This window comes from Elephantulus edwardii, unplaced genomic scaffold (assembly GCF_000299155.1).
Source record: "Elephantulus edwardii isolate Elephantulus edwardi_28Jun2011 unplaced genomic scaffold, EleEdw1.0 scaffold00032, whole genome shotgun sequence".
NCBI classification, from domain to species: domain Eukaryota; kingdom Metazoa; phylum Chordata; class Mammalia; order Macroscelidea; family Macroscelididae; genus Elephantulus; species Elephantulus edwardii.
In genome coordinates this window covers 22,431,247-22,489,798 of record NW_006399782.1, presented here as the reverse complement: position 1 = coordinate 22,489,798, position 58,552 = coordinate 22,431,247, and the positions used below count along the sequence as shown (strand labels likewise).

Here is a 58,552-nt window from a genome sequence, read left to right as displayed (position 1 = left end):
TAGTGGCAAGAAGCTGCACTGCAATCCTAAAGGCACACAATTCAAGGCCACCAGCTGCTCCATGGGATAAGGATGGCAATCTCCTCCCTCTCGGGTGACTAACTGCCTCTGACAGTCCATCAGGGGTAAGCCTGGGTCATTTCCCACTCTACAGTATGCAGCATCAACAACTGCACAGTTGGATCAATCAAATTGCTGCTCCCCTAGGGGTCCAGCCATCAAAGCAAAACTAAAAGCGAAACAAAGCAAAAACTAGTGAAGCAACTTTTGAAACTTCAGTCAAATATTTGGATTTTAACTGTATATCCTAAAATGAAGCCTTCAGTTAAAATATCATGTCCATATAATCTAACTAACTACTTAAGGGTAAGCCTATTTTAAAAAGAAATCTACTTTTCTCTGCTATGGAAGAAAAACCGTAAGTTAGCTATGGTAATATTCAACTTAGTAATTTATTTGTAAATGGGAATAAAATATAAATGAACACCAGGTATCTGAGGTAAACTAGAATCATGAAAGAGAAAAGTCACAATAACAAACAGAACACTAGACCATAAGTAAAAATAAAATCAGAGAGATAATATAAGAAAACTGAATAATATTCTAGGTGGTATCCTCTGAGAGATTTTGAAAGATAATGCATTCACAACTAGATAAATGTTACAACATGAAAAAAGAACATTATGACAAGAAAGGGCTCTTGTCTGCAAAATGAAAATAGGATTGGAAAAAAGAAATCTAAAAGGCTTCCATGAATATAAACTGGAAGAAATCTTCCAGCAAAATCCAGGGAAGACGCTATAGAGCCAAATGCATGAGCAAACAGGAAAGAACATCTATGTCCAGTTCCCCAAACCGAACAAGTGCCCATCAACAAAGGAATGGATAGAGAAGCTGTGGTATATTCACACAATGGAATATGATGAAGGACTGAAAAAAAAAGAACTCATGAATTCTTATAAAAAATGGGAGATCCTGAAGGTTATTTTGTTGAGTGAGATATCTCAGTCATGAAAAGACAAATACTGCATAATACCACTATTATAAAATAGGACTGACAGGGGAGTTGGGGGAATCCAAGAAAAGAGGGAATAAATTATGTGTACTACATTGAAACAGATGAGAAATAGAACTGATTGAAAGGAATATATGATTAAGTATTCTTTGCATGACAACTGTTGAGAATAACAGCTGCACAGTAAAGTGGACTGGGGATGGGAGGAGTGGGGGGAGTTGTACAACAATGAAAGAATTTCTTTCAAAGAGAAAAGTGAACTCGGGTGGGGAACAGGGAGAAAAATGTGCAATAATGAATTAATGGAAACTCAAGTTCTGTATAAAATTGCATTAAATTCTCAAAACCAAAGACAAACAACAACAAAAAATTGTGAGTTTCAATGACAACAAAAGTTATTTTCTGCTCCTCCATGTAAAAGTCTAGCAGCCCCTGGTGGCAAAGTACATGGCAAAGTACATAACATGCTAGGATGCTAACCAAAACCACTTCTCTGAGAGAAATACGAGCAGTCTGTTCCTTGAAAGATTTACACACTTGGAAACCTGACAGAAGATCAGTATGAGTCAGAACCATGCAAGAACAGAAGACGGATTTTTTAAAAAATATGAAAGTATCCAAAATATTTCTAAAACTGAAAATTCAGGCAAAATAAAGCTGAATAATATTTTTCTAAAAATTTTAGAGTAAAGAAATATAGTGGTTCTTAATTTTTTTAAATTAAAGAACTCATTTTAAAATCAAATGAATAGTCTAGCTCCAGGTTCAGTACATGGAGGGGAAAAATTTTTCTCCAATCAGTGAAACAGTCCTTGGATTTTTTTAAAACTTTATTCAAAGACTAACCATAAATTTTAATATTTTATTCAAAAAAATATTTTATTCAAAGCTCTACATTGTGCAGCAAAAGTTATCCTAAAGCTATTTTTAATTGTCCATTGATTTTCATTATAAAAATCCCTCAACTGACTGACTAGAAAAACTGGATGAGAAAGAGGCTCATATGAACAGGCCTGACATAAAATTCTTAAGACCTCAGTTCTTATCTTTTCTTAACAGAACTTTCATTACTCTCTGGAATATAATCTCCTCTTATTTCTAGGCCTTCATATACTCTCTCTGGTCATAGGGACAAAGGAAACATGGTTACTCTATGTCTTAATGCTAAAAACTCTTATATTTGATCAGAGCTTAATGTTAACAATGTCAAAAAGAGTAAGACGGGAGACATCTATAATGAAATTCAATGTCACACTTCACCCCAGACAGATAAACATATGATGACAAGCCACCCTGAAAATTCTTCCTTCAGCTTACACATCACATGTAATCAGTGTCTTTTTATATTTTATTTATCAAGCAACAAGGAACACAATAAACTATATATGAAGCACTGCGGGGAAACCCCCAAAATAATAAAAAGCAAACTGCCTAAAACCGCAGAAGCCGCTTGCTTACCATCCTGCAGAGGAGAGAATGTGAATTGCTCTTCTGCCTGGGTGGGGTCAGTAGCACAGCTGGCTCAAAGACATGTGCTGAGATACTGCTGGCCAGAGTCACACTATCTGGTGAGTTTGGCACCTGAGACAGTTTAACTGGCCGCTCCTCCTGTGGGAACTCAGCCACTTCTTCCTCTCTGAACATCAATGGCACAGAGGTATTAGCATTTACACCCGGACCTTCTGAAAGAGATGAGAGGCTCTTAATACATAAACAAAAAGGGACACACTCATACTTAAATCCATTACAGCAAAGTACAAGATTCACATCTGGAAAGTCAATAATTCACATCTGAAGCTCATGGACAGTCAGCATTAACAAGTTGCTATTTGTTTTTATTTTGGGTTTTTTTTAATGTGTTTGGTCTTTTTTTAAACTGCTAATGTGAAACCTATACTTGGACCAAGAGGCAGTCATCAGAACAGAGCAGGGAGATACTGGATGGTTCAAAATCAAGAAAGGGGTCCGTCAGGGATGTATTTTGTCTCCATACCTTTTCAATCTGTATGCAGAATAGATCACCGAGATGCTGGGCTGTATGAGGAGGAATGTGGCATCAGGATTGGTGGAAGAATCAACAACAACCTGCGTTATGCAAATGACACAACCGTGCTCACTGAAACTGAAGAAGACCTGAGGCGTTTGCTGCAGAAGGTCAAGGACTGCAGTCTTCAATATGGATTGAAGCGCAATATCAAAAAAACAAAGATTCTCACCACTGGGCCAATTGGCAGCATCAGTATGGATGATGAAGAGATTGAGATAGTTAACAGTTTTAGTTAGCTTGGCTCCACAGTCAACACTCTTGCTAACAGCAGCCAGGAAATCAGGAGGCGAATTGCATTGGGAAAGTCGCTGTGAGGGACCTCTCAAGAGTACTGAAGTGCAACGACGTCAGGTTGGAGACTAAAGTGCGGCTGATCCAGGCTATAGTCTTTGCAATTCTGTGCTATGCATTGGAGAGTTGGACAATGAATAGGGATGATAGAAAGAGAATTGATGCCTTAGAGTTGTGGTGTTGGAGAAGAGTGTTGTATATACCATAGACTGCTAGGAGAACAAACAGGTTTATCCTGGAGAGGGTGAAGGTAGAATGTTCCCTTGAGTCAAGGATTCTGAAGCTTCGTCTGCGCCACACCAACTCCAAGGGAGTCTGCGTGACAAAATCACCCGACTGAGGCGAAAACTTCAAGGAAGTCAGCCTCTCGGAACATGTGCTTTCTCCATGATTGTTCTTGGCCTTTCTGTAATTTCTCTTCTATTGTCTCTTTGTGTTTTCTATGTCGGACAGGGGGAGAAGGCTGTGTTAACACACTTTACACAAAGTGTTCCTACTTAAAAGTTTGTTAGATGTTCCCAGAAAGAACTAAATGGAGGTGACGACTTTAATACACAAACATTACCTCCGGTTCTTTTAGCATTACTAAAACTTCTCAAGAATAATAAGATTTTAGGGTAATCCATGGATGCATTATGACAAAAAGAATTAATGGTGGAATCCCAAAGATTTCTAAAATCCCAGAGATTCCTAGATTTCTAGGGCTTATAAGAACTTCTTCAAAGGAAAAACTCAAACCCTTGCCCCCCACGATGAGAACACCAGGTGGAAGAATTGTTTCTCTGTTAGGTAATGGTTGTTTGTGGCAGCCCTCTATTGGGAGAGGCCCTTACAAAATTCCAAAGCCTACAGATAAACCTCTTCCATATACTGGAGAATATAATGAATTTAATGCAAAACACCCTGATGGTTTTGTGTCTTGGGATATATTTTTCAAAAGGTTTGAAAATAATCAGAGGGAAGATGTTAGGAGAGGTGTAAGTGGTAAAATAAATCATGAAACACGAGATTGGGATGATGAATTTAGGCGATATTATGACCCAAAACATCCTTTGTATGAACCTAAACCCCCTTATTGAGATAGTAATCACCCGTAAAAGTGTTGTCTTTTGAATGGAAATAAATAATATTGTAAATTCAGCTAAAAATGTAAAATGTATCAGCTTAAATTTAAAATGTAACTTTTTTACTTCGTAACTTTGTAATCCAAACAAGTTGGAAAAGAGGTTTGAGAAGAGGTTTTAAAAAAAAACTTTAAGCATAAAGCCATTGTCTACCAAGCTCTCCAATTACCAAGGAACCATGACCATAAAGAATAGCTGTGTGCAAGAAAATAATGTAAACTTTATTCTTACTTTTGTTGTCTTTTTGGCTATTGTTAAGCCCCTAATTGAAAAAATGGGATATAAATGTATCATGCTAAATGCAATAGAGAAGCAGGAAGAAGAAGAAGGAGAATGAGAGTGACTTAGAATTAAAATCATCAAGATCACTTGACTGTTTGTCTTGTGTTCTTTCACCGTCCCTCCACTGAACTTCTACCCACCTTCGTGTTCCCTCTTCGAGACCCTAGACTCCAGGCTTGCAGCCCCTCCCGAGTGCAGCAGCCCGTGGCACATCTGACATACTTTGGGCATGTTGCAAGGAGAGACTGGTACTTGGAGAGGGACATCATGTTTGGGAGAGTGGAGGGACGGCGCAGGAGAGGAAGACCCTCGATGAGATGAATCAATTCTGTGAGTGGAGTGGTGGGAATGAATGTGTTTGAGACAGTGTGATCGGCACAGGATAGAATGGCATTTGGGGCTCTTGTACATAGGGTCGCTATGAGTCACCAACGACTAGATGGCACATAACAACAACAACAACAACATTCCTGAGAAAAGCACTGAGGATGTCAAAGCCATAAAAATCTAGGACTCTAAAAACTCACTGTGAAATTCCTAAAAAATATCCTGTTTTGTCTTGGAAGAAGTATTCCTTAGAAGGTGAAAGGTGAAACCTTGTCTCACATACTTTAAGCATAATATCACGACAAAGACACACTGGGTAGAGATCAGTGAAAAAGACCCTCAAAGAGAAAGGCTGACAGACTAATTGCAGTATTAGGCTCTAAGCCCAGCTGAGATTGTGAAGATAGCACACGATCAGGCAGTGTTTTGTTCTATTGTATGTAGGGTCATGATGAGTCTGGGCAGACTCTACAGGACCTAACGAGAAATCTTCAGGAAACTTCAGAATTCTCCATTATTTGTATGAACAGCTTTCTAATGGTCCTGACAAATTAACAGGATGGCAAGAACAGGGCATATTAATCCACTACTTGCATATACAAGACTCATCACAACATAACGTCATTCACAAGGCATCAAACAGCAGTCACATTTACATCATCAATACATCATCATAAAGTGGTCACATACATTCCCAATTACTTAAAAAAGGGTTACAAGAGCTAAGATTCATAATGGAAAAATACTACAGTGGGTACCTTTAATGAACAGAAATTCATTTTCTCATAGCTTAGGAGGCTAGAAATCCAAATTCCAAGTGCTGGCTCTAGGAGCAGGCTTTCTCTCTCTCTGGCTCTCTCAGAGGAAGGCCTCTGTCTCTTTAGCTTCTGCTTCCAGGTTCCCTGTAGCTCTCCATGTGTCTTAGCCTTCATCTTACCCCATCTTTCCTTTGATAGTTTGTTAAACGTCTTTTATGTCTCAAGGAGATTGGACATATGCCCTACACTATGGCTTTGTCTGATTGTTTACTCTCTAAGGTCATTAAGCATTTTAACTCAAGTCTGAAAGGATAAAACTACACTCACCTGGATCGTTTACAATTCTTCTACTTATGGCTCCACGTTCTGATGCCTCATTTTCTTCCCTGATGTTGTTTATCACCGGACAATTCTTAATGGCATGTGTGAGGGATATAATTTGCTCATCTGTCGTGACCATGTACTGCTGAAGTCTTGTCTAGAGAATAAAGAAGTGAAATCATATTATCAGTATGTCATATATCAAACTGTGGCCTAAAGGGCAAATCATGTAAAGCATATACAGATAAGTATCTGTTTTTTTGTTATTGGAGTGTACTATTAAGCTGGAATTGGAACCAGCCCGTAGCTAACTATATATATATAATTTAAATTCAAATTAATAGATATAAATCAAAATATCTAAGAATTTCTGACTTTACCAAACAATGCTATTGCTAGGAATAAACAATTAAAAATAACTATTTCTAAATAGAAATAATGTAAAACTCTGATGACAGAAGAAGAGTTAAGTAAAGAATGGAACATTATGAATAATAAATATACTGCTATGGAGCTCTGGTGCCCAGTGGTAAGAAGCTGCACTGTCAACCTAAAGGCATGTGGTTCAAAGCTACCAGTTGCTCCAACAGGGAAAGATGGGCAATCACAGTCACTGTGTCAATCCATCTCATCAGGGGTCTTCTCCTCCTTCACTGACCCATGTCATCTGTAACATGTAACAAGAAGTATACTGCTACAATAATAAAAAGGAGCAGTTTTTTACAAAATCTTTCACAGAGATCATGTCCACTGATTCTCACGGGGGTAATACTTATGGCCTAGTCCATGGTGAGATGCACTGATAATCCAAAGGCCAGATCTCTATGGTGGACTGAATCCATCAGCAGTTTGGAGGGAGAAAGAATGTCAATCTCTTTCCCTGAAGTCTTTGAAAAACTGCTGGAGGGGCAGCCAACAGTCAGTTCTGACTCAAAAGCAATGAATTTGAGCGTTTATTTTATCCACACAGTTTACACAGCAAGAAGTGACTGCACTGCCAACTCAAAGGTAGGTAGTTCAAATCCACCTCTCATGCCATTTGCTGCCTTTGAAAACCCACGGAATAGTCAGTTCCAACTTGACAGTACGCAAAAACAACAGTCTATATCTAAATACACACACACACACACACACACACATATATATATACATACATACATATGAATGTATAGATGGGTATGTATCAAAAGATTTTGAATCATGGTGACCCTTCACTGGATTTCCAAAGCTGTATATCTATCTTACTGGAAGGAGATTACTTCAACTTTCTCTGTGAAAGCAGCTGGTACATTCAAGCTGCGGACCTTTTAATTAGCAGACAAATACTTAAAACTATCATACCACTAGAGCAAAAACCCTCACTGATTCTCATAGGTCCCCACATGGCACAAATGACTTAACTCTCATGGCCTAGGGAGTTGGGAATTGTGCTGGCAACCCAGAGGCAGCCCAGACAAATTCACCAGTTGTTCTGAGGGAAAAATATGGGCAACCTCCATTTACAGTTCCTGAAAACCCATTAGAAGGTCAGCTAGGACCCAGTTTCAACTTGACATCAATTAATGAGTGATTAACACAAAAGTCATTAGTTCAAACTCATCCAGTCGCACTAACACACACACACACACGTGTGTTTTGAGAAAAATACCATGGAGCAATTCTATTCTCTATCCCATGAGATCACAATGTCATAATTATATAAACACAAATGAAAATTAACAATGGCAAGAAAGAGGTACTATTACTAATAGCTACTGGTGTTGGTGTTGTGTACCATAGTGTCAGAACTGACCCATAGCAAACCCTCTGGCAGGTTTTTACAGGCAGTTAATCACATGGGAGGAGACTGCCCATCCTTTTCCCATGGAAAAGTTGGTGGCCTCGAACTACGTGCCTTTGAGATTGCAGCACAGCTTCTTGCCACTAGGCCACCAGAGCTCCCAAATAGGTACTGCTACATGAAGTACTATATATGTTATATCGCCAGTCGAATTTTCTTCCCTGGAATTCACAGTGTTGTTGTTATGAGCTGCTGAATTGCTTGTGACTCATAGCAATCCTATGTACAGCAGCTCTAAAACCTGCCCTGTCCTGAGCCACTCTGATTTCAACACACCAACCCCCCTGCCCCATTATATTTAAACCTGTTTCCAAGGTATATATTCAATAGGGAGCTCTGGTGGCCTACTGGCAAGAAGCTGGAGTGCAATCCCAAAGACACCAGCTGCTCCGCAGAAGAATGGGCATTCTCCTCCCATGCGATTAACTGTCTCTGAAACCCTCCAGGAGGGTCAGTTATGGATTGGTTCCGACTCTGCGGTATACACCAACAGCGGTACACAATAATAGCGTATGCCATCATCTCAATGAACCTTCTCAAATTAAAATGTCCAAAACCAGGCTTATTTTCTTCAAATCCTCCCCACTTGATAACAGAAAATTCAATCCTTCTAACTACTCAGGCCAAAAATATTGACTCTTCTCCTTCTTTCACACACTGTGTCTGATCACCAGCAAATTCCACTGGTCTACTTTTGACTGACCACCAGTTTTGTGAGCATCCTGTGAGCTCACAAGACACCAAAGGGTATTTTCAATTTCTGAGGGAGATCATAATGTGTCAGACCAGAGAAGCACTAAGTCAAGAGGATTCACAGTCTCAGCAGTACATTATTCTCTTAATTCTTTCAGATGACAGCATATCTTCATTAAGTCAGATTTCAGCAACTGAAATACAGAGCTGTTGTACATAGGATCGCTATGCATAGCAAGCAACTCAACAGCACGTAACAACTACAATGATGAAGATGATGTCATGAAAAGCAATATGAAACAGGCAATAAGAGTGATGCTGTCCAAAATGATCCCAGGCTTATAGAAGCTGTATTCATAGAGTTGCTAGGAGTTAGATTGGACTTGACAGCAATGAAGTTTTAATGAGGTGATTACACCACCTTGTGGATATACAAAGCACCACTGAATTAAACTTTATCAGGGTAAATTTTATAGTATGTGAATTACTTATCAATTTTAAAAATTGCATGTCTTACTTCTAATGAACATTCATACAAATATAAATTGTCAACTATCTGGCCAAAAGATTGGAAGAGGTCCATATTTTTTCTCATTCCCAAGAAAGCTGATCCTACTGAATGTGCAAACTACCAAACAATATCATTAATATCACATGCAAACAAAATACTGCTGAGGATCATTCAAACAAGGCTAGATAAAGAACTGCCAGAAAGAGATCAAGGCAAAATCATTGCTGATTTCAGATGGAACCTGGCTGAAAATAAAGAATACCAAAGAATGTGTATTATGCTTTATTGATTATGTAAAGGCATTTGACTGTGTGCATCTTAACAAGCTGTGGCTGACATTGAGAAGAATGAGAATCCTACAGCACTTAATTTTGCTCATGTGAAACCTATATCTGGCCTAGGTTTAGATCAGGAAGCTGTTGTACAAACAGAACACGGGAACACTGTTGTTGCTGTTGTTATGTGCTGCTGAGTTGCCTGCAACTCATAGTGACCCTATGTACAACAGCCCTAAACCCTATTCTATCCTGTGCCAATCTCACTGTCTCTAACACACATACCACCATTACCCCAATCAATGCATCAATCCACCTCATAGAGGATCTTCCTCTCCTGTGCTGTCCCTTCACCCTTCCAAGCATGGCATCCCTCTCCAAAGACTGGTCTTTTCTTGCAACACGTCCAAAATATGTCAGCTGAAGCTTCAGAATCCTTGCCTCCAAGGAGCAGCCTGTTTTCACCCTCTCCAGGGCAAACCTGTTTGTTCTCTTAGCATGCCATGGTATATTCAACATTCTTCTCCAACACCACAGCTCAAAGGCATCAATTCTCCTTCTATCATCCCTAGTCATTGTCCAGCTGATGATGCATAGCAAGTGATTACAAAGACCATGGCCGGTATCAGGTACCTGTTAGTCTCCAAAGTGACAACACTGTTCCTCAGTACTTTGGAAAGGTCTCTAACAGCAGATTTTCCCATCGCAATACGTCTTTTAACTTCCTGGCTGCTGGTGCCAAGAGTGTTGATTGTGGAGACAAGCAAATGAAAGCTGTTAACAATCTCAATCTCTTCACCATCCATCCTGATGCTTCCAATTGGCCCAGTGGTGATAATCTTTGTTTTCTTGATATTGAGCCTCAATCCATATTGAAGGCTGCAGTCCTTAACCTTCTGCGGCAAGTACTTCAGGTCCTCCTCAGTTTCAGCAAGCAGGGTTGTGTCATCTGCATGACACAGACTGTTGATGAATCTTCCTCCAATCCTGATGCCACCTTTCTCTTCATACAGCCCAGCCTCCTGGATAATCTGTACAATTTTTTTTATCAACTGTTTTGTAAATGCATACATTTTTAGCAGCCCTCTATAGTTTAACTATAAGGAACTGTGCTACCAATGCAAAGGCACCTAGTTCGAATCCACCAGGTGCTCTGTGGGGAAAAGATGGACAATCTCTTCTCATGTGATTTACTGCCTCTAAAAACCCATCGGAGAGTCAGCTACGGGTTGTTTCTGACTTGCATCTACACAAGAATAACAGGAACATTTTTAAGAAGAAGGATCACACTTCATTATATTTTCTTAAAAGTGGTAGATGCTTTTCTTTTTAAAAAAAAAACGGTGAGAAAAAATTGTATTTAGAATTAGCCAGTTGGACTCAGTTTAGATGACCCCAATTTTGTTGGCAACATCCAAAGCATCATAGTTAGGAGCAAGTCGAACATAGGCCTTCTTCTCTCCATCAGGCCTAATCAAACTGTTGACGGCAGCCACATCAATGTCACAGAGCTTCTTTACAGCTTCTTTAATCTGATGCGTGTTGATCCTAACATCCACAATAAATACATGTGTGTTGTTAACATCTATCTTCTTCATGGCTGACTCAGTGGTCAAGGGAAACTTGATGATAGCATGGTGGTCAAGGTTGTTTCTCCGGGGAGTGTTCTTCTGGGGGTACTGGGGCTGCCTTTAGAGCCTCAGCGTTTTAGGCTGCCGGAAGGTGAGTGACATGCAGATCCTCTTTTTTTTTTTTATTGGCTGTGCGTGCCCTTCAGGACTGCCTTCTTGGCCTTTAATGCCTTTGTTTTGGCTTCGGTTTTGGGAGGGACAGAGGCTTCCTTCTTGCTTTTGGCACCATCTTTGTAGAAAGGGTTTATTTTCCTTTTTTAAGAGGTGAGATGATTTACTGGTTGTTTACTTTTTTTAGCACAACTAAAAAACAGTGGGGTATTAAATTGTGGGGTAACATTCCATGAGTAGGGGGACAGGTTTTATACCCAGAATGCAAAACATATTAACTAACAATTTGGAGTAATGATTTTGCATTCATGACTTGAATATTTAAAATTAAGTCCATTTCTGCACTCTCTCTGCATGGCTGTCAGAATTATGTGCATACTGTAATCTCCTTGGTCATGAAAGACCAGTTTCTTAATAACATTTTTTATGTGCTGTGGAAAGTTGGAAGTTTGCCTGTGTAGTGTGTCTGATAATAAACTGTGAATCAACACTCTTGGCATCAGCAGCCAGGAAGTTAAAAGATGTATTGCATTGGAAAAGTCGACTGTTAGGGATCTCTCCAAAATACTGAAGTGCAATGGTGTCACTCTGGAGACTAAGGTGCGTCTGATACAGGCCATGGTCTTTGCAATCACTTGCTATGCATCAGAGAGTTGGACAATGACTAGGGATGATAGAAGAAGAATTGATGCCTTTGAGCTGTGGGGTTGGAGAAGAGTATTGAATATACCATGGACTGCTAAGAAAATGAACAGGTTCATCACAGAGAGGGTTAAACCAGTCTGCTCCCTGGAGGCAAGGATTCTGAAGCTTCATCTGACATGCTTTGGACATGTTGCAAGGAGGGACCAGTCCTTGGAGAAGGACATTATATTTAGGAGGGTGAAGGGACAACACAGGAAAGGAAGACCCTCTATGAGTTAAGATTGATTCAGTGAGTGGGATAATGGAGGTAGGTGTGTAAGAGAGAGTGAAACTGGCACAGGACAGAGCAGGGCTTAGGAATGTTGTACATAGGGTCGTTATGAGTCGCAGGTGACTCGATGGCACATAACAACACCAATAGCCTCTTAATGAAAGCATGCCTTCAAATTTAAAGCTGCAAAGTCACAGGAATTTCGAGAAAAACTAAAACTAGATTTTTAGATTTTTGGTATGTATATAAGAACTCATCAACAACCTACATTATACAAATGACACAACATTCTTTTGTTGAAATTGAGGAGGACATGAAATGCTTCATGCAGAAAGTCAAGGACTGTAGTCTTCAATATGGATTGAAGCTCAACGTCAAGAAGACAAAGATTCTCACCACTGGGCCAATTGGCAGCACCATGATTGATGGAGAAGAGATAGTTAACAATTACAGCTTGCTCGGCTCCACAGTCAACACTCTTAACACCAGCAGTCAGGAAATCAAAAGATAAATAGCATTGGAAAGTCTGCTATCAGTACTCTCCAGAGTACTGAAAAGCAACATTGTCAGTCTAGAGACTAAGGTGTGCCTAATCCAGGCCATGGCCATTACAATTACTTGCATCAGAGAGCTGGACAATGACTATGGATGAGAAGAAGAATTGATGCCTTTTAGTTGTGGTGCTGGGGAAGAGTCTTGCACATACCATGGACTGTCAAGGAAACAGTTTTGTCTTGGAGAGGGTGAAACCAAGTTTCTCCTTGGAGGCTAAGATTTTCAAGATTCATTTCACATACTTTAGACATGTGGACAGGAGGGACTGATTCTTGGAGAAGGACATCATGCTCAGAAGGGTGAAGGGACAGCGTAGAAAAGGAAGACCCCAAATGAGACGGATAGATATAATAACTGGGTATAGGCAAGTCAGTGTCAGTAAGACTGGCTCAGGACAGGCAGGCTTCAGAACTGTTGTACCTAGGGTCACTATGAGTCACAGGTGACTCAATAGCACATAACAACAACATATTAAGAACTGTATACACTTTATTCATAATGTCTTTGATCCTTAAAGCAACCAATAAAATAGCACTAATGAAATAAAACTAAAGAAATAAAAAGATGGCCATACAGTCTCCTCCCACGTAATAACTGCCTCTGAAAATGCACCAGAGGGTCTGCTATTGGTAGGTTTCGACTCGATGGTACACAACAACATCAAAATTAACTACAGAGGGTATTATTAAATGCTTCCCTCTGTTGTTTTAAAGGACTGTATCATTAACACTCATTTGATATTTTGGGTAGCCTAGGGGCAAGGAACTACACTGCGATCCTGAAGGCATGAAGTTTAAATCCACCAGTTGCTCTGTGGGAGAAGGATGGGCAATCTTCTCCCATGCGATTAACTGCCTCTGAAAACCCACCTGAGGGTCAGCTCTGGGTCAATTTCAACAAGGTGGTACTCAACACACAACAACAACACAACACACATAGGATAGGATATGGTTCAGATACTGCTCTATTTATGAGTCATACTCAAAAGCACTTAACAACAACCACTTTTACCTTCTCTGTGAGACACACAGGATCAACTTCTAAACAGTATACCTCATGTACACCAACCACATCCTCGTCGGCAGTGCTATGTGGCTATCTGGGATGTGACATATTTGCATGTTGTCATGATGTGAGCAAGTTTCAAGTAAGCTTCCAGACTGAGACAGACTAAGAAGAAAGGCTTAATGATCTACTGCTGAAAACCCTGTGGATAAGAAGGAAACACTGCCTGATCCACAACCGATCACAGAGATACATGGTGCAGAAGCGGCCACTGATTCAACGGATTACACAGAGCTGATTCTGTGGCAGGTAACAATAACAACACTGTAATACTGGTAGCTGCTATGTAAATGTACCTGTTCTCCTTCCCACTAACAAAAAAATTTCTTAAGGGCAGGAGACTGACTCTATGTACTATTTGTAACCCATGCTGCTTCTGTGATATCTCCTATATGAAAAATATTTAATAACTATTGTGAATAATAGTAGCAAAGAGGTAAAATGTAATGACACCAACAAAACTAAGCCAAAGGCAACTATAGGAGAATTTCCAACATTCTGAAAGGTACATTAGACTACCAAGGCAAAACCTTTAAAATCACAGCTGAGTACCTGTAGAGTAATATTTTGTTCCCTAAGAAGAATAATTTCAGCTGTCAGAGCATCAATGAGCTCTCGATGATCAACCAGTACTTGATCCAGTTGCTGTCTTGTCTCCACCTCTTTGCGCAGCTGTAGTTCACTCTACAAAGAAATATCAGTTAAACTTCCATGAGTAGCATCACAGCTTGGAAGCTAGAAGTTGTCATTCAAAGCTATCAAGGATAATATTCACAAAGAAGCATATATTATTTGACAGTCATGGCTTAAGAGCAGAAAAGGTGTGTTTCAGGGCTGTGGCCTTATCTATTCAATCTGTACGCAGAGCAAATAATTTTAAAAAGTAGGACAATATGAAGAAAATGTGGTATCAGGATTGAACACTCATCAGCAACTTGTGTTACACAGATGATAACACCTTGTTTGCTGAAAGTGAAGAGGACTTGAAACTCCTGCTGCAGATCACACTGCAGTCTTCAATACAGATTACATCTCAACCTCGAGAAAACAAAAATCCTCACCAATAGACCAAAAGGCAACATTACTGTTGCCTTACAGTTGAGAAAAGACTAAAATTGGCATCTTTTTCATTTTACTTAGATCCACCCAGGGTAACATGAGTCAAGAAATCAAAAGACATGTTGAAATGAGAAAATCTGCTATTAAGGACCTCTCCAAAGTGCTAAAGAGCAAAGAGGTCAGTTAAAAAGACTAAGGTGCTCCTGATCCAAGCCATGGTCTCTCAATTGCTTCCTAGGTATCCGAAAGATAAATCATAAATATGAATGACAGAAGGATGAATGCTTTTGCACTGCGGTGTTGGAGAAGAATACTGAACATCCTATGGACTGGTAAAAGAATAATTAACTCGGTTTTGGACTAAATAGAAGTAGAGTGCTCAGAAGATTGTTCAGTAGAGACACAGAGGTGAAAGGTCATCTCATATACTTTGGCCACACTATTAGGAGGGGTCAGCTTGAGGGAAAAAGACAAAGACATCACACAGGGAAAATGGAAAGGTCAGAGAAAGAGGAGGCCCTCAAAAAGAAGTACTGCACAGTGACACAGCACTGGCTTTGAAGGTATCAGAAATGGTGAAGATGTCACAGGATAGGGCGAGGTTCAGATCTGCTATTCATAAGGGCTTATAAATCGCTGTTGATTCAAGCAACAAAATCATACTTTAAAATCAGGATCATTTATCTGAGCATGTAGCAACAAATGACAGAAGGCCAAAAAAAAAGATAAACTTTAATGGGAATCCCAGAACACTTGATCGGGCTTGTGTGAAACCTATACCTGGACCAGGAGGCAGTTGTCAGAATACAGCAAGGGAACACTGCTTGGTTCAAAATTGGGAAAGGTTTGTGCTATATGCAGAACAGATTATCCGGCAGGCTGGGCTCTATGAGGAGAAATGTGGCGTCAGGATTGGTGGAAGAATCGTCAACAACCTGCATTATGCAGATGACACAACCCTGCTTGCTGAAACTGAGGAGGACCTGAAGCACTTGCTGCCCAAAGTCAACGACTGCAGCCTTCAACATGGAATGAAGCTCAATATCAAGAAAACAAAGATTATCACCACTGGATAAACTGGCAGCATCGTGATGGATGGTGAAGATATTGAGATTGTAAATAGCTCCACAATCAATACTCTTAGCACCAGCTGCCAGGAAATTAGAAGATATATTGCATTGGGAAAGTCTGCTGTTAGAGAGATCTCCAAAGTACTGAAGAGCAATTATGTCAGTCTGGAGAGTAAAGTGTGCCTGATACAGGCCAAGGTCTTTGCAGTCACTTGCTATGTGTCAGAGGGCTGGACAATGAGTAGGGAGGATAGAAGAAGAATTGATGCCTTTGAGCTGTGGTGCTGGAGAAGAGCACTGAATATACTATGGACTGCTAAGAAAATGAACAGGTTCATCATGGAGAGGGTTAAATCAGGCTACTCCTTGAAGGCCAGGATTCTGAAGCATCGTCTGACATTCTTTGGACATGTTGCAAGGAGGAACCAGTCCTTGGAGAAGGACGTAATGCTTGGGAGGGTAGAGGGACAGCATAAGAGAGGAAAACCCTCAATGAGCTGGACTGATTCAGTGACTGAGGTAATGGAAGTAGAGGTGTCAGAGACAATTAAGATTGGCACAGGACAAAACAGGATTTAGGACTGTTGTACATAGGGACGTTATGAGTTGCAAGCAACTCAACAGCACATAACAACAAAAACAACAATCTAAAATTAAAGTATTTTAAACAAAGCTATTATTCAAGGTTGACTGTAAATAAAGTGTTTATTCAGCAGTTACAATCAATTATGTGGTGGTGGTTGTTGTTAGGTGCCGTCAAGTCGCAGACGACTCATAGCGACCCTATGAACGAAAGGCCTGAGCACTGTTCATAGGGTTTCCAGAGGCAAACCATTTCGGAAGTGGGTGCCATGCCTGCTTATGTGAAGACAAGAAAAATCCCTAAGTGGAGACTAATGACATCATGCTCTTACCTCTTTAAGGTACCGAACCAGGCGGCAGAGGGTGCTCACCAGGGACAAAGTGAAGCCTGTGAGGCCTGGATTGCTCTGCAGTCCCTTGACTTCACGTCCTGTCCACCTCTCATATTCCTCCATTTCCTGTTCCACTTCCTCTATCATGTGTTTGAGGACATCCACATTGGCATTATTGTTACTCTTACTCTGTATATCTGCAGAGGTTGTGCTACTTGATAACATGTTTTGCTTCTGCTTGGAAGGAGCAAGCAAATCCGGTTTTCTTTTCACTGTTGACAGAAATTATTTTTTTAAGGTCAGGAAAAATGATTTTTAAACTGTAATAAAAACCTTTTAAACAACTGCCTATATCTAGAAATCATTTTTATAGAAGTTTATCATTATTGTTCCTCAGTCAGGTTAAGCTATTAAGTGAGTAAACTTGAATGATCTCTCTACAGAGCTATTGGTAATGGAAGAGGTACTATTAAACAAACTCTTTCACTGAATCCAATACTTTGATTTTAGGCTGAAAAACATTACTGAAGAGATTAAGATAAAATAAGTTCTGGGTAGCATAAACAGTTAAGTCCTTGACTATTCTAAGCAAAAAGCTGGTGATTTCTTTGAACCTACCCAGAGGCACCTTGGAAGACAAAGATGGCCACGTGTTTCTGAAAGGTCACAGCCTTGGAACCCTATGCAAACACAGTTCAACTCTGCACACATAGGGCGACCATGCATTACAACCAACTAAACAGCAATGTTAACAAGAAGAGTGGATTATGACACCTTTCTCAAGCTAGATGCCTTAATAACTCATCTTTATAAATTAGGGAACCAAACCTTTATTTAACAGCTGTTTTGGCTTCTTGGGGTTCAGAACTTGTCCCACAGCATAGCCTGAGTCTAGAGTCTCAGAAGATTCTTCAGGCTGAAACCTAGTATGAATTCTCCTCACAGCATTCGTAGCATTGAGAGCAGCTAAAAGGAAGGACATTTCAAAAAGCATTTCATCTCAAGTATAAAAAAAAAATAAGTGTTTCAATTAATATATCGACTGATATACTCAACTAATCAAGAGTAATCAATAATCATATTAGCTTTCCTTTTAAAAACTACTGTGTTCCCCTAATCTATGGTATAAACAGACTATCAAATACAATTATCAAACAAATCCTTTTATGTGTGCTTAAAAAGAATTTTTTAAAAGAATAAAAGGAGAATAACATATAGATTATCTTTGATAACCTATAAATTATAAAAATATTTGGCAATGATATGCCTAACAAGGACTTAATCTCTAAAATATATAGATAAGTCCAACACCTCAATAAGACAAAGAACCCAATTACAAAACAGGCAGAGGACATAAAAAGACCGTTCACCAAAGAATACATTCAAATGGTCAACAAATATGAATAAATGCTCAATATCATTAACCATTAGAGAGACCAAAATCAAAATAGCAGTAAGATACCATCTGCCCGGGCAACAAAAGACATCAAACAATAAATGCTGGTGAGGACGCAAAATGGTATAACCGCTCTTGAAAGCGGTATAATAGCACCACCTCCTTGGAAAGTTGGGAATAGAAATACCATTTGAGCCAGAACTCTCACTACTAGGAAAGTAATCTAAAGAAATTAGAAAAGAGACATAAATTGATATGTGTACACTCATATTTACAGCAGTGTTATTTATTTACCATAGCAGAGAGTTTGAAATAGCCTACATGCCCATAAATGGACAAATGGCCAATTATGGAACTATGGTTTCTTTACAATGGAGTACTATGCATCACTGGAAAAAAACAAAGAATTTGTGAAATAGTGACTGCACAATATAGATGAATCTAGAACAAATTATGCTCAGTGAAATAAATCAGCCACAAAGGTAATTATAAGACCACAGAGACAAGATAAGGAAATGTTTACCCAGGGACAGAAAGGTTCCTAGACAGTAAACAGAGATGGGAAGGAAGTGACAAGTCCCACAAACATAATAAATAGTTATGCAGATGAAGGAAAAGGCAACATGCAACAAGAAGTTGATCAGACATTATAAGTAATTAACTGTGCTAATCAATTGTAATAAATGTTATAAACCAAAATACCTAAGAATGATTGAACAACACACCAACACATTTATAAATTTTCAGTAAAAAACCCCCAACCCCATGCTGTGCAAATGTTCACCAAAAATACAATAAAATATTATTTAAATAAGTGAAAAAAAATGAAAAACTGCTGTGTTTAAGGAAGAGTCCAATAAAACCAGCCAACATTCTGTGAGAAGCGACACAATAGAGAAACACACCTTTGCGTTCACTTGATGGAGTGGCAGGTAACGGAGTTCCCGGGGAAGGTGTTCTTTGTGACTGTGCTGCTATTTTCTGCTGAATGTCAGTCCACAGTTGATTTATTAACTCGGAATTTTCTTCATTTAGTTGCTGAAGAAATCTATTAAATATATAATAGTAAGGTTTATTAGAACCCTGGTGTCCCAAAAGTCAGAAGTCCAAACCATCAGGCCAGAGTGCAGGAGAAAGATGTAGCCATCTGCTATGATAAAGTTATAATAGCCTTAGACACCCAGTGCAATTCTACTGTCTACTGAGTCACTCACTATGAGGTGAACCTGAATCAATGGCAACAGCTAGGAGAAAAATGGAATCATTCAATAGTTTACATGTTTGCTTTAAAGGAGGTTTTCAGAAAACCGAGCTTAAGGAGCTCTGATGGCACAGCACACAGATTGTGCTGCTAAGCTAAACATGGCTGGTTCAAATCCATCGGTGGCTCTGCAAAAGAAAGATGGGAAATATCCTTCTGTGTACTTTACAGCCTCTGAAAACCTACTGGATGGTTAGCTATGAGTTTCATCATTTATAATGAAAAAAGATACTTACACTTTAACCAATAAGACAGGGAGCCTTGATATCTGTCATCTTAACATTAGAAGGAATAGGCCAACTCTTTCCTTACTTGATTCCCTACCTTGCTTGGTCCCTTGGTGGTAGTTATTTCCTGCTCTTTCTGGAGTAATAAAGTACTGTATCCACCTTCCACTCTCTTTTCCTACAGAAAAGGAACAAAGCATCCATGGAACAGACCCTGCTCATTGTACAAATGAGCCTACCCTCGGAGCACAGCCAGTCTGTGCACCTCACCGAAGGTCACTCACTGGAGTAAAACATGCTCTTTTTGAGTGGGTGCGAAGGAGAGGAGCTGCAGTTAGGAAGGTCATTACTACAAGTTCTTTGGTTACAAAGCATTTGCCATAATCAACTTTATCCATGATAAAACTTAATGCCACCTTCATTGTTTGACTTCCTTATCTGTTTCTCAATCTGAATTGAGAAACAAAAGGAGCAGGAGGCTAAAAAAAGTAAGAACAACCCAAATGTCCATCAGCTTATGAATGGATTGGGAACTATTCTCCAGTCATAAAAGAGAAATGAATTACTGATAAATGCTACCATGTAGTCAGAAGCAACTCATGGCTAACCCTCTAGTGGGTTTATGGAGGCTGTAAATCACATGAGAGGAGACTGCACATCTTCCAAGGAACAGATGGTGGATTCAAACTACATGCCTTTGGGTTGGCAGCAGAACTCCTTACCACTAAGCCATCAGAGTTCCCTCCAATAAGGATAAACTGTGACAATAATATGTTGAATGAAAGAAGTCAGACATAGAAGACCACATGTTGTATGATTTTTTTTACATATGATAATTCAGAAGAGGCAAATCTGGATATTTTTGTCTATAAATACAGAAAGGCAAATTAATGGTTGCTTAGGGTTGGCCCACTCAGGGACACCAAAAAAAAGAAAGAAACTGCCAAAGAATATGGAGTTTCTTTTCAGGGTGGGGGGAAATGGTCTAAAATTGTAATCATAGCTGTATAACTCTGTTGATTTTTCAAAACCTAGTGAAGAGGACTTGGAATGCTTGCTACAGATCAAAATTCTTTGCCTTCGGTGTGGACTACATCTCAACCTCAAGAATACAAAAAAAAAAAAAATTCTCACCAATAAACCAATAAGCAATATCATGATAAATGGACAAAAAAATTGAAATTGTCAACTATTTCATCTTTCTTAGATCCATAATCAACACCCTTGTTACCAGCCCTGTTAAGAGGAAAGGAGATACAGTGCACTGGGAAAATATGCTGCCAGGGACCTCTCCAAATTACAAAAGAGCATAAATGTCGGTTTGAAGACTAAGGTGTGCCTAATTCAGACCATGGTCTTTTCAGTCACTTGCTATGCATCCAAAAGCTGGACAAAAAATAAAGATGACAGAAAAAGAACTGACCCCTTTGAGCTGTGGCATTCTTTAGAGGCAAGGACGGAGAAACTTCATCTATTTTGGACATGTAGCTAGTAGAAGCCAGAAAGGTCAGCAAGACAGCAAGCCCCCAAATGAGATTAATTGACACTGTGTCCACCCCTATGGGATCAAGTGTGTCAGAGATGATGAGGACAGCACAGGACAGAACAGAGTGCAGATCTATTATTTATAAGGTCACTACAAGTCATACTCAACTCGACAGCACTGAAAAACAACAACAAATGAACGTTACACTTTAGAGTTAGTAGCACAACTCTCTATAACTATCCCACCAGAACTCCCCAGATAATACTTTTTATATGGCATCTCAAGAAATCTTTTATAAAAACACTTTAAAGAGGAAATAGAGAGAATTATTTAATGGCCCTACAATCCTACAGACACATTAGAACCCTAAGGTAGATACATGATGTAGTCATTCAAAGGAGAACGGTGACCATGCGTCCGTTAAGACCTCATTTTAAGACAGTGTTAGCTCTAAGTTTGCCCTTCAGGATAAATACTATCAATTGTATTATAATGAAGTTTCTATAACAGCTGGAAAAATAAACAGAAATCTATCTAAAACTCACATAACTGTGCCCAAAAATTACAGCTTTAGAAACCAAGTCATATGAAACATTAACAACAAAAGAATGATACTATCTGGCTAAATAATCTGGGCTAAATAATGACCCCCAAAGACATGCCCACATGCTAACTCTATGAATGTGTAAATGTCACTTTATATGGTAAAAGAGGATCTGCGTAGAAAGAATTAAGGACCTTAAAATGGAGACATTACACCAGATTATTAGTGTAGGCTCTAAATGTAATCACATGTATACTGATAAGATGGAGGCAGAGAAGATTTTACACACACATACACAGAATATGAGGATGAAGGGAGAGCTGCAGAATGCTAGAAGGAATGGATTCTTCTCTAGAGAATTCTAGCCAAAATGCAGTGTTATTAAAACCCTATCTTTTTATCGAGTGGACAAATTACAGGTCTCCAAAACAGAAAAAAATAATTTTGTTATTTTAAGCCAACAAGTTAGTGGTAAATTGTGACACAATCTCAGAAAACCAAATACTACCTTAAATTTAGTTGACAACTTTCATTAAGAAAATTGGAAAGTGCTTTCTAATAATATTCTTTAAATACACTGGGAAAAAGGACTTTGCTTGTTCTTACAACCAAAATCTCCCTCTTATCTAGAATTTATTTTGTTCTGCTGTATTAACTTTAGGTAATTTATTGCTTGAACCCCAAGCTACTTTCATTTTCACTTTATCAACACTATACACCAAAGAGCTGGACAATGACAAAGGATGACAGAAAAAGAATTGATGCCTTCGAGTTGCAATGCTGGAGAAGGGTCTTGAACATACATACCATGGACTGCCAAGAAAACAAATAGGTCTGTCGTGGAGAGGGTGAAACCAAGTTTCTCCTTGGAGGGTAGGATTTTGAAGCCCCACTTCCATACTTTGGGCATGTGGCCAGGAGGGATTGTTCCTTGGAGAAGGACATCAAGCTCACAAGAATGGAGGGACAGCACATGAGAGGAAAATCCAGAAAAGATGGATTGAGACAGTAACTAAGACAATGGAGGTAGGTGTGTCAGAGTCAGTAAGACTGGCTGAGGACAGGGCAGACTTCAGAACTGTTGTACAGAGGGTTGTTATGAGTCACAGGTAACTTGATTGCACATAAGAACAAACAACAACAAATATTCTTTTAAAGTATCATCGATTGCAATAAAGTCCTAAGGACATAATTTCATAGATAACTTAGAAACACCAATATTTGTTTATATCTTTAATATACAAATCACCACCCAGAGGAACATATTCAAACATTACAGGAACTTTGCTTCTCATCTAGTTGATGTTACTAAGAAAGTCCTCCTCTCACATTTTTTCCAAGTCCTACTTACCTTCCAAAATAGCATTTCAAGTAACTGAAAAGTAATGGTTGGAGCATAAACAAAAACAAACAAACAAAAAAAAAGCAAAAATTCCTTGCCATTCAGATGACTGCCACTCATAGAGATATACAGGACAGAGCAGAACTGTTCATAAAGTTCCCACAACTATAAACCTTTACTAAGCAGAGTGCTCCATCTCTTCCTGTCTGGTGGGTTCCATAGACTCACCATTCCATTAGCAGCCAAATGTCTGAAACACACCAGCTCGCACACCAGCGAGCTCCTTTAACAGGTATAAGTTATTCAAAAGTCAGTAACTATCTGTTCACACACTTCACAAAGAGATAAAATTAGCGTTAACCAATCAAATAAAAAGCTATTTTTAAGATACCTAAATGTAAGGAACAGAAGAAATTGTGTACAAGATTATAGGTATTAAGGTTCTGAAAGGAAAAGTGCTTAAAAGATGACACATTTGCAGGTATTCCTAAGAAAACAGTTCAGTGCAAATCACTCCACAGTCACTGAAAAACACAGTTCAACATGAATTAATACAGCACACCTAAGATGTACCATCAACAGTACTTTAAGATAGAGAATATGATCACTTTTAAATTATCTGAAATAAAAAACTAAGTACCAAATCCAGTACAGGCTCTTGCCATGAGCCTTTGCTGAGCCTGGAAATGGTTCAAAATCTGCACAGAAAAAGAGGGTTGAGAGCCTACGACTGATAAAATTCACCATCTTAAGGGAAAGTTCACTCTATGTGTGAAGCACCTGACAATAACAACAAAGACCTGTGTGATCAGAATCCTGACTACTGAGAAGGAATCTCAAAGTGTGCAAAGCCCAAAGTGGTAGCGGGAGTTTTGGAAGAAGTGTCACTTCTTGGAGAGCACAGAACAAGAAGGGACACCTCTTGTGAGTGAATGAAGAGAAAAGCATGATTTGTTCAAGACAAAAAATAATCTTGACAATTAAACTAAAAAACATGCTTTGTTCTTGAAATGTCAGTGTTGTCCCTGCCTTTCTCACATGCACGTTTATGCACTTATTTCCTGCTTCACCATCCCACAGGATATCCATCCACTTCTACCCCCTCCCTTCACATCTATCTCCCTTTCACCAGCCCTCCATCTAATAACTTATATATGAAGCTTTCCATGGCTTCTGTGATTTCAAACACATCAGCTGATGGTAGTTCCTTATGTTGGGATCAGTGTCTCTGAAGTATAGTCCCAATATTTATTGGTCAAAGGTGATGCATCCTGTAGAATTGCTATGTAGATACGTTTTTCTTGGCCCGAGGCCCGAGGGCTGGAACGGATGTCACGTCCCAGAACACTTGATCATTCTAATGCGAAACTTATACTTGGACCAGGAGGCAGTCGTCAGAACAGAGCTAGGGAACACTGCATGGTTCAAAATTGGGAAGGGCGTACACCAGGGATGCATCCTATCTCCATACCTCTTCAACCTATATGCAGAACAGATTATCCGGGAGGCTGGGCTCTATGAGGAGAAATGTGGGGTCAGGATTGGTGGACGATTTATCAACAATCTGCGTTATGCAGATGACACAACCCTGCTTGCTGAAACTGAGGAGGACCTGAAGCACCTGCTGCAGAGTGTCAAGGACTGCAGCCTGCAATATGGATTGAGGCTCAATGTCAAGAAGACAAAGATTCTCACCACTGGACCAATCGGCAGCATCAGGATGGATGGTGAAGAGATTGAGATTGTACACAGCTTTAGTTTGCTTGGCTCCATAGTCAACAGTCTTGGCACCAGCAGCCAGGAAATTAAAAGGCGCATTGCCATGGGAAAGTCTGCTGTTAGGGACCTCTCCAAAGTGCTGAAGAGCAGTGGTGTCTCTCTGGAGACTAAGGTGCGTCTGATACAGGCCATAGTCTTCGCAATCACCTGTTATGCATCAGAGAGTTGGACAATGACCAAGGAGGATAGAAGGAGAACTGATGCCTTTGAGCTGTGGTGCTGGAGAAGAGTACTGAGAATACCATGGACTGCTAGGAAAACAAATAGATTTGTCCTGGAGAGGGTTAAACCGGGTGGCTCCTTGGAGGCAAGGATTCTGAGGCTCCGTCTAACTTACTTCGGACATGTAGTGAGGAGAGACCGGTCCTTGGAGAGGGACATCATGCTTGGGAGCGTGGAGGGACGGCACAGGAGAGGAAGGCCCTCTATGAGGTAGATTGATTCAGTGACTGGGATAATTGGGATGGGAGTGTCAGAGACAGTGCGATTGGCACAGGACAGAGCGGAGTTTAGGGCTGTTGTACATAGGGTTGCTATGAGTCGCAGGCGACTCGACGGCACATAACAACAACAACAACAACATTCTTGAAATACATTTGGCTCTTTAAAATTTACCAAGAACTCTGAGATGTAGCTGTAGGAAGCTGAACTGTCAACGCAAAGGAGAACTGCCTTTCTGGTGGTTCTAATCGACAGCTGCTCTGAAGGAGAAGATGGATAATCTCCTGCCTCGTTATTTACAGCCTGTGAAAACCTGCTGAAGGTTCAGCTATGAGTTGGTTCTAGCTCAAAGGCAATGAATAGAGTTAGAACTGACAGAAAAGTCCTCTCAAACCAACAAAGTTATAAAAGCCAAGTGCCCCTGAGCTGATACTGCCTCATGGAGATGGCCATGTGTGCAGGGTAGAACTGGCAGAGGTACACTGTCAGGTCTTTACTTCCATGCAGGCCTCTGGAACTCCAAGAATCTTAAAAAAACACCCCCCAACCTCTAAGCTTATTCACAAATTAAACAGGCCAAAATATCGTACATTCATACAAGACCAAAAGAAAATAAAGGTTTCATTTCATAGCTAAAGAAAATTACTTTTCTGCATATCCTGAATTCAAAAATCATGTAGCAGAAGAAAATGACAATACTCCTAACCAAATTAAATACTTTTAAACAGGTGAGATATGTACATGTGTGTATGTGTATAATTCTTGAACCAGGTATTAAAAATCAAAGTAATTAGAAACAGAAATGGAGACTAAAGCCCAGGAAGGAACAAAACAAGAATTGGTAGAACTTTATAAAACAAAATGTACATGAATGAAATCCATGTATATAGCATGTGTTTGTTTCTTATAAAAATTATTTCCAATGAATAAATCCTTGATTGTAAAAAAAAAAAAAAGAATTGATAGAACTTGAGAAAAAATGTTGGAAGAGTAGAAGATAAAGATTAATTTACAAGGTGCCCATGAGGGTATTAAATAGAATTTTAATCACATTATAGAATTAAAGAAAAAGAACCAAGAGAATGAAAAAAAAAGTTAATAAACAGTGCTTGAAGTGGAAGACAGTCTAGTAAGATCTTTTATTTATGTAGCTGAAGTCCCTGGAGATTAGCAAAACAATGAAGCAGAACAAAGATTTAAAATTGAAGAAAACATTATGGAAGTAAACAAAGAACTGAATCTACATCTTAAACTGTGTCCATGAGAAAAATCTACCTGGGAAGATAAACTTCCAGGATATACCTCTTGCTGTTAGGCGCTATCAAGTAGCCTGTGACTCATCACAACACTATGTACAATAGCTCTGAAGGCTGTCCTATTTTGAACCAATCTGTCTCCAACACATCTTCTCCCATTACGCCAATTATTGTGTCAATCCATTTCACCCACAGTCTTCATCTCCTGCACTGTCCTTCCACCCTTCCAAGTATGACGTCCTTTTCCAAGGACTGGTCCCTCCTGCTATTGTGCCCAGAATATATAAGACAGAGCTTCAAAATCCTATCCTCCAAGGAGAAACTTGTTTTTACTCTCACCAGAACAGACTTGTTTGTTCTCTTGACCACTGAATAATGTTCAAGACTCCTCTCCAGTACCACAACTCAAAGGCATTGATCCTTCTTCTATCATCCTTTGTCAATATCCAGCTATCTGATGTACAGCAAGTAATTGCAAAGACCATGGCCCAAATTAGGCACACCTCAGTGTTCAGACTGATACTGTTGTTCTTCAGCACTCTGGAGAGGTCCCAGACAGCAGACTTTTCCCAATTGTAATTTCCCTTTTCCTGACTGCTGGTGTCAAGAGGGTTGATGTAGAGCCAAGCAAGCTGAAATTCTTAACAATCTCAATCTCCTCTCCATCTATCATAGTGCTGCCAATTGTCCCAGTGATGAAATTCTTTATTTTCTCAATGTTGAGCTTTAATCCATATTGTAAACTATTGTCCTTGACCTTCTGCAGCAAATGCTTCAAGCTCTCCTCATTTTTAGCAAGCAATATGTGTCAACTATATAACACAAGTTGTTGCCGAGTCTTCCTCAGATTCTGATGCTACAATTTTTCTCATAAAGACCAGCTTCACGAAATGATCTATTCCACATATAGAGTGAAAATGTACAGAGACAAGATATATTCCTGATGCACTCCTTTCCCATTTAGAATCTTGCAGTGTTTCCTCATTCTGTTCTAACAGCTGCTTCCTGGTCCAAGTACAGGTTTCATCTTATTAATCCTTAAATACTGAAGATAAGAGGAAAATTCTCAAGTCATTAGAAAAATTATCCTCATATCAGCTTTTTCAATAGCAATACCCAAAGTAAAACAAGAAGTAATATTGTCAAGAAAGTTAAGTGAAAAAAATAAAAACCAGATTTTTATATGTAAACTACTCTTCAAATTCCAAAGTTACAGAATAAATGTTAAAAGCATAAAAACTCAGACTACTTACATTACAAACCTTCTCAAGGAAACTACCATACTCATACTACTAGCTCCATCCAACAAAAGTATCACTAGAAAAACACAATAAAAGTCTGATCATCATTTACTATATTTGATTGTTATTCTAAAACTAAAACCAATGTGGGTATTGTTAGTCTGGGCAAAGAGGGCCAAAGAGAAGAATGAAGAATTCAGAACTCAAATGCTGATGGCCTTGCCTGCTGCTGATAAGAAGAGCAAATGGCCTTGCTTGTCTGGCTAAGCTAGCAGGTGGCTCCTAAATCAGAGTGGATTGTCCCTCCCTAAAGACTCTGTTTATGATAATCCTCCCCAGTAAGTTCACAGTGTGACTTCCCATTCTGCCTCTCCAGGATAAGGAACTCACCCAGGAGCTCCCCCTCCCCCCCTTTTAATAAAGGTGCATTAAGCTTTCTCCGTTGTCTCTGATTTCTTCTTTAAATCCACTAACCTAACAGGTATGAACATGAAAGAATATGTTGAAGTTCTGTGAAAGAAAAACAATGAAGAAATGAGAATATGGGAGGAAAAGAGAAAAGTAGAGTAAGTTCCTGGTTGCTAGGCAATTAAGTCAAAGTAAAACAAACAAAAACAAACAAACAAAAACACTTAAAACTGACACACCTGACAGTGGCAGGATAAACTTGAAAAGCAAGGATTAAAGGCTCTATAAAAGTATATATACAAGGTAAACACTAGATCAAGCTATAAACTTCCTACAGACCAAAAAACATCATGTTTTAAAAAAATAACAAAGAGAACATCCCATTGAACATGAAAATCGCATTTATGATAGTATACAGATAAGCTTTAGAATAATATAAAAGTTTATATTAAAAATAACTGCCATATCAATAAATATTACGGCCTTACTTCACTAATTTGGGGGGAAAAATTAAAATGGCTAGTAAAGAAGACCTAACTCTATGTTGAATACAAGAGATACACAAGGCAAAATAATTCAGATACGGTTAAATAGTATGAACTAAAGTAAATCAAGCAAGTGGAAATAAAAAGCAGCAGAGAAGCAGCATTCTTGGTATCAGAGTAAAACTCAAGTCAAAAGGCATTAAAAGTGACAAAGGAGGATATTTTATGATGTAGACACTTACAATGAACACATTTATGGTGCCTCTGGAAACTCTATGAACTTTGATAAATGCCGAGAGTTATAGAAAGGCTTCAGGCCTTTTGTTGATAGGGTCGCTATGAGTCATGCTCAACTCAACAGCAATCAGCAACAACAAACAACAACATGTCACGAAAAATACAGAAATTGTCTTCTTTAAAGAAGATGTCTAACTCTAAATAGAATTACATATACTTAGGAAATGCAAAGAGAAAGAAACATAACACACTATAGACAAAAAGATACTACAGGAGGGGTTAGTTTATCTCCCTCAACACAGTACAAAGGGAAAACAAAATAAGGATAGAACCAATCAACTAACCCACCAACCCAGAGCTGTCAAGTTGATTCTGACTCACTGTGACCCTCCACTAGGTTTCCAACACTGGAAATCTTTTACAAGCCATCTATATCACACACTCTGCCATCAGGGTTCCTTCCTAATGAGACAGAAGACGTAAGTAACAGCAAAGAATTCTCCCGCACACATAAATGGAACATTCACAAAGATGTGCTCATCCATTAGGTCACAAAGACAACATCACTAAGTTCCACAAGTAGAAATATTACAAACCATACTTTAGCCACAATGTAAGAAAATAAAACATAACTTAAAAAGAGAAAAAACAGACACACACACACATACACACACAAACCCAAAAAACAAAACAGAGGCTCTTCTACCTATGTATCAAACAAACAAATAAACAAAAACAACAACCCCATTCTATTAAACAACTTTATAGGTAAACTGGAAAATAAAACTTAAATTACCTAATTTCCAAAATAATTAAATGGAACTTAGTAGTTTATTTGCGTATTTATTATTTACTTATTTAGCTAAGTAGTAAGGAATTGTGCTTCCAATCCTAAGGTATACAGTTCAAATCCACGAGGTGTTCTTCAGGAGAAAAATGGGCAGTCAACTCCTAGTGCCAAATGACTGCCTCTGAAAACATGCTTGAGGGTCAGGTATGGGTCAGATCTGACTCTACAGTACACAATAATAGTAGACAATTGGAATATTTGGTACACATTTAAAATAATAATCAGAGGAAAATAGTTCAGAACTTTAAATAGTTTTATCAACAAAAACAGAAGAATGACAATAAATTAAGTTACCAACTCAAAAATCTAGAAGAATAAAAAGGCCAGATGTCCTGCTGGTTTGAGATCCATAGGCCAAAAAACAAAACATAAGGAAACAGAAAAAAAGCAAAAATCGGTAGGAAAAACAACAGAAAAATAGCAGCTCTAAGTAATAGATAAAAATACTGTTTTGTTAAAAAAATACAAAATAAGTAGACAAACCATTAACTTACTCATAAAAAGGGACAAAGATCCAAATAAACAAAACTAGAAATTATGATGAGGTAAAGAAAACCTTAAAAAAAAAAGAAAAGGTTTAACATGCAGAATCTATCTGCACTCCTCTGTGAACACATTCAAATAATGAAAATGTGTTATTTCAATGTCAAGAATTCAGGTTGGGTTTAGAATAATCTGTGACACCAAGGCTATCTTTGCTAATGTCAGATGGATCCTGGAAAAAAGCAGAGAATACCTGAAGAAAGTCTGTATGTTTTATTGACTATACAAAATTAATTGACTGTTTGGATCATAACAAATTATGGCTAACCTTGAGAAAAATGAGAATCCCAGCACATTTAATTGTGCTCATTCAAAACCTAGACCTACACCAAGAAGCTGTTGTCCAAAACGAGCAAGGGTACACTATGCGTTTAAAATTAGGGAAGGTGTGTGTCTGGGTTGTTGTATCTTCTCTCCATACCTATTCAATCTGTATGCTGAATAAATTATTTGAGAAGCTGGACTCTTATGAAGAAAAATGTGACATCAGAATCAGAGGAAGACTCATCAACAACCTGTGTTATCAAAATGATACAACTTTGCTTACTGAAAGTAGGGAGGCCTTGAAGTGCTTGCTGCAAAAGATCAAAAGACTATACTCTTTAATATGGATTACATTTCAACATCAAGAGAACAAAAATTCTCACCATTGCAACATCATGACAGATGGAGAAAAGACTGAAACTGTTAACAACTTCATCTTAATTGGATTCACAATCAACACCTTGGTACCAGCAGTCAGGAGATCAGGAGACTTATTGCATTCGGTAGGCCAGGACTTCTCAAAATTAATGAGGAACAATAATGTCAGTTTGAGTGCAATGGTGTGCCTGATTCCAGTGATGGGTCTTCCAAACCACTCGCTATGCAGCGAAGAACAAGACAATGAATAAGGATGACAAAAGAAAAATTGATGTCTTTGAGTTGTGGCATTATAGAAAAGTACTGAATATCCCATGGATGGCCAAAAGAACAAACAGATATGTCTTGGAGAAAGTACAGCTGGAGTGCACCTAGGAGGCAAAAATGGCTACTCCTTGAAGAAGGACATCATACTTGGAAAGGTGGATCGTTGGTGAGAGGAAAAACTCTAACCAGATGGATTACAAAGACTGCTGCAATGGGCTCGCTCGCATATGTCAGAGATGATGAGCATGGCACAGGATAGGACAGGGCTCGGATCTGTTGTTTACACGGCCATTACGAGTCAGTGTCAACTTGGCGGCACCTAACAACAACAACAACAACATGAACACATTTGGGAGCTCCTGCAGCTCTGTGGTAAGAAGCTGCACTGCCAAGGCAAACACCTGCAGCTTAGATCCACCAGCTGCTCCATAGAATAAAGATGAGCAATCTCCTTCAGTGCAATTTACAGCCTCTGAAAACCTGCGGGAGAGTCAGCAATGAGTCAATTCTAACTCAACGACACATAACAACAACATGAATACACGAAAACATGTAGGGAAACCTACATGAAATTAATTTCCTAGAAAAATATTATTTAACTAAGTTTGGCCTGAGTTGAAATACAGTTAAACAACCTCATTTACAAAGAAGAAATAAAGTTACTATGGCACTATCCTACAAAAAAAAATACGAGGCTCAAAAGTAAATTCTATAAGATCTTCTAAGAATAGTCAGTCCTAATGTTACATAAACTATAACAGAACTTAAAAATATTAGAAAACTTGTAGAATATTCTTATGTAATCATATATAGTATTGCTATGTCAATCTGGTAAAGACTGAACAAACACTAAGAAAAATATAGGCCAACATCACTGATGAACATTAATGGAAAAATAGTAAACAAGATATAAATAAACATCAAACATGCCACACAAGATTACTGAAAATAATGGTCAAGTATGGTCAAGTAGAGTTTATTTCAGAAATGCAAGGATAGTTCAATATTTATACTCTATCAAATAGCTGGGCTCTATGAGGAGAAATGTGGGGTCAGGATTGGTGGATGATTTATCAACAATCTGCGTTATGCGGATGACACAACCCTGCTTGCTGAAACTGAGGAGGACCTGAAGCACCTGCTGCAGAGTGTCAAGGACTGCAGCCTGCAATATGGATTGAGGCTCAATGTCAAGAAGACAAAGATTCTCACCACTGGACCAATCGGCAGCATCAGGATGGATGGTGAAGAGATTGAAATTGTACACAGCTTTAGTTTGCTTGGCTCCATAGTCAACAGTCTTGGCACCAGCAGCCAGGAAATTAAAAGGCGCATTGCCATGGGAAAGTCTGCTGTTAGGGACCTCTCCAAAGTGCTGAAGAGCAGTGGTGTCTCTCTGGAGACTAAGGTGCGTCTGATACAGGCCATAGTCTTCGCAATCACCTGTTATGCATCAGAGAGTTGGACAATGACCAAGGAGGATAGAAGGAGAACTGATGCCTTTGAGCTATGGTGCTGGAGAAGAGTACTGAGAATACCATGGACTGCTAGGAAAACAAATAGATTTGTCCTGGAGAGGGTTAAACCGGGTGGCTCCTTGGAGGCAAGGATTCTGAGGCTCCGTCTAACTTACTTCAGACATGTAGTGAGGAGAGACCGGTCCTTGCAGAGGGACATCATGCTTGGGAGGGTGGAGGGACGGCGCAGGAGAGGAAGGCCCTCTATGAGGTGGATTGATTCAGTGACTGGGATAATTGGGATGGGAGTGTCAGAGACAGTGCGATTGGCACAGGACAGAGCGGAGTTTAGGGCTGTTGTACATAGGGTCGCTATGAGTAGCAGGCGACTCGACGGCACATAACAACAACAACAACAACATCAAATAGCTAGAATCTAAGGTGTAAATTCATTATATATTACTGTTGCAATGTGCTGTCAAAGTCAAACCAATTCTTAAATGATCCTACAGAGTTTCCAGAGTCTGTAACATGCCTCTGGAAACTCTATGAACCATGAGAAATGGCAACAGTTTTGAAAGTCTTCAGGTCTTTTGTTCAAAGGGTCGCTATGAGTCGTGCGGACTCAACGCAATCAACAGCAACAAATTGCATAGGAGGGGATTGGTAATCTTTTCCCACAGAGCAACTAGTGGATTCGAACTGCTTGCTTTTGCTTACTGCAAGGCTATGCTGAAAATGTCTTTTGACAAAAATATAATACTTATCCCTGATTTGTAAAAATATAAAACCTCAAAGCAATAGATATTATTATTTCCTTAATACAGTAAATTATACAGACCTCAGTATCAAAGGCAGCAACTTACGTAAGAGGGAAACTATTAAAAACTGCATGGCTGGTATGGAGGCAACAGAGTCTGACCTCCACTGGACAGATGTTCCATAAAGGTGAAGAGTCCTATCAACAACACAAAGCTGATTCTTATGAGCTCACACGTTTCCATTCTCTCATCTGTTTCTACCAATTCTCACACTCACCGTCCCTCCTGAGGTTCTCATTGCTCTACTACTAGGTTCACTAATCCACTGCAATGGCCACACAGAATTCACAGACTCATTAGGGGAGTAATAGGTTACTCTAGGTTTTTAGGATTCCTCCTAGTAGCCAGCCATCTGCCAGATTCTCCAGAGACAGGACAAAAACTTTGATTCATTGTGCACGCACACACACATACACACACACACAGAGTCAGCTTACATGTGGTACTGGAACAGGAAGTGTGAGTGTAGTTTCCATAGCAATACCAGTGTGTTTTTCAACAAGAGAGCTCCAGCCAGGCTCTTACTACATGGGTCATACCTTATGTACTTTGGTTTGTTTCCTTTGATAACTCATATCAATGGAGCTCTGGTGGTCTAGTGGCAAGAAGATGCACTGCAATCCTGAAGGCATGTGGTTCAAATCCACCAGCTACTCCACGGGAGAAGGTTGGGTAATTTCCTCCTGAGTATTAACGACCTCTGAAAACCTGCCAGAGGGTCAGCCATAGGTAGGATCTGACTCGATGGGACACAACAACAGGTTACAATTCAAGTTGGAAACAGGATACAATTCCTCAGTCAAGACAACTTCTCAGGAATGCTGGCAGGCCCTCTGAACTCACAGCTTTGGGTTAGCATGACACAGCTTTTAAGTCCTGACAATTACAAGATCGCCTTTCCCACACCACTCCCTAGCCCCTGGAGCTGTCCATTCAAGACTGGATAAAGGCCCTTGGCTGGAGCTCTTTAAAGTGGAAGTTCTGCTTCAGTGTCTCCTGTTGATCTCTGGTTCTCTGCCACCTCTTCCACTGCTGCTATTGCTGTATCTCATGCAGTTCTGACTTATTCAGGAAACCTCTGGCCCCCTCTCAGCTTTTTTATTGTTACAGATTCAGAGAGATGAAAGAAGAAGAAAACTAAATGCAGTAAGTGATCACTGCTGCTTCTTCAATCAGAAAAAAACAAAGGTTTTGTTCCATACCGTAGAGTCAGAACCAACTCATAGTTGACTCTCCAGGAGATCCTCCAAGGGAAGAGAGATTTCCCATCTTTCTTTTGCACAGAAGCTGGTAGAGTCAAACTGTGAGCCTCTCTGTAAAGTATATCAAAGTATACCATTTGGACAAAAAGAAAAAATCTGTGTAAGATTAGATAACAATATGGAATCAATGTGATTTCCTGACTTTGATAATTTTATTTGATTGTGAAAATCAATGTTGTTAGGGACCCTATGGAAAAAAGATCTGAATTTTGTCCTATCCCTTATCGTCTTCACAATCTCTAATATGCTCAAACCCATCATTATAGTCACTGTGTCAATCAATCTTGTAGGAAATACATAAAATGTTGAGGGAAAAAGAAAAAATGAAGTATGCTATTTACTCTAAATAAACGCAGTGTTTGTACATGAACCAACACACAGAGAAAGAAATAGAATAATAAAGTAGATGTGGGGAAATCTTAGCAATTAGTGTATTTAAGTGAAAGGCTGTCGGAATTACCCATACCACTCTTAAAACCTTTTGGAAAGTCTGACATATCAAAATAAAAAAAATTAAAAATACACTCTTACTTAAAAAGAAAAACAGTAGCATAAACAGACCTTTATGATGACTCAGAGAAAAAGAAAAGATTTCTAGAAATTTTCTTCATATATACCTACCTATCTGTATTCGTGTTAGACTCGGAGTTCAGCGAGCTATCCAACTCATTCTCACTTTCTTCTGACTGGCTATTTGCAGTGTCTTCTCTTCCTTCACCATCTACTTCATTAAGAGCCTATGTCAACAACATAAAAACACAGCACAAACTGGTCATACTGGCACTCTTTCTTTATGTTATAACAGAAGAACGGCGGCTAATCCTTCCACATGTGTTCTAAAACACAAACTCCCTCCTCTCCTTTCACTGCCTCAGTGCTATCATTTATTTCCCTGTGTGCAACTAGGCAATAAATTCCACATTTCCTTGAGCAGCTGCTTTTTTACCTTGTCATTTACTGGGTTTCAGAGGAAGTTTACATACTACAAATGAGTTTTCTAACCAACAATTTATGCATATTTTCTTTCACATTAGTTGCAATTCCTTCAATGTAACAGCACGCCTCGCCCTTCCTCCCAGGGTTCCCTGCTTCCATTGGTCTGGCTTTCCTGCCCGTTCCTGCCTTCTGAGCTTTGTTTTGGTGCAAATATATTCCTTTAGTCTGATTTGGTTAATTTTCCTCAAGAGTACATTGCACATTAAGTGATACTGTCCTCTGTTAAGGCTTGTCTGTTACTGACGGCAAAGTGATGATTGGAGGTGGTTTCAGTTCCAGGTTTACAGGGCCTCTAAGTGCCATGGGCTTAGTGGTTCTACCAGTCTCTATCAGACTAGCAGGTTCAGTCTTTTTACAATTTTGAATTCTGTTCTACCCTATTCTCCCATTGTTTCCAAGCCCTTTGGAAGCCCCAATTCATAGTGGTAGTCAGCCATCCTCCCAAGCATGGCGTCCCTCTCCAAGGACTGGTCCCTCCTTGCAACATGTCCAAAGTATGTCAGATGAAGCTTCAGAATCCTTGCCTCCAAGGAGCAGCCTGGCTTCACCCTCTCCAGGAGAAACCTGTTCGTTCTCTTAGCAGTTCATGGTATAGTAAATACTATTCTCCAGCACCACTGCTCAATGGTATCAATTTTCCTTCTATCATCTCTAGTCATTGTCCAGCATTCTGACACATAGCAAGTAATTGCAAAGACCATGGCCTGTATCAGGTGCACCTTAGTCTCCAGAGTGACATCATTGCTCTTCAGTACTTTGGTGAGGTCTCTAACCACAGACTTTCCCATGGAAATACATCTTTTAATTTCCTGGCTGCTGGTGCCAAGAGTGTTGATTGTGGAACCAAACAAATGAAAGCTGTTAACAATCTCAGTCTCTTTACCATCTATCATGATGCTGCCAATTGGCCCAGTGCTGAGAATCTTTGTTTTCTTGATATTGAGCCTCAATCCATATTGAAGGATGCAGTCCTTGACCTTCTGCAGCAAGCGCTTTAGGTCCTCCTCAGTTTCAGCAAGCAGGGTTGTGTCATCTGCATAACACAGATTGTTGATGAGTCTTCCTCCAAACCTGATGCCACATTTCTGCTCATAGAGCCCAGCCTCCTGGAAAATCTGTTTCACATAAAGATTGAAAAGGAATGGAGATAGGACACATCTCTGGTGTACACCCTTCCCAATTTGAACCATGCAATGTTTCCTTTCTCTGTTTCGATGACTGCCTCCTGGTCCAAGTATAGGTTTCACATTAGCACAATCAAGTGTTCTGGCATTCCCATTCTTCTCAGAGTCAGCCACAGTATGTTGTGATCCACACAAACACCTTTGCATAATCAATAAAACACAGATAGACATTCCTCTGGTACTCCCTGCTATCAGCCAAGATCCATCTAACATTAGCTACAATATCCCTAGTACCACGACCTCTTCTAAACCCAGCCTGCACTTCTGGTAGTTCTCTGTTGATGTGCTGTTCCAGTTGTTTTTTGATAATCTTCATAGAATCTTGCGTGTATGTGATATTAATGATACTGTTCGATAATTTGCACACTCTGTTGGATCACCTTTCTTTGGAATGAGAACAAATACAGATCTCTCCTAGTCAGTTGGCCAAGTGGTGGTCCTCCAGATTTCTTGGCACAACTTGGTGAGCTCATCAAGGGAAGCATCTGTTAGTTGAAATATGTCAATTGGTATATCATCAATTCTTGGAGCCTTATTTTTTGCAAATTCTTTCAAAGCAGACTGAACTTCCTTCATCACCACAAGCTCTTGCTCCTATGTTGTTTCATGAAATTCTTCTGCCAATTCCTTTTGGTATAACAACTCAGTATACTCTTTCCATCTTTTAATACTTCCAGGATCATTTAATATTCTGCCCAAAATACCCTTAAGTATTGCAACTCGAGGCTTGAATTTCTTCTTCAGTTCCTTGAGCTTATGAAATGCTGAGCGAGTTCGACCCCTTTGATTTTCTGACTCTATCTTTTGTGCATGTCATTATAATACTTTGTCTTCCGGCACTGCCTTCTGAATTCTTCCCCCTGCTTTGGCTTTTCGGCACTCTAGTGCAATATTCAGAGTCTCTTCTGACATCCATTTTGGTCTTTTCTTCTGTCTTTGTTTGTCCTCTGTCTTTGTTAAGACCTTCTGCACTCTTCCTAGATGATATTCTTGATAATCTCCCATAACTCATCTTTGCTCATTAATGTTCAAGGCCTCAAATCTGTTCCTGAAATAACTCTGAAATTCAGATGGGATAGACTCAAGGTCATATTTTGGTTCCTGTGGACTTATTTCTCTTTCCTTTGCTTCAGCATGAACTTGTATATGAGTAGAAGGTGATCTATTCCACAATCAGCCCCTGGCCTAGTTTTCACAACTGATACTGAGCTTCTCCAGTGGTTTTTTCCACAGATGTAATCGATCTGATGCCTATGCATATCATCAGGTGAAATCCATGTGTATAATCTGCATTTATGTTTCTTATAAAATGTATTTGCAATTTATAAATCGTTGATTGTTCAAAATTCTATCACTCTATCTCCAGCTTTATTTCTGTCACCAAGTCCATGCTTTCCAACTACTGATCCTTCTTCTCTCTTGCCAACTTTTGCATTTCAGTCACCCATTATTATTAATGCATCTTGATTGCATGTTTGATCAATCTCTGACTGCAAAAGTTGGTAGAAATCTTCTATTTCCTCTTCTTTGGCTCTGGTTGTTGGTGCATATATTTGAATGATAGTGGACTTCCTTGTATGCATATGGATATTATCACTCACAATATTGTATTTCAAGATGCATCTAGAAATGACTTTTTTAACCATGAAAGCAACCGCATTTTTCCTCCCCTTTTCAACTCCATCATAATAGGTCATATGATTGTCTGATTCAAAATGTCCCATGCCAGTTCATCATCTCACCAAGATCTAGTATGTCAATATTTATTTGTTCCATTTCTTCCTTAACAATATCTTAATTTTCCTACATTCATAGTTCTCACATTCCATGTTCCAACCACTAGTCTCTGCTTACAACTGTTCCTCTTCCTTAGAATTTCCATACTTGAAAGCTCCACCTCTGTTGCCCTATCTGCTAGTCTAAGTGTGTTCTACTATACATAGAGTATTCATAGGCCTGCTATTTCAGAAGTGGATGTCCAATTGTTCTTTCTAGTCTGTCTTAATCTGAATGCTCAGATTTAAAACAGTATCTGACCGAGAAGCATTTTAGGGAAAAGAGCAGATGAAAGATATTTCCCCAATTGTAGAAATAATTGTTTCAGTGCTGTCCCTGCCCTTGACACGAGTGTCTTGACCCACCCATTTCCCTGCTCCACCAGCATTCCCTTCTACCCTCACGTACTACCTTCAACATCTATCTCCCGCTATCCATCCCTTGATCTGATAGCTTATATCTCAAGCTTTCTGGGCCTCTGTGATTCCAAACGCTACAAACTGCTACCAATTTCTTATGCTGTGGCCAGTGTCTCTTGAGTTTAGGTGTCTATAAATCCAAATACAAGGTACTTATGTTAGGGAAGGCTTCTTATTTCAGACGATTCTGAAGAAAAGTCCTTTCCCTTTGATTTCTGCTCCAGGTAAACTTCTTGTGGTTTAGGGCCTCTTCCCTTCCATTTACAGCACACTGTGGTCACAATGTTTCCCAAGGGAGGGTGATGTGTCCTGTAGATCTGGTATATATTATTGTTTTTAGGAAAGTTCTTTTTTAACATATAAATAGATTAGAAGAAAATAACATTTAATGAAAAGGCATGGTCAAAGATATTCATTACGTTATTTATTTTGGCAAAGCAGAAAACGAGCTGGAACTTGCAATAACCACATCAGATAGGTATTATTTCCATTTGACAACAATAAAATATTACACTGAGCCAACTCAAGATACCTTACAGTCAAACTACTACTAAGTAGCAGAACAGGAAGGAACACAAGACCATCTGATTCTAGAGTAAAAAATGGGAAAACGCCTTGCTGACTCTACTATGGTAGGTTGAGATAGGCTGAAGCATAGTCCTGTAGCGCCCACAGCCTAGGTTCAAGCTCATCCGTGATACTAAGTAGCTATGAGGCCTTGGAGAAATCACTAAATTCTTCTAAGCTTCGGTTTCCCTGTCTGTTAAATGGAGATATAAACAACACTGATCTTCAAAGTAAACATTCAGTAAATGTAACCTGTTTTTATTCTCTATTTTAATATAAAGTGGAAGGAGGAGTGGCATCCACTTCCATAATAGCTTGCCTCTGGAAACCCTATGAACCTGGAGAGAGGATGAAAGGCACCCAAGCATCGAGGACTCTCCTTCATAGGGTCGCTATGAGTCACTTGTGACTCGACGGCACTTAACAACAACATTTTAATATACATGCCTTTGGAAACTCTAAGTACACTACATTTGAATAAGAGCAATTCTAGCAACCACAGGTTTGCCTTGCTTGATAACTGAACTTTCACCATAACGCCTACTTCAGTCTAAGCTTAAATTTTATTCGTATATTTTGGCTGTGAACTGAGCACCTTACCTGAGGGTCTATGACAGATTCACTCAGAATAGACTGAGTGACAGGGTCTCGATTTACCACGATGGGACTTTGAGAGGAGTCAGGAGCAATTGTTACATTCGGAAATCCTGTAGAAAGAAAGCAAGCAATTATGATGTTGTCTCCTTTAATTAAATTGACTTCTCAAGTGCTATGTACCACTATAGAATTTCATAACCACATAGTAATCTTAAATTTATAATGTTGCCCACACTAACAGTATCGTACTATACACTAGTTACTGTTTCAAATGTTTTCACACATATGAACTCATTTCATCCACACAAAACTCTTCAATAACACTGCCATTTCACAGATTAGTAAACTGACATTCAGAGACATTAAGCAGGTTGTCCAGCTGAGACAGGATTCAAATATTAAACTAAAAGCTAATGATCTGCTTGATGAATTTGATAAAAAGTATAATACATGCACACTAAAATAAATCATATGTAACTCAATGGCCCCTAACAGCTACAGCATGTATCTAAGAGAAGCTCCTATTAAAAAGAGATTGCTGTGACTTTAATTGTCCAATAAGCTTGACACAAATTACACATAACTGAAAATACGTTTATTATATGGTACTTTAATATTTATAAACTAAAAATAGTACAGTAGTCATATTTTACATTTATTAAATACTGTGTATTGTATCCAGATTTTGTGGATATAATGTATAGTATTTAATAATCATAAAATAGGATTTATTGTAACATAATATACTTTAGTTGTTGTTACAGGTACCATCAAGTCAGCTATAGTGAGTCAATAATTACACCATGAAATGCTGCCTGATCCTGTACCATCCTCATAATCTCTGCTCCTTAAAAGGCTCCTTAAGCCTTTTCTTTCCTTCACTAACCCTCTACTTTCCCTCATATGACATCCTTTTCTAAGGACAAGCCCCACCTAGAACAAGCCCAAAGTATGTAAGATAAAGTCTTAACATCTTTACTTGTAAGGCACACTCTGGCAGCACATCTCCCAAGATATATTTGTTTGTTGTCATTCCATGGGATATTAAATGTTCATCAAAATCCAAAGGCATCAATTCTTCTTTAGCAGTAGACAGTAACAGTTTACCTTATCTGAGTCACTGGTGATAGACAACATTTACTTGAAAGGTAATTAACTCAAGCATAAAAACCATACATACTCTCTATCTACTCTAGAATATTTGTAATATAAAAATATGATGCTTAGGAAAAAATTTTAAATTCTGAACATTCCATTACGGGGAACAGTTAGCAAGAAAAAGAACCTTTTGTTTGAATTGAATCATTTACCTGTGCGTCTACGAGGAAAATCAACAAAGAGATCTTTTGCTGCAGCCATCAAATGATCAGATTTTTCCAATACATCCTGCATCTGGTATTGATCAGAAAGAATCTAGACATGTTAATGATAATATTATTTAGGAAAAAACTCATATATTCTTCAAATCACAAAGAAAAAGTTTCTGTAAAGGCAAAGAGACTAAAAGCAAGCATAGGCAACTACCTCCCTTTAAGAATGCTTCAGTGGCAATATCTTTAAATACCAGTCCAAAGCAAAATATCAAACTCAAAGCCCACTGAGTCAATTCAAACTCATAGCAACCCTTTAGGACCAAACAGAACTTGCCTCTTAGACCTCCCAAGGCTATAAATCTTTACAGAAGCCAAATGCCACATCTTCCCCCATGGCACAATTGGTGGGTCTGAATTATCAAATGAGCATCCAAGCATTTAACAACTAAGCCACCTGGGGTCCTTTAAGTAATAGAGGATAAGGTTATTACCATTATTACTAGCTTTCAAATAACTGCATTCAAACCACACTAAGAAATATATGTTAAATTGTGACCCTAGTCCACATACACACACGGAAATAAAAGTTTCACAGATTTTTTTCTTATTTCTTGAGAAACACTAATATTTTCTTTTAAATTTCCATTCTATTTTCATTTTTTAATAATGGTTACAACCCACTAGCTTGGTTCCACAATCTATTTGAGTTTGTGACTCACAGTCTGAAAAACACTGACAGCATAAACTCAGAGGTATTTCAACTACTAGAGAGATTTCATAATACACAAATGGGTCACGATTCATAGCACCAAAAAATGTGATGTCAGATATGCGGTTTGGAAGATAAAATGAAAAAATGTGCTGCTCCTGTATTTATACATCAATCCATTTTTTATCCTAGTGAGGTGGAAACTCGAAAAATGCCAGAAGTGCTATTACTTAGGTACTTCGAATTTAGAAGATTGCCTAGTAACACACAAAGGCCAAGTCAGAATAAAAACAAGTCAACTCTATCTACTACCACTAGATGGCATTATTAAGATGAAAGAGATCTCAGAAACTGCCCAGCTTCCAACACTCAAACCAACGAAAGCTGCCGCTAATAAAACATCTGAAGACTGTAAACAGTCTTACCAGAATTCAGATACTGCTTTAAGACACAGAACAAATAACCAAGAACACATTCTTACTTTATCCCCTTATCCATACAGTCAAATAGATTGGCTCGACTTCTGCAAATAAGGCTCTGAATATGTTCTTACCACAAACAAAAAACTTTGTACAGGATAAGATATTGGAAGCCAGGATTCTAGACGCAGGCAAATAACATGTGGCAAAATATCATTCTTTAAATTCCATTTCATGATGTGTAAATGGAGAGATGACCGACTCTTCAACTGTACAGGGGTGTCAGGAGGATATAGACATACTGAAAAACCACACACCACCACAGAAATGTTTACGAATGTAAACATTATACAACAGAGGTGACCCTGAAGGATATTATGCTGAGTGAAATATCTCAGTCACCAAAGGACAAATACTGCATAATGTCACTATTATAAAACAGAACTGGCATTGGGGATGGGGGAACTAAGAAAAGACAGGATAAATAATCAACACTGCATTGGCACAGATGAAAAAAAAACAAAACTGTTTAAAAGGACTATATGATTAAGCATTATCTGTATGACAACAGTCCAGAATAAGAGGTACATAGCAAAGTGGACTTTTTTTTTCCTATAATTATATTTTATTAATTTTCATAAACATTTACAGAGATTTTGGGCTTCCACTCATTCATTGTTGCACTATTCTCTCTACCCTCCTCCCAGTTTGTTCTTGTCCAAATGCCACAGTGCTTGTCAAAGCCAGTTCTGATTAATCTTCTTTGTCAGTGTGTCCTTTGCCATTCCCTATCACTCCTCCCTGAGAGAGACTTCACCCTGAGTCATAAGGAAAAGGGGATGGCGTATTCTCTTAGCTACTTCCTGCTGAAAAGGGACGCTGTGGGTTTCAGGGTGAAGATCTTCTCTCACTACTCTAAAGGGGTAAAGAGGAAGGTGGAAATCATGCAACAATGAGTGCTTTTTTAAAAAATGAATGGGAGGTAGAGAGGAAAATGTGCAACAATGAATGAATGAGGGAAAAAAATCCAACTTTTCTGTAAACTTTTGTTAAAATCACAATTTAAAATTTTAAAAAAAATGTAAATACAGCTTCTATTTTTATGTCACAATACAAATTTCTATGCCTTCTTAGGTATCTTGTAAATAAATACTTGTATTAGAGCTTACGAAAGAATGAAAATTTATCAATATAATCTACCATTACATCTAGAAAAATTGTGCAAAATATATTTCTTTATGGTAGATTTAGAGAGCTCTGGTGACTTAGTGGTAAGAAGCTGCTCTGCAATCCCAAAGGCACCTAGTTCAGATCTATCAGATACTCAGAGGGACAAGAATGAGCAATTGCATCGCCTGTGATTTACTGCCTCTGAAAACCTACTGGAGGGTCAGTTTTGGGCTGGTTCTGACTCCACAGCAAACCACCACCACAATGGTAAAATGAAGAATTTTGTTAATTTTTTTTAATGAGCATTGATTTTCTAATAAAAAATGTCCTCCACAATAATACTCTCACTAATCATATCAAGACCTGATATTAATTATAATGAAGTGTCAAATAAAACTGCTATCCCATTGCCTTCTACTAGTCTCTGCTTAGACTTTTGGAACAGATGGTCTGAGTGGCCAGAAATCAGTGGACTGGCTTTCTGTTCCCTTTCTAGACTTCTTTCTATTCTCCTCCTTTGTATTCTTATCCTTCTAATAGGCAAACTCATCTGCATATATAATTCTCCTAGATGAGTTTGCAGTCCACAAAGCCAAACTCAGATTGATTTACCTCTTTAATCATCAAACAATTAATCAAGTGCTCTACAAAAATATCAGAAACTGCTCACCCCAGCCCTTTAGTTTCTTGGTAACATAATTAATTGGGAGACTAAAAGAGATTTGGTAAATCATTATCAAAATACTCTTGTTGTTGTGTGCCCTCAAGTCGGAACCAACTCATAGCTGACCGTCAGTAGGTTTTAAGAGGCAGTTAATCACGTGAGAATTCCCAGCCTTCTCCCACAGAGCAGCTGGTGGATTTGTAAAATCCTCCCTCTCCCTAAACTGGAGTTGAACTTGACTCCCACAGCATGACTCTGCATACACAGAGCAAATGTATAAAAGTCTCTGTTGATTAAAGTTTTTCTCTTAACTATGTTAATCTAGGGAGCTCTGGTGGCCTAGTCCATGGGCAGTTAGTCTACTAACTGCCTCTGTGGCACTTTGAATCTACCAACAAGATCAACAGTTCCTCCAGAGAAAGACAGCCAATCTCTTCCAGTGTGATTTATAGCCTCAGAAACCCAGTGGAAGGTCAGCTATGAGTTGGTTCCAGTGCAATAGTAATGAGTGTTTGAGAGGTTCCTAAGAAGTTCCAGCTTTAGAAAGACGGGTTCTGATGGCTCTAGAATACATCAACTAAAGGTCATGTTTGGTCAAACTTCTCTCTTAAATAAAAACATTTTAAATTTAGCAATACCAAAATAATGGGTGCTTACATCCTTTGACTCATCAATTCCACTTTTAAAATTTTATCCTACAAATATAATGTGACATGTACCCAAAAGCAAATGAAAGGGAAATACTCATTACAGTATTTATTGTGGCAAAGAAGGAACAATCTGTGAGTGGCAAGCACTGTTATATGCTCATTGAAATGTTTTTGTCCTTTAACATTAAGCAGAACTTATAGGTTTTAGCCAAGGCTAAATATCCCAACTGGATATTCTAACTACCTTGCAAGCTGGAAAGACCATGTGCTAAAGTTCTGCCAGGAGGCTATGAGTGAGACTTCCGGATGATAAATGAAAATGAACTGTAGGCACTCTTTCCTGTTTGCCATACAACAGGAAGGAACAGGAGAAGCCATACTAAAAAGGATGACCTTACCTCTAAGCTATTCATAACAAAGAAATAAATTTCTATTTTGTTAAACTGAAATGTTCTATCTTTCTTCCCGATTCTTAAACTATATTCTAATACACAACCTAAATATCCACCAATAATTTTGCTGTTAGGTACTATCAGGTCAAGTATGATTCATAGCAACCCTATAAGCAACAAAACAAAACATTGTCCTATCTGGACCTGATAAATTATGGTATGTCTATACACTCTCATGGCCTGGTGGCTAAGGGGTTTTACTGTCAAACCTAAATGTAGGTGATTAAAATTCACCAGCTACTCTAAAAATGAAAGATGGGGAATCTTCTTTTGTACAATTTACAGCCTCTGAAAATCCATCAGTTCTAACTAGAAAACAATGGACTGCATCACTAAGTACACCAAAAACAAAACCCTCTAACACATTGTTGCTGAATTCTAATTCACATTACAGAGTAGAACTATCCCATAGGGTTTTCTTGGCCATCCTTTGTACAGAAATAGATCACTAGGCCTTTCTTCTACAGCTCTGCCTAGTGGCTTCAAATTGCTAATCTTTCAGTTACTTGTCATTTGTGCCAATCACAAATGTTTATCTGTACACTACTCAGCCATTAAAAAGAGGTAGACTAAGTACTGATATGGAATCATCTCCCACATAAACTGTTGGCAGCTTATTAAAATTACAAGGCAATGCCACGAAAATATCCATGACGGGACTATAACTCAGATAACACTATAAAACTAAATCAAAATCTCTAGGGCTCAGATACAACTAATTTTTCTACAACAACTTTTCAATGCTAACTGACTAGAACATGCAGTTAGAGTTGGGAATCAGTGCATGGAGCCTGAGCAAGCAGCTCTACACACAGAAGATACAGAAACAGGGCTTGTCCTCTCACACCACTCTTCTCCAAACTGTTCTGGAACTTGTGGAAGAAACTCAGGACACAACTGCTAGGAATCACTAGGAAGGAGTGATGCACCTCAGAGAGGGGCCTGTCTGTGAGTCCTGGCCAGATCTATGTGTGTTCTTGGACATCCACTGAGAATTACAAATCGCATTTAGAAGATCTTAATCCAAGTTCACCAAAAATATTTACTAGAGAAGAACTACTTCCTCAAAATCCACTGTTCTTTTTACAAGCTCAAGTGATCATTTATTTAGGAGCTATGGATGGTGACGAGATTGAGATTGTACACAGCTTTAGTTTGCTTGGCTCCATAGTCAACAGTCTTGGCACCAGCAGCCAGGAAATTAAAAGGCGCATTGCCATGGGAAAGTCTGCTGTTAGGGACCTCTCCAAAGTGCTGAAGAGCAATGGTATCTCTCTGGAGACTAAGGTGCATCTGATACAGGCCATAGTCTTCGCAATCACCTGTTATGCATCAGAGAGTTGGACAATGACCAAGGAGGACAGAAGGAGAATCGATGCCTTTGAGCTGTGGTGCTGGAGAAGAGTATTGAGAATACCATGGACTGCTAGGAAAACAAACAGATTTGTCCTGGAAAGGGTTAAACCGGGTGGCTCCTTGGAGGCAAGGATTCTGAGGCTCCGTCTAACATACTTTGGACATGTTGTGAGGAGAGACCGGTCCTTGGAGAGGGACATCATGCTTGGGAGGGTGGAGGGACAGTGCAGGAGAGGAAGGCCCTCTATGAGGTGGATTGATTCAGTGACTGGGGTAATTGGGATGGGAGTGTCGGAGACAGTGCGACTGGCACAGGACAGAGCGGAGTTTAGGGCTGTTGTACATAGGGTCGCTATGAGTCGCAGGCGACTTGACGGCACATAACAACAACAACAACAACATAATTAATCTTAGCTAATTACGCAACCAACATCTTATTTCATTAAGAAATCTAATAAATTCCTCAAAAGAAAGGCACAGTGTGACTTAAAAGCTATAGTGAAGGGCTATCCAGACAACCAAGTACCATGAGCTTCCACACTGAACAAAGAAAAACCTACATATGGAGCACATTTGTTTTTATAATGATTTCAACTTAAAAGTTATTTTTGCTCTAATTGTTCTCTTACACGGTTTTGTAAAGTTATTTTTGCTGTAATTGTTCTCTTACTCTGTTTTGTGCTATAGAACACCTGATTATTTATCCAAATATCCTACTATCTGGCAAAAGGCTGAACCAAAAATAGTACCTTACTAACTGGGTAAGTCTACATTTCCCCCCAAAAGTGATTTTTCCAAAAGAATTCTATCAAACAGTGAAAATAAGTATAGTAACCTAAATGTTTATTTAAAGGACTAACTCTAAGCCAAACACTGCTTATCACTTCATAAGTTTTATATCTCCGAAATAATGATAATGTTATTCCTGCCCTAAAGATAAAAAAAAACAAAAAAAAAACCCACAAACAACCCTGAAGACATTAAATAATTTGTATAAAACCATAAACCTAGTGAGTCAGGCAGAAATTCAAACCACAGCCCCTCACTGTCCTCAAACAGAATCTGACCCTGGAGTAAAGGAAATGACACAGTAACTGGGGCAATAGGAGTTGGTGTGTCAGAGTCAGTGAGACTGTTTCAGGACAAAGAAGGCTTCAGAGCTATTGTACATAGTTGCCAGTGACTAGACTGCACATAACAACGGTGACATTCAGACAGTTTTCTGAGGCTGTAAATCTTAGCAGGAAGAGACTGCCCATCTTTCTCCCACACAACCACTGGTAGATTAACACTGCCAACTTTCTGGTTAGTAGGAGAACACATTATATAATATGCTACAAGAGTTTCTTCACTAGGCCATAGTCTTTCCATTATAAACTAAATGTAGAAGGAAAAAAGAGAAAAATCTATTTATCTTTTACTTCTCACTTTAAAGATAATAAAGTGTGAAAAAAAGATAATAAAGTTTTGCATTACCTCCTTCATGATAGCCAATCTCCTTTTCTCAAGATTGGAAGCTTCTGGTTTCTGCTTCCTCCATTTTCTCTTTAAAGCTTTTTCCTGGAGTTCCCAGTGAGCTACTGCTCTGTTCTTCGATTTATGTATTTCATGACGACGCAACTACAAAGGAAAAAAAAATAAAGGATATTGTTTCAGGAACAAAAGAGTTGCTGACTTGAGAGTGGAAATCCATTATACACCTATTTTAAAAAATTCTAGCTTTACATATGTATATTTATAAAATTTTCAGTTCTCTGAATTTTAAAAACTATTTTTAAAAAATAGTATAGAACTAGAAGACCTAGCTAAAAGCAAGTTGGTTGGATGGCTGTGTGCTGAGCAGCTAGACCCAACTGTCTGACAGCTGGCCCTCCAGTGGGTTTTCAGAGCCTGTCAATCACATGGGAGGAGACACCCCATCTTTCTCCTATTAAGCAGCTGGTGGGATCGTATCAATTGCTTTTAGGTTGGCAGCACAACTCCTTACCACAACACCACCAGAGCTCCCTAAAAGGCAAGTAAAAAATACTAATTTCTGTCTCCTTCATGGAGCTTAGGTGGCCTAGTGGCAAGAAGCTGCACTGCAATACAGAAGGTGCAGGGTTTGAGGCCACCAGCTGCTCTGCGGGAGAAGGATGGGCCATCTCCTCCCATGCAATCAACTCCCTCTCAAAACCCACTGGAGGGTCAGCTATAGGTTGGATCCGACTTGACAGTATACAACAATAACAACAAAAATCTATTTAGAACCCTCTGAATAGGTGCAAATGGTTAACACAGTCAGCTGCCACCTGAAAGGTTTAAGTCCCAGGAGGTTTGTTGGAAGAAATCTTTCAAAAAATTAGTCCCTCATTTTTTAGTGACTAATTAGGGAGCTCTGTGGCCTAGTGGCAAGAAGCTGCTCTGCAATCCTGAAAGTAAGCAGTTTGAGGCCACCATCTGCGCCGCGGGAGGATGGGTAACCTCCTCCCATGCATTTAACTGCCTCTGAAAACCCACCAGAGGGTCAGCTATAGGCTGGTTCCAGTTCGACAGTACACAACAACAATTTTAAAATCAGTCACTAAAAATCTTACAGAGCACACCTCTATTCTATCACACAGGGGTCATCATGAATCAAAACTGACCCCATGACAACTGGAGATTTTTGTTTAAAATCAATCATTGTTGTTGATGGATGTCACTGAGCCACCTACAATTCATAATTACCCTATGAACAACAGATCTGAACGCTGGCCTATCATGTGTCATCCTCATCATCTCTGATACACCTGCCACTTGCGCCCATTGCTACAATTATTGCGTCAATCCATCTTGTCGAAGGTTTTCCTCTCTTTCACTGACCCTCTACCTTTCTGAGCTTGATGTCCTTTTCCAAGGAACAGCCCCTTCCAACAACATGCCCAAAGTATGTGAGATGAAACTTTGCCTCCAAGGAGCATTTTCGCTGTACTTTCTCCAAGACCTATCTGTTTGTTCTTTTGGTCATCCATGGGATGTTCAGTATTCTTCTCCAACACCACAGCTCAAAGGCCTCAATTCTTCTTCTGCCATCCTTACTCCTAGTCCAACTCTCAGACACAGAGCAAGTGACCAAACATACCAGGACCTAAATAAAAGAACATCTTAGTCTTCAAACGGACATCACTGGTGTTGATAAGTGCTGTTGAGTACAACTCACAGGGACCCTATGAAAAGCCAGCCTGAACGCTGTCCATCCTGTGCCATCCGAATCATCTGACACTTTGGAGCCCATTGCTGGAAGTCACTGTTTTAATCTATCTCGTTAAGGGTCTTCCTATCCTTCAGTGAACCTGCATCTTTTTAAGCATAATGTCCCTCTCCAAGGAATAGACCACCATGCCTGGCAACATGTCCAAAATATGAGCGATGAAGCTTTATCACCTTGGCCTCCAAAGAGTACTCTGGCTGCACTTTCTCCAAGACATATCTGTTTCTTTGTTCCTTTGGCTGTCCATGGGATGTTCAGTACTCTGCTCCAATACCACAGCTCAAAGGGATCAATTCTTTTTCTGTCACCCTTATTCACTGTTCAGCTCTGATCCATATAAGGTGATTGAGAAGACCTCGGCTTGAATCAGGTGCACCTTAGTCTTCTAGCTGATTGCTCTTAAGTATATTGGCGAAGTCCTTGACAGAGGACTTAACCAATATTAATATATCTCTGGATTTCCCGACTACTGGTACAAAGGGTGTTAGTCAAAGTAAGATTAAAACAATGACAGCTTCTCCATCTTTCATGATGTTGACTTGTAGTCTCATGGTGAGGATCTTTGTTTTCTTGATGCTGAGATGCAATCCATACTGAAGACTCTTCTGCAGCAAGAGTTTCAAGTCCCCCTCATTTTCCAAAAGCAAGGTTTTGTCGTGATCCTGATGTCACATTCCTCTTCACAGAGTTTAATTTTAAAATTAATGAGGATGGTCCAGCTTCACTGAAAAATGAGGATTAATTCCTACGAACAATTGTTAGTAATTGGAACTTGGAATGTACAAAGTACAAATGAAAAACTAGAAGTTGCCAAAAATGAAATAAACACATGAATATTGGCATTCTAGGCATCAGTGAACAGAGAAGGATTGGCACAGGCCACTTGAAATCAAACAATCATACTAGCTACTATGTCAGGAATGAAAAACTTATGTATTCATAGCTAAAAAAAGACAATTTAAAGATCTATCCTGAATGTTGTGAGTGATAGGATATTATCCATATGCATACAAGGAAGACCTCTTAACACGACTGTTACTCTATATCCACCAACAAAAGCCATAGAAGTAGAGATTTGAGGATTCTACCAACTTCTGGAAGCAGTAGCAGCATCCCCTTCCTAAAAAACATGCCTCTGTAAACTCTATGAACTTTGATAAATGTTGATAGTTATAGAAAGGCTTCAGGCCTTATTCATAGGGTCGCTATGAGTTGTGCTCGAATTCAAGGCAATCAACAACAACAACAGCTTTTGTCGTCTAAAATTGACCAAATAAGCAATCAGGATGCATTAGTAATTATTGCTGTGTGGGACACAAAAGTTAGAAACAATGAGGAAAGAATGATAATAAAAAAGCACAGACATGGTGACAAAAATAGGGATAAATTTCATGATGTATTATGTAATTTTTTAATATCACCAACAGCACAGAAAATTAAAGAAAAATTAGACAAACTGGACTTCATCAAAATTAGTGATTCTTTACCTGAAAAAACACCACAGGGAAGGGAAAATACAACCCACAGAATGGAAGAAAATTTAAATCATATGTCTGGTAAAAGATTTGTATCAATATATTAAGAATTCTAACAATGCAGTGATTGAGAAACAAATTTTAAACTCATTTTAAAATAAGACTGGAGTAGATATTTCTTCTAAAAAGATAACAGCAACCAACAGCACAAACATAGATTCTCAACATCATTAATCACAGTAGTTATTATCACGAAGCAAAATACTGGAACCAATTCATAGCTACAGTAGGCTTTCAGAGGCTGTGAACTTCAATGGGGCAGACTGTTCATCTTTCTCCTGTGGAGCAGCTAGTGGATTCAAACTTCATGTCTTTGGGTTGGTTGGCAGAAAACTCCTTACTACTAAGCCATTAGACTTCCCTCATTAATTCTAGGGGAAAGAAACATCAAAGCCATAATAAGAAAACAACTTTATATCCACTAAAGGAGCTCTTGCAGCCTAGTGGCAAGAAGCTGTGCTGCAATCCCGAAGGTAGGCAGTTTGAGGCCACCAGCTGCTCCATAGGAGAAGGATGGGCAATCTCTTCCCATGCGTTTAACTGCCTCTGAAAATCCACTGGCGGGTCAGATATGTGTCGGTTCCAACTCTATGGTACACAACAACAAACAAGGTAATTAAAACCAAAATCACAGTGTCAAGTGTTAGTAAGGATGTGGAGAAACTGAAACCCTAAAGACATTACTGAAAATGTTGTAACCATTCTCAAAAACATTATGGCAGTTCCTCAAGATAAAAAATGCCAAGTTAGTACATGATCCAGAAATTCTATTCCTCAGTACAAGGGAAATGTAATTTATGTCCACACAAAAAGTTATAAATAAATAGCTACAGTTGCACAATAAAAAGTAAATAAAAACCAAAAAATATCCAAATGTCCATCAACCGATAAACAGATAAAAAAAGTGTACAACTATACAATGGAATATTTCTTATTCACCAAAAAAACAAAATGAAGCACAGGGTACACACACACACGGTACAACAGAAATGAATCCTGAAAGCACTATGCTAAGTAAAATTTCGTCACAAAGATCACACATCTTGTTGCTCCTGTTACGTTCTACTGAGTCAAGTATGATGCACAGTGATCTGAGCTCTGTCCTATCCTGTGCCATCTTCACAATCTGACACACTTGAGCCCATTACCACAGTGTCACTCCACCTGGTCAAAGGGTCTTACCCTTTCACCACCCCTTCAGCTTTCCAAGCATAATGTCCCTCTAAGGAAGACTCTCTCCTAGCAACATGCCTATCTCTTTGTTCTTTTGGTAGTTCATGGAATATTCAGTACTCTTCTCCAACAACACAGCTCAGAGGCATCAATTCTTCTTCTATCATCCTTATTCACTGACCAGCTCTCAGCAGTACAGTAAGTAATTGAAGTGACCATGGCTGAATCAGGTGTACCTTAATCCTCAAACTGATATCACTGTGCCTCAATAATTTGGAGAGGTGCCTGAAAACAGACTTTTCTGGTACAATAAATCTTTTGAGCTTCTGACTGCTAGTACCAAGGGTGTTGACTAGGAATCCAAGTAAGATGCAGTTGTTGACAGTTTCAATCTTTTCTCCATCTATCACAATGTTGCTTATAGATCCAGGGTGAGAATTTTTGCTTCTTTTTTAAAAAAATAATTTTGTTGTTGTTGTTGTTATGTGTCGTTGAGTTGCTTGCAACTCATAGCGACCCTATGTACAACAGCCCTAAACTCTGCTCTGTCCTGTGCCAATCGCACTGTCTCTGACACTCCCATCCCAATTATCCCAGTCACTGAATCAATCTACCTCATAGAGGGCCTTCCCCTCCTGTGCTGTCCCTTCACCCTCCCAAGCATGATGTCCCTCTCCAAGGACCGGTCTCTCCTCACAACATGTCCAAAGTATGTTAGACGGAGCCTCAGAATCCTTGCCTCCAAGGAGCCACCCGGTTTAACCCTTTCCAGGACAAATCTGTTTGTTTTCCTAGCAGTCCATGGTATTCTCAATACTATTCTCCAGCACCACAGCTCAAAGGCATCAATTCTCCTTCTATCCTCCTTGGTCATTGTCCAACTCTCCGATACATAACAAGTGATTGCGAAGATCATGGCCTGTATCAGATGCACCTTAGTCTCCAGAGAGACACCATTGCTCTTCAGTACTTTGGAGAGGTCTCTAACAGCAGACTTTCCCATGGCAATGCACCTTTTAATTTCCTGGCTGCTGGTGCCAAGACTGTTGACTGTGGAGCCAAGCAAACTAAAGCTGTGTACAATCTCAGTCTCTTCACCATCCATCCTGATGCTGCCGATTGGTCCAGTTGTGAGAATCTTTGTCTTCTTGACATTGAGCCTCAATCCATATTGGAGGTTGCAGTCCTTGACCCTCTGTAGCAGGTGCTTCAGGTCCTCTTCATTTTCAGCAAGCAGGGTTGTGTCATCTGCATAAAGCAGACTGTTGATAAATTGTCCACCAATCTTGACCCCACATTTTTCCTCATAGAGCCCAGCCTCCTGGCTAATCTGTTCTGCATACAGGTTGAAAAGGTATGGAGATAGGATGCATTCCTGGCGTACGCCCTTCCCAATTTTGAACCATGCAGTGTTCCCTTTTGGATTTCCATTGATTCACTGTTTCACTTTTCTCTCTGCCTACCCCTCCCCTCCAGTACACTCTTCTCTTTGAAAAGTAAAATTCTTTCATTTTTTTACAATCCCTCCCCCCAGGTCCAGTCCACTATGCAGCCTTCATTCTGGAATTTTTGCTTAACATTGAGATGCAATCCATACTGAAAGCTGTAAACATTCAAGTCACCACAGTAGCTTAACTTGACAGAGAGGTAGTTATTATATATAAACATAAAAAGGATTAAATATTACTGAGCAACATCCAAGAACATCTTTCAATTTTGAAGGTTAAAAACCATTTTTAAAAAAAAATTTGAGTAAATTAGTTAACTCTTTATATAAACTTACCAGATCTTCGGGAGTTGCCCGATGGACTGTGAGATCATTCACTGTACTCTGTCAACAACAACAAAAAAAGTTTGCTGATGAAGTAGTATTTTAGTAGCTGAAAAGGGATTCAAAATTTTAGAAACAAAGAGGTTTTCTTTCTGGGAACCATTTAAACATTAATGTATATTACTTTTAAATGTCTTACAGATAATAGCAAAATAACAGACTACTTCTAGGTGTGTAACAAAAATTTCCCAAGTTAAGTCATTGCTGTGAAGTCAGGCCAATTCACACCTAACTCTTCTGTGCTTTTTCAGAGGCTGTATGTCACATGTAAGGAGACTGCCTGTCTTCCTTCTGTGGAGTATCTGATGTTTGAACACCAGAGGCATGGCCTTCCACATAGCAGCACAACTCTTTACAGACTATGCTACCAGAGCTCTCCAAATCCAAAATTTTCCCTAAGAATCAAACTAGTTCCAGATGACTCATTCTCCACATGAAAGGTAAAGTAACTTGTTAGTCTAAATCAAAGCACCAGGATTCAAAAAAATCCCCTGGTTAACATAGAGAGGTTCATCCTGAAAAAGGTTAAACTGGGTGGCTCCTTAGAGGCAAGGATTCTGAGGTTCCGTCTAACATACTTTGGACATGTTGTAAGGAGGGACTGGTCCTTAGAGGACATCATGCTTGGTAGGGTGGAGGGATAGCACAGGAGGGAAAGGCCCTCTATGAGGTGGATTGATTCAGTCACTGGCGTAATCGGGATGGGAGTGTCAGAGACAGTGCGACTGGCACAGGACAGAGCAGAGTTTAGGGCTATTGTACATAGGGTCACTATGAGTCGCAGGCGACTTGACGGCACATAACAACAACAACAACAACATAGAGAGGAAGGGATTAGGCACTTAAAATAAGTGTTGTATCTTAAGAACCTTTGTAGTAAAATTGATCATCCTCTAGATGTGAACAACAAACAAACTAAAAGATAATAAAGCAAAGATCACCTATTTTTTTTCTTAGCAAAGATGCCCTTCATATGATTATGTCATCACTGATTGTCAGGGGCACGCAAGGCTAATTTTCAGATTTCAGTGATACAGATTAGGTAAATCTGCCTTAAGTAAGTTGTCAATCAAAACTGAGACAAGAAACTTTAAAAACACATACATACATATATATACCCTGTCTATTACTTAAGATTTCAATTCTTCAGAAGGGATAGAGGTGAAAGCCTGAATATATGTATTCTTTTAAAGTTTCTCAAAGGATTCTGTTCTTCCCACCAGGGCCTAGAATATAACCTGAAAATTCATTCAGAGCGCTGTTGAATGACTAGGGCTATGTCACTGGGTCAATTGCTCCAGAATAATGTTAGTGTTTTATCAGCCCATCTAGACTTACATCCCACTCTTGCTTCACTGAAGATTTCCTCTTCCTTACTTTCAGGGGTTTTCTTCCTGCTCCCCGGGGATAGTAACGGTTCACTCTGACAAGTGACATCTAGGAGTAATAATAGTATTAAATTTTTAAGACACAAAAAAACAGGAATAATCATCACCAAAGAGGGTCAAATATATCTAGGAAATATGAAATAAATCTTAACAAGTTAGAAGAAAGATGTAAGGAGTAGGTTATGAAATTTCTTGGTTCTCTTCCTTTACCATTAACAGAAAGTAGGTTTTGATAACGAGTAAAAGAGATCTCAAGTCAGTGATGTACATATTTTCTTAATAAAGAAGTTTAAGTTATGACCTAAAACAGACTAGAATAGTAGTCATGAGTTTTTGTCCTCAATTTGTACAAATTCACAATTAATAGAGAAAATATCAAGTTATAAGTTAACAATATAGGTACAGAGAGGAAGGCAAAGTAGAGGGAAATTACTTGTTAAACTCACTACTATGTACAAATGTGCTTTCCTTAAAATAAATATTGCGAGAGTGCTCCTTGGAGACAAAGACAATAAAGCTTTGTCTCACATACTTTGAGCATGTTGGTAGGACAGGCTATTCCTTGGAGAAGGACATTATGTTTGGAATGGTGGAGGGATGGTGAAAGAAAGGAAGATCCTCAACCAGATGATTAAAACAGTGACTGCAGCAATGGGCTTAAGTGTGTCAGAGAATGGCATAGGATAGGACAGGGTTCAGATTTGTCGTTTATAGGGTCGTTGAGTCATACTCAACTCGACAGCACCTAACAGCAACAACAAACTTTAGAGAATAAGATATAAAATCATTTCTAGTATATCTCTCATATGACACTAAACAAGGTGATTGTTATTGTTGGTACCATCAATTCAGAATTGACTCATAGCTGACCCTTGGGGGGGGGGTGCGTTTCAGAGGCAGAATTAACTGCACTGAAGGAGATTGCCCATCCTTCTCCCACAGAGCAGCTGGTGGATTCAAACCACATGGCTTCAGGACTGCAGTGCAGCTTCTTGCCACTAGGCCAAATTCCAACATGTTTTTGGAAATCTTAAAATAGCAAAGTACACAGGAAGATGTTTAATATCATTCATTAGTCATTAAAGAAACACATAACAAAACCACAAAGAAATAACTAAAACCACTAGAGTAAGTTTCATTAAAAAGCTGAGGAAAATTACAAGAACTTCAAAATACCACCTTGGCACCTATGGCACCTGAATTTAGAGAATATCTTAAACAGATTTGATGCATCAAATACTAACGATCAAAGACCAGAAGAGTTATGGGATGATATCAAGGACATCATATATAAAAATGGGGCAAAGAGGATTAAAAAGGAGATGAAAGAAGAAAAGTCCAAAGTAGACATCATATAAGTCTCAGAAACTTGCTCTAGAATGTGGAGAAGTTAAAGAACATGGAAGAAATAATAAGGTAAGAGAGCTGAACAGAAGATCTAAAAGGGAAGCTTGGGAAGATAAAACAAAACATTATAATGAAAAATGCAAAGATCTGGAGTAGGACAACCCAAAGACACTGTGTTTATCAAGCTGAAAGAACTGAAAAAAAACAGTCAAGTCTCAAATTACCCTACTGTAGTATTCTATAAGCAAAATACTGAATAATGTATGAAGCTTAAAAAGATAAAAACAAAGTTACTCAATGTATTTTTAAAAACCAATTAGTTGATGGCCAACCATTTCATGCACTGAAGATATTGGTAAAACATAACAGAATTAGTGAAATATCAACTAAAATGTTTCAGGAAATGCATACAGCACTGGATGTGCATCTATTACAAGGAATTTTTATGATAGCTTCCTACCCACTGACTAGGAGACTTATCCACATCCATTCGAAAGAAAAGTAATGCAAAAGAAAGTGGGGAATATTAAACAGTATCATTAATACCATATGCAAGCAAAATTTCACTGGAAATAATTTAAAAATATTTATAGCAGTATATCAATAGCGAAACTGTCACAAATTCAAGTCAGAATCAGTAGAGTCGGGTAGAACAATGGTTATCATTGCTACTGTCACACGGATCTTGGCTGAAAGTTGACAATATGTGAATAATGTAGGCATCAGACTCTGCAGGGTTAAAAAAATCACAGACAACATTATGAAAAGCAGGAAATCCAAGACAACTGTGTTCATGCAAAATCTGTACACCAGTTTTGAAATCAGAAAAAATGTATGTCACGGATATATTCTTCCATCATATTTATTCGATCTATATGTTTAGCAAATGATATGCAAGTGAGGACTACATGAGGAACACAGCATCAGGATTGGAATATGGCTCATTAACAACCTGCAATACACAAAATGACACAACTCAACTTACTGAAAGTAAAGTGAAATTTAAGTACTTACTGATAAAAAT

At 38.9% G+C, this 58,552-nt stretch overlaps 1 protein-coding gene across 1 annotated transcript; it reads right to left on the bottom strand.

Moving 5' to 3' along the window:
- Nucleotides 1-2,473: 2,473 nt before the first annotated feature.
- SPICE1 (spindle and centriole associated protein 1) lies at nucleotides 2,474-56,230 on the bottom strand (the record flags this gene model as incomplete). Its single annotated transcript, XM_006903755.1, is given in 13 exon segments — nucleotides 2,474-2,494; nucleotides 2,497-2,697; nucleotides 6,172-6,322; nucleotides 14,315-14,446; nucleotides 16,806-17,077; nucleotides 17,634-17,771; nucleotides 19,107-19,249; nucleotides 35,372-35,487; nucleotides 40,293-40,399; nucleotides 41,600-41,702; nucleotides 48,499-48,642; nucleotides 54,746-54,793; nucleotides 56,132-56,230. Coding segments are annotated over 13 exon segments (1,675 nt in total), but the record flags the coding sequence as incomplete, so codon positions are not given.
- Between the last annotated feature and the right edge of the window lie 2,322 nt (nucleotides 56,231-58,552).